At 38.9% G+C, this 62,363-nt stretch overlaps 1 protein-coding gene and 1 pseudogene across 1 annotated transcript; one reads left to right on the top strand and one right to left on the bottom strand.

Moving 5' to 3' along the window:
• Positions 1-23,442: 23,442 nt before the first annotated feature.
• LOC147456598 (uncharacterized) lies at positions 23,443-25,272 on the top strand (annotated as a pseudogene).
• A 29,449-nt stretch (positions 25,273-54,721) lies between these two features.
• On the bottom strand, positions 54,722-58,418 carry LOC147456597 (uncharacterized). Its single transcript, XM_086515508.1, has 7 exons — positions 58,055-58,418; positions 56,197-56,239; positions 56,053-56,109; positions 55,853-55,967; positions 55,557-55,674; positions 54,926-55,025; positions 54,722-54,811 (listed from the first exon to the last, which is right to left on the bottom strand). The coding sequence occupies exons 1-7, from the start codon at positions 58,402-58,404 to the stop codon at positions 54,722-54,724; spliced, it is 873 nt and encodes a 290-aa protein (XP_086371634.1). The 5' UTR covers positions 58,405-58,418.
• Positions 58,419-62,363: the final 3,945 nt, after the last annotated feature.

The raw sequence follows: 62,363 nt of genomic DNA, 5'->3' as shown, positions 1-62,363 counted from the left end.
AACTGCTCCTTATGTGGGAAGAATCCTCAAGTTTAAAGCTATCCTAGGGTTTATAAACACATGTACCATCAAGATTTTTCATAAAAAAGCGAGACAAAGAAAACCTAGGTAATTGGTAACTGATCAATCTGGTATCATGTGCTTACAAGGTCTAATTAGCCAAAGTGATAGCTTCCTAGATGCGATAATTGTGCTTTGGGAGGGAGCCAAGTATGCCAAAGACACTAACCAGGATTTCCACTTTGCAATATAAACTTTGAAAAGGCATATGGCATGATTGAATGGGATGTTATCATTCAATCACTCAAACTAAGAGAAAAAGCTTAAAAATGGTTAACAAAATCTGGAACACTTGGAATAGGTACAAACAAGTCACTTCTTTGGAGATTAACAAAAAATAGCTATGAAATACCATCAAGTTTGACTTAATCTGATGGTTGGCACTCCAATTTGATGGTGCATGCCACACTAATTGGGAGAGAGATTCTTAAGACCTCATAGACAAACATCTTCTTAAAACCTAGCAAAAGAAAATTTTAGCTACCCATAGTATTCTACCCCAGAAAAAGAATTGAACGCTAGACAAAAATTTTAGCTACCCATAGTATTCCACCCCAGAAAAAGAATCGAACGCTAGACAAAAATCCTACGTTAAACTTATCCATATGCCTTGGAATATAAGTATTCATTCTTGGCATATAAATTAAAAAGCAATGGTAACACATCAATGATATAGAAACACAACAAGACTATGACTCATGTACTGCATCAAATATTCCAATAAAAGTTTTGCATATTGTGTGCATTGAGTGGCAGAAAATGGGTTTACATGAAGTCGGCAAAGAGTGCACGTTTACAATTCACATTGAGTGTATAGAAACACATGCATGTCGGTGGGTTGTTTGTAGACTACATGTGCTACAAGCATTTGTCACCAGTTTGTAAGCTATGTGTACTACAAGTATTTGTCACCATTTTGTAAGCTAGGTGTACTACAAGTAATTATATCTTTGGCTCTTAATTTTGTTGCCACCACCAGGTATGAATGGCCACACAATGTACCTTAACACCTGCACCTTTTGCCTCTATATTCATCTTCCAAGATTAAGTCTTTTCTTCTAAGACAATTGAGACCCTCAATGGTGGTGTGCACTGCTTGTTATCTTGAGCATTATCACCTACACAAAGAACAAGAAAACAAATCCACATTTTGGCGGCATCAAAAAAGACATACACCCAATAGAGAGACAAAGGAGGCCTAGGAATGTACATTTCTTTGTGCCATTTGCATAGGAGTAAAAATGCTACAAGAAACAGAACTTATAAGTCATAGAAAGTAGATATAAAGGAGATTATCCTATTGATGGATAGTCCATCAATTAAAAGGCTGAGAAAAAGGAGGTTACAATAACTATATTGTAAGGCAATTAGAGAGAGCAAGAGCTCAACTTGATGAAGGGTGTAAACAATATCTAGACATGTGAGGTGCATGAAGCATGAATGAGCAAAGAGGAATGTAAAAAAGGGACTCTAGTAGGCAAAAATGTCATTTTTACAAGGAGGGTCATTGTTCTGCAGACAAAGGACCTTCCCCATTGATAGAGGCACAAGTGACAAAACCACATCCTAATCGCCTGGAGTTCCAACTATGCCCCAATTGGATTCTACGACCATTAATTGCAGGACTGCCAAGCTAGCAAGGAGGCCATGAAAGGTATCATCTCAGTGCATCATGTATGCTATGTCACACAAGGGTGGATGAAAAATGAAAAAATATTTGAGAGTTAGGAAACCACAACACACCACCTAGAAAGAATTCAACAAACATCCCATTCAAAGTTTAAAATTTGTGTGTTTGCATAGAGGTTGGGATGCGTGAGAGGGTAAAGCATGATAGTTTTGCATAGAGGTAGACACTGCTGCAAGCCAATCTTGTTTGCGATGTCAACTACACACATGTCCATGCAGACTTGTGTGATAGAGTCCTAAGCAAACAATAAGCCCCTTTCTCAATGTGCACTTGACCGGTGGATAAATGGAAAACCTAGTCTTTGAGGGAGGGAATGGGTTAATGGGTTGTATAACATAGGTAGTTTCCAACTCTATAGAGAACCAACTATGCAAAACCTGCAATTACGCATCATATACTGCTTTTTCCTAAGTGAACTCTGTAGTAGTATACATGGATAGAATCCAGAGAGCTACTAGCAAGGCCATTATTAGTGCCACCCTTGCACTGCGTAATACTGATGCGGCCTTTGCTTGCTTGAGAAGCTCATTTGGGTGCTATCAAAGGGAAAGTGAAAGCAAGGTAAACATATATAAAATCTTTGGATTGAGTTTTTAATATATAATTTTTGGCCGTTATCTGAATAGATCAAGGGTGAAAATCAGATAAGCTTAACTCAAGTACCAAGGAATGCTCATGTGAATTGAATCTTGAAACTTGGAATGAACATCAAGATGTACATATAAATGAAGTAGCAAATGTATTGCATAAGTGTGTAAGCTATTTGTACTTTATAACTTGGTGGTGCTTGCATCAATTATTGGAAAAGGACGTGATGGTTGCAGACAACAACCCTATTGGCACGTTATTTTGGATTGAGAGCAAGAGTCATTCTAGTTTTAGGCTACAAGGATCCTCAAGGACATCAAATTTGATGCTACATGGTATGTTTCTTCTTTATGATAGCCACGGTCTAGTGCCTTAGTCTACTAATTTGTGTATAAAAAGTGTTTTAATTGTGCAAGGCAAACACAACTATATGCATTTCGCATGACATTGTTGGAAGCCATTAGCAACCATTTTGTGATGGTGAGTATTATTTGGGCAGTTGGTTGACATGCCAAAGTTTGGTATATCAGGTAACGCCCTCATACTCTCATTCAAAAAACACACATCTATACATGCTTTATGTAATTATACGAATGAAGTTGGGATGCTCGTTGGCCATGTCTCTTTGAGCTGTGTGCAAATATGGCTCAAAATGCAAGTAAATGTAGGTAGAGGACACGAAATTTATTGAAAGACATTATGGTCAATAAAACTCTTGGTTTTTGATCATATGGATGAATACCATGGCTTCATACCTTCTTCTTCCTTTAAGAGGAAATTCGAGGTTTGAACATTAGGATTTTACCTTGTAAATGTGTTTGCACAAAGTGCAATGAATCTTTTTGTGTAGATTCTTTGATATTGTACCCAGCCAGCTGCTTTTATTTAGGGCAAGGAAAATCCTCAAAATTGTGGCCAACAATTTTATTTATTTTTCCTTCTTGGAGGGTGCTTTATCAATGACGAAGACCTTGGCTTTGTTGAACTAGGTACATGGTTGTTGTGCTCACATTGGTGTCTGTGTTTCTTTTGTATGTAAGTAGTTCTTGCAACATATCAATAATTAGTTTCCTACATCTGTTAAGTGAATTACAAGGCTTGATTTTACATGTCTTGTTTTTTTAAGTTCATATTATGTAAAGAAACAATCATGGATTCTCTATGGTGTGTTTATATGATTACTTTTATATATAGATGCAGGGTTGCAAGAGTGCAAGGACGAGTAGGGAGGAGTGCGTGTAATGTTGAGCAAATTAGCAATGTCAAGCTGGATACAACGTACTTACATAGGTGGAGTTGCAATCATTACTTAGGGAAAGACCATAACAAATGGCAACGAAGGCAAGGGTAACCCCTTGGGTTTGATTCTCGAGCAGCATGTGAAATTTGCAACTTACTTTGTGGGATCATGTATGCAATGGGGAGATTTCTTGTGGATATGTATTATTGCCTATGGGAGTCATGTTGTGGCAGATTTATAGACTTCTAGTGTATGACGACTATTTTTACAAGGCTAAAAGCTTTATAAGTTGATTGTGTACCGAGCACAATACATCTCGCCATAGTTTTGTGTAGGTGTGTAGGGGTTTATGTTACTTGTGAGTCATGTCTCTAGCTTTCTATGGATTATTCCAAGTGCTATGGCTTAATTGATTATTTGAGATTTTGGGTATTTTCACAGGTTGCAAAACAAGGACTTTCACCAAGAAGTAGGGCTATTGAGGTAAGTTTGGGAGACATGCTGAATAAGACTAGGAGGACTAATACTTTTTTTTTTTGAAGTTATTAGATGAAATTTTATATCTTCGAGTTGCTAGATTTATTGCTAGTTTCATAACACATCTCAAACTAGCAATTGAGCTTTGCCTCTCTTGATTCATCTAGAGATTATCTTATCATATTTCTATACAAATTACTATATTGTAAGAAGATTGCTACTTGAAGCATCTAGGAGTATTCTCACGCTTACTAATTTGCACTTTTGCTAGATTTGTGCTTTGAAACTACTAAGATATCTCGCAATTATATATATTTTTGCCATATGGTAAGCCATCCAAAGCACTAGAATACTTGAGATTATTTTTGCCCCCCCCCCCCCACAAGGTCATGCACAACCCTGCCATGCCACATGGGGCACAGTGGGCCACTCACACCCTTCTTCTAGTCCCCTCGTGACCCTGTTTTGATGAAATTTTACCCGATGGTCACCCCCAACCACCCAAAATACGTTATCGCAATTGAAACTTAAGTTAGATAACTTGAGATGTACAATTAAAAATAAAACACAAATTAAGCAAAAAATTGTACAATTGCACCAAATGGTAGAATGGAGTCATTGATATTATATGAAAATATTACATTTTTCAAAAGAGAGGTTACATTGAGATGTTCTAATTTTTATGTAGGCAATCTTCATTTCATAAACTCATGGAAAGATCTAAATTGGTGTTTTTTAAAGTCATTTTTTTGCATGCACCATACAAGAAATTCCATCTTGAAATAGTTGCACCGAAATATCCTTTAAGACATCCTATAGGACCAATAGGGTAGCATGCTATATCCTCATTACTAAATCAATGTATTCTTTTATAATCTCCCTTAAAGCCCTTGTTCTCGGTCTCTATCTCCATTTTTTTTGTTGTTTGCCATGGTGGTGGAGCTAGCTATCGGGCCCATTGAGGAGGATCATTTTTGTGTTGTTGGTAGTAGTGGTGGAGCTAGTTGTCGGACCCATTGAGCAGAGTCATTTTTGTGCTTTTTTATCTGCTCCTCCTGGACCTGTTGCTCTATAGGTATCGGCTTTTATTTCTTCTTCCTTGTACATTTTTTAGCACGTAGTGAAAGCTTCAAAGCCTTAGAACTCCCAACTACACCATGTTGGGAAATTTGAGCTTTGTCTTTTGCCGCCTTCTTCTTGGCCTTAGCCCTTGCTTGTAGATTTGCAAGGTGTGCTCTCTTGACCTCTTCCCATTCCCACTCCTCTTGCTCTCTCTACCTTCTCTCCACCTCTTGATTCTTTTGTGCTTCTCTCTCTGTCTCCTCTATCTTTTCTTTCTCCTCGGCTCCTTTGATTTGCTTGGCCTCCCATACTTCTGATTTTGGGTCACCTAGTATTACTTTTTGAACCCTTTGCTTGATGTGAGGGCCAAACATTCACGATGTAGTCTCCATGTTTGCTTGGGCTGTAGGTTGTGAGATGACAAGCGATATTTTCTCATTAAGTAGAGGGCCTCCATATTCTTCTTTAGTTTCCTATTCCACTCTTCCTTTCATTTTTAGAGTAGATAGTGGTGGGGATCCGACAGAGGTATGTGAATGGCATTATTTTACGATGGCAGATCATAAAAAATCTACCGCATGGTTATTTGATCCTCCCTATTTGATGGTTGGGAAGGCTATGGGGCTTCAGGAGTGGATTGTGGTGGTTGGTTCTCCAATTGTAATTGAGGTTGTGGATTTGATGTGATGGATTCTATATGAACTGATGACTACGGATTTACTGTGGTATGAGTGGTGGTGGTGCCATTGGTGTGCATATTGGTTTGGGTTTTCACGTCATCCATGTGGTGTGAGATATAGTTGTGTGCTCATGCATGCTTGAGAGCATCTCTTGAATTGTGCAAATGAGAAATGAACTTCAAGTTACGAGTTTTGAATTATATAGTACTTAGAATTTTTAAAAATTTAAAGATCCTTTATAAAATTGTAAGGTGTGAGATTTTTCCTAAAGTGTGAGTCAAGGAGAGAAGAGAAGGAATTATCCCACATGAGTGGTGCAAGGTTGTAGAGCTACTTAAAGCTCATTTCATTTCATGAATAAACAGAAGTCTATTTTGCATTAAATCTCTCTTGTTTATGATGAGCTTGTGATGGCTTCGTAAATACTCAAGATCGTGTTTATGAGTCCAAGTTAATTGATCTTGGAACCTAATTCACTTGAGTGATAATCTAGCCAACACACACTCACTTGTGTGCACGATGTTTCTCTTTCATCCACCCTAGCTAGCATGATCCCAATCCCATCAAGTGGTATCAGAGCACCAGGGTATGCTAGTTAGATTCATTGATATGCTTTTTGTGTTAGTGATTAGTGTTTTGTTATACCATTCATAATAGTATTCACACTAATCTTATTTTTCATTAGCTCAATAATCCCAATCCCTAATTGTCACTTGAGCAAGAGCATGCTCCACTATCCTTTGGCGATAAGGTAAAGGGGAACTCGTTGGTTGTGGGTGCAATTTTTCAATTAGTGTGCATTTCGTGCTCATTTTTTAGCCTATTTTGTGCTATTATAATTCTCATAATAATCGTCATCACTTTGTGCAACTAGTGTGTGTGCGCCCCCCCCTGTCTTGAGAGCAATCCGTTGATTGCCCACTTGCTCTAATCGGGTTCCTTACAAGCATTTAGTTGTCCCATTAAATTTGCAAATTGAAGTTTTTGTTTTTTTTTTTTGGGAATCCCCTGCAGATTGAAGTTCTCAAAGCTCTATGTGTATGTGTGGCTTTTGAGCCTTCAATGCCCACCTAACAACAAGGAGAGTTTTTTGGGGCTGTGCCATCAAAGCACGTGGGTGGGAACCCTCCAATGTAGGAGGCAAACCTACAAAAAGGGTGGGCGGTTACACACAAACTCACTTCAAGTCAAGGGGCCAAGTCATTGATGTCGTTTGCAGTTGCAACCACCCTTGCTTCACAATAGAGAGTATTGAGAGCGATTGTGGTGAAAAAAACTGGCCTTTTTTCTTCCCTATCACACTCTTTATCAAGAACTCGTTGTGGTTTCACCCATTGACGCCATCATCCTGCCTTCACCACACGCTGCCAAGGAATTTTTGACTCAACTCTTGACGCCCCCGCTCGTCCTCATTTTTCCAGGCTGGCGCTCAACCTCAGCTGAATCAGCTTGTTGTGTTGCCCACCTGTCACCTACCGCATGAACCTGTCATGACATCATCAACAACGGCTACAACTCGTCACCCTCAACATCCTCTCCATCCGCTACATTGCTCCCAGCCTCAGCCCCCGACCTCAGCCCCAACTACCCACCAATTGCAAAAAATTGTGCTTTGATTACCGATACAACACCAATCCCATGCTTTGTAGACCCGGCCTCAGCCCCTTATATGCCCCCTTTCCCACGGCTTAGCTCGCCTTCTTAAGAGCCTCCCAATCAAGGAGTCATTCCCACGCTCAGTTTTCCTTTCCGCCTCTATCCTCTAGCTTTGAATTCTTTCTCACGAGCAGTCTATTGAGCTCCCTCCCCACTTGGAGGAGCTTCCCACAGCTTGCACAAAGGATCCGAGGCACAAACACCTATCCCTACAATTGTAGAGCCCCTTGTTGTTGACAGTTCCCACAAAAAACCAAAGCAAAGACCCTCCTCACAAATTCTCGGCATCCAACAATCAAAAGGAAAACTTCCTCTTTGAGCTCTCTAGCTTTAGGTACTTTCTATTGAAGGGTGACTCCATCTCTATAGTGGAGAGGTACTTCACATAGAAACAGTGAAAGAATATAAATCTCTCTCTCTCTCTCTCTCTCTCTCTCTCTCTCTCTCTCTCTCTCTCTCTCTCTCTCTCGCATTAAACCCTAAACTTTGCAACTAAGAACAAAATTTTCCTTTGTTACAATGTATATCTAGATCTACATTTATGGAGATGATTTTCTTGTTGTAATCATGCACGGGTTTAGACACTACCTATACTTTATGTATATGGTAAGACCTACCTCTCACTCACTTGCCTCGTTCATATACATGGAGCCCATAAACATGAAATTTGAAGATCATGAAGACCATCAGCATGAAGACAAAGCACCAAAGGAAGGAGAATTGGACAAAGTAGAAGACAAGGCCATGAAGCAATTGAAGTCAAATCTTTAAAGAAGACAAAGGTTCTCTTGGATTAGAGCAAAAAAAAAAAAATCAAGATTTGGCTCTTGGATTAGAGCGTTATTTTGGCTCTTGGATTGGAGTGTTATATGATGTTTGTCTCCTTGATTGGAGATGAACGTTGTCTGTGCTTCTAGATTGGAGTGTTGTCTTTCTTCATCAAGTTGTAGCCCAAAGTTCAAGGGGAGGACTCCTCTTGTATTGACATTCTTAGTGGATACCATGTGTTTTCCTTAGTGGATAAAGAATCTTACATGTATTCTTCCTAGTCCAAACCTCAAAGGCAAGATTGTAAGGTGTGAGCTTTGTCCTAAAGTGTGAGTCAAGGAGAGAAGAGAAGGATTTATCCCATATGCAGTGGTGCAAGAGTGTAGGTCTACTTAAGGCACATTTCATGAATGCATAAACACGAGTCTATTTTGCATTACATATCTCTTGTTTATGATGAGCTTGTGATGGCTTAGAAAATACTCAAGATCGTGCTTATGAGTCCAAGTTAATTGATCTTGGAACCTAATTCGCTTGAGTGATAATCTAGCCAACACACACTCATTTGTGTGCACGATGTTTCTCTTTCGTCCACCCTAGCTAGCACAATCCGATTCCCATAAAAAACTAATAAAACTTCAAAAAAGCTAAAGAAGAGATGAAACTTCACACATGGAACCACTCATTGTGCCACCAAAAAATCACTTGGCATTAGTATGCATGTTTCCTATAGACATGGTAAATTTGATAGAAATTTGTCAGTTTTCTATCCACCAACACCTGCCATTTTGTTGCCTAATATCTAACCACCATTGGAAACAATCTCTTGCACTGGCGGCATGACATGATCGTGATTGCCTCACATCAATCACTTTTCTTATTTTGCATTTCAAACTACCTTTCACTCTCATCTTCTTCCTTGCTCTTCTCGCTAAAATTCTATAGAACCAGTTGAACATCTCATGTAGAGCATTGTTCCTTCATGATGTGTAGACTTCTTTTTCTTGATAATGTGAGTGATCGATTCCTTAACTACTTCAAATGCCCAATGATCCATAGGTGTTGAGAGGGAAAATACACCATGTGCAAAAAGTATATGCTTTAAACATATATAAACAACTTTATTTCAAACACAGAAAGCAATTCAGCTGTAGAGACTAAGCATTTTGCCCACCATATAATGTGTTATGTACTATCAACCATTTGACCTATGATACTATTGATTGAAAATGGTATATACTTGAATATGTGGTACACTAGCTACCTATTTTTGGCGGATATTTGGTAGCTAGGTGAGGAACATTAATTGAATATTTTTTAAGAATTGAATCAAAAGCTTCATATGCTAATGGTTAGAAGACTCCTGCAGTTGAAGCAAAGGAAAGCAAGTCAACAGGGAGGAGGAGGAAAACCCATTCTCCATCTCCCTATCCTCCACCCTCAGACTCCCCTTTGTCCACACCATCGACATCCCTTTCTAGGAAGAGGACAAAGAAGTTGTTTACTACTCCTTCACGCAAGGCCTCCGCTCCTTCAAAGATGTGGCAAATATTGTCACTCCCAACACAGAGTTACTATTGCAAGAATTTATGTGTTTTCATAGTTTCTTAGCCATATGTATTAGTAGTGCATGCATGCATTCATGTATTTTACTCTTGTCTATCTCTACACATAGTACATTTTTGTTTCCAAGTTCCATAAGCTTGTAAGCTTGCTTCGAAGAAAACCTGGGTTAGAGGCTAGATGTATGTGCATGCATTCAAGCTCCATAAGCTTATATGCATGTATTCAATCTTGCATTGAAAACCTAGGGTAGAGCCATGCAAGAAGCATACATGTCTGTGCTACTTGTTTGTGCACTCATGCATTTTTAGATTAACTTTATTGGCTGGCTATCCATGTATTCATGTCTTAGCTTTTTCCCTATTTATACAAGGCAAGATGAATTGGTGCACTCCTTATTTTACTTTTGAAAGGAAGATTTTTTTTTTCATGAACAAAGTCTCAAGCACATGAAATATATGACCTTCCTACTTTAGAGTGGATGCATGATCCCTGACTGTGGTAGATTTCACAATCAAAGACTGGTTGAAATGCTTTAAGGAGGTGCCAAAGAGGGGCAGTAAAGTAAAATGTCAAGATGTGAAGCCAGAGTTTTGGAATAAGTTTTATACATTGTTCACATTTTTGTATAAACGAACCTCCACATAATTATGGTATATAGGTGACTAAAGCATTTTCTAGGGGCTTTCTATACGAACAACTGAAGGGACAGGTCCAATGAGCTTTGTTTTTGGAGAGTATGATCACACATATGGATGCAGCCAAATTGCAAGAAAAGAAGCACAGACGAAAAATTTTCCATCCCTCCTTTGCCCCTTTGTGTACTCAATGAATGATGAGGACTCTAAATCACTTCAAGGTAGGAGAGGAAACTTTTATCTCTAGAGTGGATGATGTGCACAATTTTTTATTATTTTGGTCCACCGTCCCTTGGCAAATTTGGATACAATTTACAACATGGTTGAAAGCAGGCATGGTTTGACATTATAAGAGTGTAATGAATCTACCAACAAGCTTGAATTGCATAAGATAGATGTGCACTAAGATGAAGGTGCCAGCCTCCTAGTAGACACACTCATCCAACAATTGAAGGATGTAGAGGCTGCAATAAAGAAGGTAGAAGACAACATGGATGCAGTGCATGTGGAGCAGCTTAGAAATAATGTCGATAAGTTTCTTTTGAAAATCCAAACATTGCAAGGAATTTCCATAAACAAGGCATTACTTGAGACTATGGCTAGGGCTCAAGAGGAAAGGGATTTAGCATAGAAAATGGAGTACACACATGTGTAGATGGATTTTGTGAGAAGCATGCATGCCAAACAAATTACAGCTTTGCACCTCCACCAAAAGTTCCACTATGGATATGGGAACCTTTGCTTTGCACAAATTCTGTAGTGCTTGTGGCTTGATGATGTTCAAAGATGATGCACTTGCCATGTTTTTGTTGCCCTATAATCATATCTTTCACATGTACTGCTTTGGCCACATTTCAAGCAAAGATACATGCATGGAGATGGTATGCATGCAGCCCATTTTGAGAGTTATGTGGGTTTTACTAGATGCTCGGTAGTACCGATGCCAATTTCAAAGAAGTTCAATCACAAACCAAACCATCATTAGTGCCCTTAAGGAATTGTGATGCATCCAAAAGCATGGACTATGGTATTCATCCCAACTTCTTTTTGTAGCATTGAGCTAGAACTTATTTTCTATATTTTTATTATCAAGGGAGCCCTACTAATTGTAGCTTCTTTGTATGATAGGTATTAATAATGACCATACTAGTTATAGAGTGGTAGCTACCTTTGGTATATAATGTAGCTACCACTATGGGACCGGTACCTTCCAAGATCACATTGGTAGATAACAATGTTAGATTGTCCATCGCCTAGATTAGTAGCCACTAGTAGAGGACTAGTAGCTACCGTCCTCATAGTGGTAGATTCCATGTTGTCCCTGGTAAAAGTAGAAAATATCGTAGTGGAGGCTACCATTCTTCCATGGAATTCTTGCTTGTAGCAAGGTAACTACTTTCAACATAGTAGTTGCCAGTACCACTCTCAGCACAAAGTGGTGGCTACCAGTTTTAGGGTGGTAGCTACCTTTGGTAGACAATGTAGCTACCACTATGAAACAAGTACCTACCAGGATCACATTGGTAGCTAGTAGTGGTTAGATTATCCATTGCCTAGACTAGTAGCCACTAGTACAAAAAGTGGTAGCTACTAGCCTCATAGTGCTATTACTAATAAAGGAAGCGACTAGTATGGTAGTGGTAGCTACTAGCCTCATAATGGTAGTTTCCATGCTATTACTAGTAAAGATAGCTTCTAGTTTAGTAGAAATAGCTATCATTATTCCATTAGATACCATTCTCTCATGGAAGTCCTAATGATAGCAAGGTAGTTATCAATGTCAGCAAGGTAGCTATCGCTGTCAGTAAGGTAGCTACAAGTGTAATAGTGGTAGACGCCCTTATGGTAGCAAGGTAGCTACTAGTGTAATAGTGGTAGTTGCACTTATGATATTGGTAGGTACACTTATGGTACTGGTAGCCACTATTACACTACTGTGAGCTACCAAGATGATAGTGGTAGCTATGATTGGTAGAGCTCCTAGGTGTGTCTTTATCAAGGGAGCTACCAAGCTAATAGTGGTAGCTACAAGTCTGTCATGGCTACCTTGGTAAAGTTATAGCAACCACTACTATCCTGGTAGCCACCTTTACACAATTAGATGGCATGGTACTCCTTGAAAAGGTTACTGCTAGGTTCTGATTATGTTAACTACCACTATAAGGGTGGTAGCAACCAGACTAACACTAGTTGCTACCTTGCCTTGGTAGCTTGATAGCTACCACTATCAGCCTTGCAACCACCTTTCTATAGTGTTAGTAGCTGCCATGCTAGTCTTGGGAAAGGTTGCTACTAGGATTTCATTCTATTAACCACCCACCACTATTAGCCTGCTTGCTCTATCAGGCTAGCACTGGTAGCTATTAGTGTTTTCATCTTGATAGCTCTCAATTAATCAACTACTAGGATATCATTGGTAGCTACCATGATATGATCGATAGCTTTCATGATAGCATTGGTAGCTATATGCATACTACTGGTAGCTTTCAGTGCTATCCTGGTAGCTACCACTATTATGATACATAGCCACATGTAACTTGAGCTAGTGTCCTTAATTCCTTAATATTTTGTCATGACTACAAAGGTTGAGCCTACAAAAAAGTTGGAGATTGTAGGAGGTAACAATGCTGAAGAACACTTTTTGGAGGTGCACGAACAAGTTGAGAAAGAAGTCGTGCTAGACAAAGATGGTCCTAAGAAGGGAGATCAAGCAAAAGATGATCCTTCACTAATGAAGACCAATGCAATTGAAGGCATAGATGCCACTTCTCCCATCTTGCAAACCATACAGATGATGCAAATGGAAGGAAAGAGAAAGATGATAGGTGGTAATTTTGGTTTTATTTTGTCCTTAATGTAGATAATATTGTTTAAAGTTAATTCCTACTCATTGTTGCTTCTTTCTTGTAGATGAGGCTGCTAGAAAGCCTATAAAGGATGGAGAAGGTGCAACAAAGACATCAAAGGACCACGCGTAGAAAGATGCAAGAGAAAATATTTCCAAAGATGTTAGAAGAAAAGGTGCTACAACAACCAGGGTTTTTTCCCATTTTTGGCCTTTTTCCAAAATCTTATCACCCTTTTTGTCTTTGTTAATAGTTCTCTATTTTGTATGTATTACAAAAGACAAAAAAATTATGTCCTGCCTAACTATCATTGTCTTTTATCACATTGTTTTTTTTAATGTTTAGACACTGCCACTAGCCTCACTGACAATCTAGGTCACATAATAGATGCGATAGTAAAGGATGCAGTAAAAGACTATGGTAATTGTGAAGACCAATTTCTAGAGGTGCACATACCTACTGAGAAGGAAGGTGTGCTAGACAGGGATGGTCTTGAGAAGGAAGATCAATCCTTAAAGATGATCCTTCTCTAATGAAGAGAAATGTTGTTGAAGCCATAGACACCACTTCTTCCATGATGCAGACCATACAGATGATGTAAAGGGAAAGAAAGAGAAAGATGACAAGTGGTAATTTTGGTTCTAATTTTTTCTTAAGATTGATAATACTATTTAAAGTTCAATCTTGCTCATTGTTGCTTCTTTCCTACATATGGGGCTACTAGAAAGCCTACAAAGAATGTAGAAGGGCAAACAAAGTCATCAAAGGACCTGGCAAAGATAGATGTAAGAGAAAATATTTCCAAAGATGTTGGGAGAAAGGGTGCAACTGCAACCACAATCCAAAAAAGACTCCAAACTTAGTCTCTATATTTTTTCTTTGCGGCCTAGCCCCATCTTTTGCCATTTGGCTTTGTTATTATTGTTTTTTATGTTCCAACACTACCATTAGCCTCATTGAAAATCTAAATCACATTACAGATGTAGTAGTAAATTCTGCAGTTAAAACCCCTCCTGATGTAGATACGTCATTTAGGGTTGATGGCAAAGTTCTAGGTGCTAGCACTCTTGAGGAGAAAGAGGATTAGGACACAGGTTTTGGTCCAAGTTGAGATTTTTGGAAGCTAATGGGATTGTCATTACTACATAAGGCACTCAATGAGTTGGGTTAAGATTCAAGAATATCTTGTAGCAAGTGTCAAATCTTGGCTCATCTCTTGGGTTTGTGTGAAAGATCGTTTCTAATTTTCCATCCACTCACCGTTGCCAGGACCAATCAATAACATGAGCATAGAATTTGTAAAGAAATGGCACAGAGAATATGATTACTAGTAGATATTTTAATTTCACATGTAATCCCTATAAGTGATGCAAACAATCAAGTAATTAATGTCTTAAAGAATATTTTCCTCACTGCAAATGATTATGTATCTTCTTTTGTAATGAATCAAGAGGTAAAATCTTAAGTGCTTAATGTTTTAAAGAAAGTTTTGTTGACTTGTACACTTGTTTACATCATTGCATTGTTTATCATTGCACATACATAGTGGCACTCTTAAATGATGTTTTTGATACCAGGAAAGGGTATGGGCATTTCCTCCTATTTTCAAAAGCAAGACACATTTCTTTCTACTTTTTTTTAACAAGTCTCCGCGATAAAAAACACTTTCTTTTACTTATCTCAAATGATAAGTCTCATGCATATATTTTTGTTGCACAATCAACTTACCGCACAAGGTTTGCAGGCATTGGAGTCACATGTGTGTGACAAGGTATCAAGATTTAAGCTTCAAGCTATTTAAGAGTTTGAGGTTTGCATACATTGAAAGCCCTGAGTCTATGTATTAAGTGGTAGCTTTTAGAGTATTTATTGGTAGCCACCAATCTATTTGGTAGCAACCCTTGTATTGACTCTATTATTAGGAAGCAAGCAACAATAGCTACCAATGACTAATAGTGGTAGCCACCAGTATTTATTGCATTGGTAGCTATCGATCTACATAGTAGCTACCAATTTGTGCATAGTAGCTACATAATCTTGCTGGTAGCACTGGTTGCTATTAGTGTCATATTGGTAGATCTTAGTCAACCGACTACCTGGATAGTATTGGTAGCTACCAAGATATAATACACAGCTACCATGATATCTTTGGTAGCTACCAGGATATCATTGGTAGCTATCAGAATAGCATCATCATCTCTCAATCTACATGGTAGTACCCTTGTACTACTTGCAATTACTCTCCAAAATTTTCAAAAAACATGTAAGGTTTATACAAGTAGCATAGACGAAAGACTTGACCAAACATGCGTTGAAAAACTTTACATTCAAAGACAAGAAAGGTGTTGAATAGCAATCAAAACCAGCTTGGATAATAACTAGGAATGCTATACATCAAAAGGGGCGCTATTGTAAATAGCCTCATATACTTTTGAGGAAAGTAAGAATTTTCTTTGACATCACACTTTTTGCATTGGGAACTTAATAGCTCGTACAAGGTGAGATTGCAAGGTGGCTTTAGGCTTAGAATTCAACAACCTAAACTCATAGGGATTTCCTTCTGCTTGTTAGTACCAAAATCCCTAGAGAACAACAAATGAGCTAGCATTGTAAACATTCTCCCATGCATCTTTCAACAAAGTTTTAGTGTGAGTCTTTTTTGCCATGTGTTTCAAGACATAGAAATCCACAAGCTCCACATTGTCATGAAGAGCTATAACATCAAAATTGTTGCCAACACAAGTGCATCACTCAATGCATCATGGTGTTTTTCATATGCAAACTCTTCAATCTCATCATCATCTTCGACATCATTTGTAGGTTCAAGGGTAACATAATTCCATGCAGGAACATGTGTTTCATTAGAACACCACCTCCATCTGCCTTGTATAAAAGCAGTATAGAAGCATGAGAATTGCCTACATCTAAGAGCTTTTCCATTTGTTAAGGAGTACCCACTGACACAATGTAACCCATGTGCATTAGGCACATAGTTACAATCCCAACGTTGTCTTCTATCCACTTCACCTTCCTTGAACTCCATGAACATTGAGTAACTAGTCATACTTGAGAAGAATACATGGCTATAGCCCCATTGGGCATGGTTTCACTAAAAAATGGCACCACTTCTATTGCACATTGTAATTTTAGATAGTGTGGCTTTAGTTGCTCCTAAGTGAGATGCCTCTTTCCTAATCATAGCACAAGCACCTTCATGGTTTCCCCTTCCATGACCTGAATCTAAAAAGTGATTTGTCATTCTCAAGCTTGTAAGAGTTTTATTTTGAGCAACGAAATTGAAAGGCCTCTTCAATTTAAGCTATGACGCCACACCGTCTAACCACACCCAATGTTCTTTGAGCGATATGCCTAGCTCTTTCAACCACCCGTAATGGAGCATAAAGCAATGTTGGACAAAAAGAGTATCATGGCTTTTGTCATCAAATATATGGAAATGATAGTATTTTTGGACATTACCTACAATTCACACATATGTGACGTGGACAAAGATTGTAGCTTGGCTAGAAAACCAATGCATGGATTGAATCTCATTTTCTTCTTTGAATGTGTAATTTTCAATGAAATAACTAACACTACCATATCTTCAGGAAAGATACATAGACACTCTTTAAATTGCTCAACCTACCATTTGTAAACAAAATTGTGCTTTATAAACTTACTCAGATGATCTGTAAACAATACAAAAAGTTGATTGCACTGCATTTCATTGTGCAACATAACTTTTCTTTTCTTCTTTTTCCGGTATTTGTTTTTCCAACTTCAAGGTCTTCAAATATCTTCACTCTTACCATGCATGCACTATGTGAATCCTCAGTTGGGCAAATGGGTAGCTTCTTTGAAGGTCCACATGAGGAGCATTCACCCATCAAACACTTCAATGCAAAGAAACTTGAACCACTAGCCTTCAAACATAAGCGTACAAAAAAATATTTCAGCTTTCAAATGTCCTCTAGTGAATTTTTACCTTTGGATGACTCTTTTTGAAGACAAGAAAGAATTATACCTACATTAAATAATGATAAAATCATTACAATTATTGGAAAAATTGAAACTTTTTGTCAACATGCAAAACTGAGATCAATCTGGTGGGAGTTAGTATGAGGTTGGTAAGTGACATTGTTGTGGTCGGTGGAAGAAGAAAAATAACAAGAGCCCGAGTCTAGTAGTAGCAAGCATTGTAAGATTGGTGGCTACTAGGTCTAGTACTATAGGTAGGGATTTCATTACCATGATCACAAACAGGTGAACATGTTAATAATGTTGAGTGATCACTTTCTAAAACACGCGATCACGTTAAATATTCATGTTACCTTCCTACTAACCTACAAAAAAAAATATACATATATCAAATAATGATAAATTCATTACAATTATTGGAAAAATTGAAACTTACTATCAACATGCAAAATTGAGATCAATCTGGTGGGAGTTAGTATGAGGTTGGTAAGTGACATTGTTGTGGTCGGTGGAAGAAGAAAAATAACAAGAGCCCGAGTCTAGTAGTAGCAACCACTGTAAGATTGATGGCTACCAGGTCTAGTAACTATAGGTAGGGATTTCATTACCATGATCACAAACATGTGAATATGTTAATAACGTTGAGTGATCACTTTCTAAAACACATGATCACATTAATTTTCATGTGACCTTCCTATTAACCTAAAAAAACCACCCAAACCGTAGTCCCACTTGGCTTTTTCATATCCTGATGGGCCCGCTTCTGGGTTTTGCCATATCATAGCAGGGCCGCCAAAAAAAATAATAGTCAGTCGCGAGCTTTTGGTGGGTTATGGAGTCACCAATGTGATCACGTGAAGTGTGCTTATGTGAATATGATAATAACACATGGTAATCACAAAAAAAAATCACATGAGCACATTATTATTAAATCCTTGACTACAGGGCTAGGTAGCTACCATGTTGACAGTGGAAGCTCCCTTTCAGACAGGTAGCTACTATCAAATTGGCTGCTACCAAGACTAGTACTATAGGATTGATGCCTCCTAGACCACTGGTGGTAGCTACTATTACTACCATGGTAGACTGGTAGCTACCATTATACCACTATTATACTAGTAGCTACCACCCTCAAAGTGGTAGCTACCTTTCCCAAGACTAGCATGGCAACTAGCACTATGAGACAAATAGCTATTGATAGTGGTAGCTACCAGCCCACCTAGACTACCATGGCAAACTGGTAGCTACAAATATAAGATTGGTGGCTATCTTTATGGGGACTAGTATGGAAGCTAGGAAGTTGACAACTGTAGCTACCAATCCATTGTAACCACCATGTCAGACTAGTAGCTACCACTTTTAGATTGGCGGGCTCTTGCTTTCTTATCACTAGTGGTAGGTACCAAGCTGACAATATTAGCTACTAATCTACTAGCACTACCATGGAAAACTTGTAGCTAATATTATACTGCTACTAACACATTGGTAGATACCTCTTCTAGAACTACCATGGTAGCTATCACTATGAGACTCGTAACGAGCAGGTTGATAGTGGTATCAAGCACTATCAGGCTAGTGGATACTTTTACCAAGTATAGCATGGAAGCTACCATTGTCTGAAAGTGGTGATTATAAGGATCGCATTGGTAGCTACCGATCTTGGTACCAATCCTTTTGAGAGAAAGCATGTGTTTTAGTTACCTATCTATTGACAGTGGTAGTTACCAGGCTTGAAGCAATGTGAAGCAACCAAAAAACTACTATTTAGCTACCAAAGTCATCTAAAGGAAAATCAAAGTGGTTCCATAGCAATGAAAATAAACTTTGTGCTATTTAAGAAGTCAAAACAAACTTGAGGATTCTCAAGAAGATGCACCAAACACTTTTTGTGCAATACGCTTTTGACACACATAATTTTTGTTGGGTGATATGCATGTATTGTTAGTCCAAAAGGTCACCACTATGGCCTTCGCTTCCTCTTTAATTACATTGTTTGTGTATGGTTGTCGATCTCACAAATGCAATGGCAATTTGTGTATGATTATATTTTAATCGAGATCTAGTTGCATAAAAGTTCCTTCAATGTATACCAAGAAGCCTCAATGCAGTTGCTATATTTGGTTTCATGCTTGTGGAACTCATAACCATCATTATACTTGCCCGTTCAATAAACAAACCTTTCAAGCTTTTTGGTCTCTTCATTGCCTTGAGAGGAGGGATTTGATAATCACATGATCACATGGATTTTTTAATGATTACCATGTGTTATTATCATCTTCACATAATTACACTTTACTTAATCACATTTAAGCCGATGAATTGTGACCTAATAACCCACCAAAATCCCATTGGGCTATTATTTTTTTGTGATGGGTCCACTGGAATATGGCAAAAACCCACCAGCGGGCCTACCAGGATATATAAAAGTCCACTACGACACGCATTTGGTGGTTTTTGCAAGTTAATAGGAAGGTTACGTGAATGTTTAACGTGATCACATCTTTTAAGAAGTGATCACTTAACGTTATTTACATGTTTGCATGTTTGTGATCACGTTAATGAAATCCTTGCTTGAAGTTGAGAGTGTTGTGCATTCCACTCAACAAAACCTTTTGCTCATCATTGGAAACCTCAGCTCTCCTATAGATTGAATCTTAAGGCCTCTCAATGCTTGATGCTTCAAAATTTTGTTGATGATTTCCCCCTTTTCCTCTTTGTTAGGACCCTCTATGAAATGCTTGAAACACTTGATCACATGTGTAGTAATTTTGTGACACTTAAATTCATTAAATTTGACGTGTTTAATTCTAAACTCTTCCCTTTCCTTGAATCTCTCATGATATGTGTGTTTTTTGTTTGCTTCATACTCCTTGATTACACTTTGTTTCCATGAGTTGCACTTCTGAGCCTAAACAGAAGCATGTACTAATAGTTGAATTTATAACATCCTGAATTGCAATGATTGCCAACATCTTGTGAGTCTTTGAGAGGTGGAAAGAGAATGACAAAATATCATGCCCAAATTTTCCAAGAAACACCTAGGGATCGGCATGTGTGTGTGTGTGTGTGTGTGAGAGAGAGAGAGAGAGAGAGAGAGAGAGAGAGAGAGAGAGAGAGAGATAGATAGAGATAGATAGATAGAGAGAGAGAGTAGCTATGGAGCCAAAAGTGTACTATAGCAAGAGAGAGGGGGGGGGATAGCTATGGAGGCAAGGTGCATAGGCACAATGTATCTTCAACACAAAAGGGGGGGGGGGAGAGAGAGAGAGAGAGAGAGAGAGAGAGAGAGAGAGAGAGAGAGAGAGAGAGAGAGAGAGAGAATAAAAAATTCTTGTAACAGCCTTGGATCATGGTGGGAACCTCTTGTTAGTGCCTGATCTGTCAGGGCATTCATGGTATTCAGGATATTATATTTTGAACTATAACTAAAGATCTTTAACTTTTGAACCTTAGGGATATGTGGACATTAGTACTTATATTTTTGGGTAGTTGGGAATGTGCCTTAGGGTATCTGATGGCGTGAGGCAGTTTTAGGATAACTAACGAGGCAGTTCTCTTTCTCCTGATCTCGTACTGCTGTTTATGCTCTGTAATTGGGTGATGATGATGAAGATAATATGATGGCAGACTCTTTTCCTCTTCCTTATGGTGTTCTTTGCTTATCTACTTTGCAGTATTGTGTATGAATACTCAGTTTACTGTTTCTGATTCCTGTAAACTACATGTTTCCTGCATTGAATACCTGTTAGGGCTGTGTGCCCCTAACATTTGGCGATCCTGTTGTGTGTGTCCTAATCGACATGGGAGCGAATTACAGTAATCTCAAAGCAAAACAATGAGTCGATTATGATGCGAAGTTTATTTCTCGTTCTCTAACCGCCACCTTCTCTCTGAAGCGGTTCTTGCAATTGGTTCAAATTCAGCCTGAAGCATATGGCCCTCAAGAATTCAAGAGGTTCTTGACATGTTAGTCGACCTCGACCACCTGCAGGAATTCTTGAATTGTGTAACTCCGCAGGAAGTGTCTGAGGAACATACATCAAAGTTATTGGAGGATTTCTTCCCAAATCTGCCAGGGGAAATCAAAATTACAATTGTTGACAAGTTGCAAGTGTTTATAGGGGTTCTTGATAGTTTTTGTGCAGTCTGCAGTTTGCATTTTGCAGTTTGCAATTCAACTGTTTACATATTGCAATTCAACTGTTTACATATTGCAGATTATAGAATTCCAGTTTGCAGAATACAGTTTCAATTTTTTAGTTTGCAGAATGCAGTTTCAGTCTTCTAGTTTACATACTACAGTTTCAGGTATTTCAATTTGCAATGCAGTTTAAGCAGTTTCAGCAATTTCAGGGTTTAAAGAGGTACAAGTGCTCTCTATTCTTTTGATGGGTGATTAATGGCAAAGAAGAAGAAGAAAAAGTGTGCTATTTTTCAAAAAGATGGGCACTATGCAAAGCAATGTCCTTACATTTGCAAGCCCTGTCAAAAGGAAGATGCATGTGTCAAATACTGTATGCATAAACTGTGCAAGAAGTTGTATCGAATTGTCAGATCTTTTCGAGATGCATCAGATCGTGAGGAACTATGTGATGCACAAGAGGATTTGGATGATTTTTCTAATCTTCTTGACAAGGCAGAAGACTGGCATGAAGGTCATGAAGGAAAAAGAAGAAAGTCGTGCTCTAGTATGCGTAGGATACAGGTGTTACAAGAAGCAATTGAAGGCTTGACAGAGAAGTATGAAGATCAGTTTCAGGAGGAAGACGAAAGTGATGATGACTGGGGAGTTACAACACCAATGTTTCCCTTGGTTGGAAAAAATCAAGTACAATCATGTTTAACTTCTCCAAATGCACTTGGTGTAAGTCCGAAATCAATGAAAGAAGCTCAAGCACAAAGCCAACCTGAAGAAGTCAAGAAGGTGATGTTGGAAAGGGCAGAAGAAAAGGAGCATCCTGAGAGCCAAAGAAGCCAAAAGGAGCACTTAGTATCCCAAAACCACAGTCCAAATAAACTCAAGGGTTTGCAGAATGTTGAACTACCAACAGTTTTTTAGGCACCTGCAGTTTCAAAAACTGATCAAGTTTCAAAGCCTAAATTTGAATTTTCAGCACCTGAAGTTTTTCAACCTGATTTTGATGTTTTTGAATATGGCATCAAAGTTGTAGATACTCAGATTATTGAAGAGAAGAAGTTTATTCAAGAAGGAGAGTTTGTTCAATGCAAGGGAGATGAAGTCCAAAAGATGATGAAGGAAGAAGGAGGAAGCCAGGAGAAACTCATGAGCCAAAGGAGCCAAGAGGATTGCCAGCTATCCCCAAACCTCACATCGAAGAGACTCTCCTCTTTGCAGGAAGATAAGGCGAGTTGCCCAAAATAAGAATTACTGATTGAGAAGAAGGGAATACAAGTGGGAGTGAGTGAGAGAAGCCACCAATATCCCATACAAACCCATATAACAACATTTGACATCAATCTTGAAGAGGTTGAAATTCGGGGAGACATCAAATTTCAGTGTAATGAAGTGGAAGAGCTGAAGATAGATAAAGACATGATGTGTGCTACTGATGAGGATGATGTGATGAATCAGTTTTTGATGAATCTTGATGAGGAGTATTCAACAACTGACAATTTGAAAGGTGTTTGTGTTTATGGAGAAGAATTTTTTTGAGTTTTGAACACTGAAAGCCAATTTCTAGGAGTGGATATGAGTTATTCATGTTGTGAAGATAAGGATCTTGACTTTCAGATCCCTAAATTACCAGTTTCAATGCCGAAGGTCCCTAAACAAAAACTTACTGATTTGCAAATAGATTTTGTTCCTGAATTTCATGAATTTCAAAGTCTTTTTGCTACTCAAGCAATGATCATCAACAATCTCTCATTAGATTTGAAGAATGAGAGATATTCAAATCAGGTGGCAACAAATCAAACCATTTTTATGATCGATCGACTTCAAGAAGAGAAGCAATCATTAATCAAGGAGTGTTCACAGGATCAGTATCTTGTCAAAGATATTCAAGAAGTAGTTTTTGACAAAGAAGAAGCAAACTACAGGTTCTCAAAGTTCAACATTGGGTGTTTGCAACAAATTTCTACTTGTGTTCAATGGTGTGGAAGTCTTTCTTGGAATTTGCTGATTATTTTCTTTTGGAAATGGATCAAGTGGAAAAAGGGTTTGGATGAAAGAATCATGAAGGATATTGTGGAAGAATATGAAATCAAGAAATTTCAAATTTAGGTTCATTTGCAGGAGATTTTTGAAGTGCAGGAAGCTTCATCTTTGCAGTATATTGAATACTTGCAACAGGGAAAGAGCACTACAATGTACTTACAGGGAATTGAACATATGCAAGAGACTGAATATTTGCAGGAGATTGTATACATGAATCAGGAAGGGAACTTTTCGCTTGAATGTTTGCAATGCATTGAATGCATAAAGTGGAAGCAAAGTAGGATAATTTTGTTTAAGTTGAAACTATATGAAGACTTGAAGCCTCAATTTGTGATGGTGAAGGGCCAAAAGATTCAGCTATTGCAGTTAAGATAGAATGAACATTATGCAAAGATGGATGTTTGGAAACAAGGAGATGAGAGGAATCTGAAGAAGAAGTATGATGACTTAAAAAAAGAATATGATCAACTGAATTTGCAGGTGCAGCTTAGCTTAAATCAAGTACAAGTGCAGATGGATACTATTATGGAAGAGCAAATACAAGATGAAGTTCAAAAGAATCAAGTTCAAGATGTAGTGCAGGATGCAGTGACAGAGCCTGAGGAATCAGGAACACAACAGTCAACTTCAAATCAGATTTTAATTATTGAAGATGATATACCACCTACAAATAATGTCAAAAGTACAAATGAAGTTGTTCAAGTTTCAGAAGCTATGAAGGTTGCAGAGATAGTTGCAATTCCAAAAGAAGTTGAAGTTGCAGGGGAAATAATCAAGCAGACTGATACTGAGCTTGATTTATACCAAGTTTTTGATGTCAATGGTGTTTATGACGCTGAGGAGATGATTTTGACCGATGATTATGCAAGTCTTTTGGAAGTTCTTGATGATGATAAAGTGGGTTTTCTTGGAGATTGTTCTACATTTCTATGTGATGTTGTTGATGGAGGAGATGATGTTGATATTCTCATATCTCATTGGTTTTATATCTTCATGCTTGATGACATAAGGGAAGTTTTTCAGGGAGTAGAAGTCAAAAGTTTTCAGTTTCAAGGAGATATCACTGATTGGATAGTTTTGCAGCTACAAAGTGGATTTCTTTCTATTTTCAAGGAGAAATGTGAGAAATGTGCGTAAAGGAGAGTTCAATCTGTTATTTTTAAGCCTTAAATCATACCAGTTTGATGAAGAAGCAGATCAATTTTGGTTTTTCTTGAATCAAGATTTTCAAGAAAATGGCATGCAGAGTCTAAATCAGGTCTTCGAGTGTTGCATCTACATGCAGAAATATTAGATGTGTTCAAGAGACAGTGTCTAATGGTTGCAAAGTTTACATCCTACCTTGAATCTTTCTTCATTCTTCTTGAAGGGAAAACTGACCCTGAACATGAACCTGAACCTGAGCCTGAACCTGACCCTGAACCTGAACCTGAACCTACTACTGAATTTGGATATTCACTTGAATATGAAAATGGGCCTAAAGACCTGAAATCACTTGAAGAAGAGGAGATTTTTCTACTTTGTAGAAGGTATGTGGAGAAAATGAAGATTGAAGTGATGAAATACATGAAGGGAGTATGGGATCATATCAAAATAATGATGTATGATGTGGTGAGTAAACCATATCAGATGTTTGCACAGGAGGAGATGAAGGAGGAAAACTTGTTTATGGAGAAGCAGAATGCTGAACTGAAGCAGCAGTATACTGACCTAAAAGGGCAGTTTGAGGACCTGAAGATGCAGTTGCAGCAAAAAGGAGGTCAACAATCTGAGCAGGTGTTTGTTAACAAAAATTTTGAACTGTTTGCAGGAACTGGTGTGCCAGCAGGAGTTCAGGAGCATTACTGAAGACACAGGAAAAGGTGCAGCAGCTACAGAATAGCCTAAAGATGTTAGAGAGGAGGACACAAAAGCTGTAGGAGGAATTCACAACTTAAATGATCCAGTGCAAATGATTGTGGATGAGATACTCTATCAGGACATTGAAAGTACTAAGGAGGCAGTTACAGTTCAAGTGGATGCAGAGGTTGAAGAGTTTGACAAGGAAACTCCAACTACAGAAGCAGTTTCACAAAAAACTTAATACAAGGATCAGCTCGTGGATGAATTTTTTGATCAAGGGATATTGTGGGTTCTCACAATGTTTGAGAAACATTGCCCACCAGGTGTGCCAAGTGTTAGTGCCTGATCTGTCAGGGCATTCATGGTATTCAGGATATTATATTTTGAACTGTAACTAAAGACCTTTAACTTTTGAACCTTAGGGATATGTGGACATTAGTACTTATATTTTTGGGTAGTTGGGAATGTGCCTTAGGGTATCTGATGGCGTGAGGCAGTTTCAGGATAACTAACGAGGCAGTTCTCTTTCTCCTGATCTCGTACTGCTGTTTATGCTCTGTAATTGGGTGATGATGATGAAGATAATATGATGGCAGACTCTTTTCCTCTTCCTTATGGTGTTCTTTGCTTATCTACTTTGCAGTATTGTGTATGAATACTCACTTTACTGTTCCTGATTCCTGTTTCTTGCATTGAATACCTGTTAGGGCTGTGTGCCCCTAACACCTCTAAAAATTTAAAAATTTAATTGTTGAATTCACACAAAAGTTTCCCTCCACCTTTAGATTTGGGAGGTAGCTACCACCTTGCTAGTGGTGTCCAAGGCACACGTAGTAAGTCCACCTAGTCATACATATACCTTAAACTTTAAGGTAGAAAGCTAATTAGAACTTAACTTTGCCTTCTCAAGTAGGCTAAAAATATCATCGACAGATTGCCACACATAAGCAGGCTTTACTCCAAGGTCTTCTTTGTTACCTCTGTAGGTGGTTATGTCACACATCTTTTTCCATAAGTGAAACTCATTACAACTTTGGGAGTAGATGCCTTGCTTTACTTCCACCCATACATAGTTTAAAAGTAGATGCCTCACTTTCTGTCCACTCATACACATTTTATTGGGGTGGTCCTATGTAGTTCTTGATGCCTTCTTGACCTTTGTTGGATCCATATTCCAACCATAATATGGAGCATTAACAACTTGTCAATAATTCTTAAACATGCATGAGGGGTGCACACATAAACATTTGTCAGTGGAATGTTTAGAATAGGATCCCAATTTGGATCTTCTGTATCCCTATTAGGGGGTACACTTTGGTCATAGCTAAGGATACCTTGAGACCATTGTTGTAGTGCTTTACTCACTATTTGTGTAGTGGGCATTCCTTTCATAGATCTAGATCCAAAGTTGCCACCCTTTCCTTTCCACCCTTTGACTTGTTGGATTTTGCACCTTGCCTTTCGTGATTACACTTTAGAGTTTTCAAGTCTCCTACCAAGTGCCATTCAACTTGGAACACACCCAAACGTGAAACCTAGAATCTTTGTCCTTCTTGTTGTTTTTGAATGATGTCAACAATTGGAGTGTGATTGAAATACCAATTGAGGGACTCATGTGTCTCATGAAAATGATGAAAAGCTGTCAACCACTAAATATTCTTCTCTGATTGAACCCCAAAACACATTTCTCTTTAGTTTTGGCATTTAACTCAACATTGACGCCCACCAAGGCCTTGTTCATCAAGGTAATGCTTACCCTTTTGAGACATTGACCTTTCACATCTTGGCACTCATCAAGATTCATAATGAAGAAAAATCTAACATCACACTCGTCATGTGTCAGCCCATAAAACCTGATCATTGACTCTTGAAGCTTCAACAAGTCAGCATACACATTGTTGGAATTGTATCAAAGGATTTTTTTGTCTTCCATGGGCATCACATCATCCACACATGTAAGAAGTTGGCAACATCATTATTGGCACATTTAGGGCTCACATTGTAAGGGAAGGTGCCATTTGAGATTGTCGAGGGTGTCAAAAATGTTCCACCAATTTTGTGCACCAAGGACAAAATTTTTAGAGCAATTCAACACACACAAGATCTAGGGACTACTTTTGCTAAGGTGAAGGAAGCTTTGGAGAAGTCTCAAGCATGGCATAAAAAGGCAGCAGACAAGCATCAACACAACTTGCAATTGAAGGAGAATGATTGGGTGCTACTTTGGTTTGAGAAAGCATGCCTACAAAAGAGTAAGGGTAAGGAGAGGCTTATCCAAAGCTTAGCCTCGTGATACTATGGGCCCTTCTATATTCAAGAAAAGTCAACAATGTATCCTTTTAGCTGATGTTGCCAAATACTTGGACAATTCACAATGCTTTTCATGTAAGTCTCTTGAGGTCAGAGGAAAAAGAGTCGGAACACCAACCAGAAGTGAATGAGACAAAAGAGACACCCATTCCAACACATGGAAGAAATAGGAGAGACACTTGTTTCAAAACAATGTGTCATGTCCTACACACAAGGAAAGCAAAGTGAAAGGTAAGCTGATTCATTGATATTGGTCAAGTTTAGGAACTAATCAGCTCTTGATGCAACGTGGATAGAGGATGAGGACTTAGTAGATATTCCTCGGCTACTACTAGAGTAGTAACTTGAGGCTTTAGGTTTATATCTTACTATTTCAGAATTGCAAGTCAAATCAATTAGTTGAATGTGGTGCAGTGCGTACTACACAAGAGGGGAGCTACTCCTCTTCTTTATCAAAAATTACCTAGGAGGAATGAAGTCAACTAATTTCTCTTTGAGATGTTAGGGATAATGACAGGCTCATAGTATATTGTAAAATGACTATTAAAAATATTCATTAAAAATGGAAATTCCTCAAAAGAACTTGCTGCATATACTCTCTTGTATATATGTACTTATTAGTATGTGTCACAAAGATGAATTGACTACAACATTTTATATGTACAGATGATGTGAGATATGAATATGATAGTAATGAAATTTTGTAGATCAAGACAACTATGAAATGATTAGTGTGATCTAGATTGATTGCTAAATAAGTTACAATGATCATGATTTGTATCGGAGATCTTGACGAGGCTAACTAATGTGAATGTGATGAATGTCCAATGATGATTGGTGTCTTTGTGCAAGTGCTACATGGTGCACTTTGCTGCATTTGTGCATAGAGTGAGTGTCTATTGAGCTACTTTCTATCCTCTATCTGTTTTGTAGGCATAATCAAGGGCAATTACTCTTCTTTTGATGGTGTGGCACTTTGTATGCCATGATAATGTGGCAAAAACTCAGTAGTTTTGCACCCTGATTAACAAATTGCTCATATGGTAAGACTCTACGAACAACGGGCCGCTTTTTGGGACAGCTTTTTGGTCCTCTATTTTTAGAGATGGCCAGTTTAGAGGTTTCTTGTACATTTAAAAAGGAATCTTGAGGGTGAGACTGTAGATCATTTTCTTGGTTGCAAATTGCAAAGTTCATCTCTCTAGTGACTCTACTTTGTGCTTATCTCAATAAAGAAAGAAGTGTCAAAAGGGGCACTAGATTTTGGAGCCAATGCATTTGAAGGTGGAACTATGCCGCTTTGTGTTGACTCTCTCTCTCTCTCTCTCTCTCTCTCTCTCTCTCTCTCCTCTCTATATATATATATATATATATATATATATATATATATATATATATATATATATTCAATTTTGGTTTATTGCAAACTCTATTTGTGTGATGCTATTGATTTTGTGCTTGGACATCCAAGCTAGTTACACTAGACCCATGCCACATATGTTTAAAAAATACCTAAAGGAAAACATAATAAATAAAATCACATTGGGCATTCACTTGAGATGCATAAACTTTGACAGCTTCTCTGCAGCATAGTGGACAAACATAGGAAGACAAGTTGATAAAGAAGCTACCATGGATGCCCCATGATATTGGACAAGCCTTGGATTTTTTAACAACCAAATTGTCTCCAAAAATCATGTCATCTTGAGCATTGGTTTCCTCATAGAAAGTTGAGTTGTAGACCACACCACATCTAAGAATCCCCATTCATGAATTGTGAACACATCACATCCAAGATTTTACAAGATAATGAGCTTTGAAACACACCTTGTCCATAATTTGGCCAACAATAATGGATTGTGTGCATCACATCCATAGTGTTTTTGTATACGTCATGTTGGTTCCTCACTAGATGCAACTTGACACATAGGTTCTAAGATAGATAACTTCAAATCAAGTATTGGGAGCTCTAATTGTCCCTCTTGGCTGCTCCGAGGCTGCTCACTTCCCTCTCTCTAGCTAAAGCATGTTGTGAACTAAAAAGCTAGAACCAAAGGCATTGTGGCCATCGCCGTGTGCACCATGTCACTCTCATAGGTGTGCATCATGTCACTCTCATAGGTGGTTCAATTATTGTCTTTGTCATCCTTGTTAAGTTTCCCTTTGCCTATGTCATATTCTAAAACTTGAACCTTGCCTTACAAAGAGAGCTTCCACATCATTGAGAAAAGGGATGAGATCATTGATATTGAGCTTTTCCTTCATGATTTGTGTCTTGACTAGGAAGCTTTGTCCCATGCAACAAGAGGGCATCTTTTTAGATGTATTTTTTTCTTGCCAAAAGTATTGGTACGTTTAGTGCTTTTGGTTCTTTGGGACTATTTGGTTTATGGTGTTTATTGGTGCTTCTCGCAAGTATGGGACTAGAGATGTTAGGTTGTTCAATCCTCTCTCTTTTGTTTTACAAAAAGAATATGATCGACTTGAGCTTGAGTGCAAGGAAGGCCAAAACCACTTTGATTTTGTAAGCAAGGTCATTGTAGATGTAAAGATGTGCAAGAGGTTCACCTTGTTGCCAAAGCCTCATATTGTGGATACTAAGAATGTGATTCATGTATTTGGGTTATCTGCCACTTGTGGGGAGGCTTTGGAGGCTTCTTTTGTTGTTGGTATCTTCATGCCTTCATGTCAACATGAGTATCATCCTCTACGATTTAGTGTTCTATTATAGACCATTAGCCCTTGTGATGAACCTAGTTGTAACACTACAATCCCTATGGAGAAAAAAGGCATGGGTCAATGGGTACTCTACTTTGAAGAGTACATGGGAAGTGTTTTTGCATGAAATTAATATTTTGTGATGATTGGATCCCTTGATCAAAATATTTGTTAATTTTTTTGGATCGTGTAACTAGAGAGAATGTTGTTGAGGGTCAAAAGTGGAAATTTTGCAAAGGGATTAAAGCAAGGCCAAGTCCTACTAGGTCAACAACTAGTAAATTGTTTCCTCAAAATGATGCTGCCAAGTAAGTACAAGATTTCCTCTGGGCTTGAAGAAAATGTTGCGGAAGGTAAGGGGATGAACAAGGGCTGGAGCAAGTGATGCAAAGCTAAAATAGAGATTCCTAGAGACTACACACTTGGATGAAGATGAGCCACATATAGGTGACAACATACATGCAAAGGTTTTTGATGCCATGGCTTATGATCATAAGATGCCAATTGTTGATGAGGCCAAGGCCGAGGCCCAAGCCTGCTAATGAATACGTGACAAATACACATGTGGTCAAGTTTTTCTAATGCCAAGGCTGCAGCTAATGTCACTAACACCAAGGGGAAGAGCATCAAGGATGTGATGGAGGGAGAGGATGATGCAAAGCACTATCATATAGCAAAGGCTAGGAAGATGGGGGGAGGTAATTCCAAGGAGGGGAGCATAGGGGGTGGCAAGAAAAGGAGAGAGAGAGAGAGAGAGAGAGAGAGAGAGAGAGAGAGAGAGAGAGAGAGAGAAAGATGCCAAGAAGGAAAAATATGATGCTAAAGAAGAGGTTTGACACAACAGGTTGTCAAGGATGGGGGGCTTGATGCAAAAGTAAGATAGAGATTGTTGAGACAAAAAGTGTAGAGGGAGGTAATGTTGTGGGGGATACAACTTAGATGGTCAATGAAGATGCAAGTGACTGTATCAACTTAGCCACTCTATCAAATATTTTGATTTTGATAGAAAGAAAGCACCTTACAAGTAGTGTTTTAGAGCCACGTACTTGCAAGTCTTAGCTTCTAGGATAGCAATATGTATTTAGGAGAAGGATTCACATGAAATTTTAATGTCTTGAATCATGTTGTCTTTCTTAGAAGGTTCTTGTAAAGAAGTTTGACAATATTGTATAAAACCAAATGTCACTTTTTATATTGCACATCACCAAATTTGGTACTTCATACTACCAAATTGTATGTCTAGAATTATCAAATTATTGGTCAGATGTTAGGGTGTGTGACATATTTTGCACCACTTATGGAGCCCTTTTCTAAATAGTTATGCATGACCAGGCATCCTAGATGATGCCAATTGATACATATATGACCCTAGAGGTTTCTAGACCTAGTACACCTGCATATGAATCCCTTTGAAGGGTCAAAAAAGCCCCTAAAAAAGTGCACACAAGAGCCTTGCCCATTATCTTCTCCATTTCGGTTGATTTGAAGAACCTCTCACACCTCACAGATGATGTAAGCAAAGATACCACCCCCTACTCCTATAAAAGAAGCCCTATTCACACACATTGTACTCTGATCATTATCTCATCTCTATGAGTCACACTTGAGCCACATTTGTATTTACTATTGCAATTAATTTGATTAATCTATTTTATGTTATGCTACTTTCATTATTGCTAATATTTCTCTCTCTCTCTCTCTCTCTCTCTCTCTCTCTCTCTCTCTCTCTCTCTAATTTCCTATAATTGACATACTAACTAAACCATGAATGGATCAGTATTGTTTCCACCATAGCCAATCTCTTTCATGTGGCCCTCAAAGCCAATGGTTCACACCTAGACCTATTAATTCCTATTGCATTAGCATTCTAGGTTAATAATAATCCTACTCTCTAATCACCACTTGGGCATGAGCGTGCTCCACTACCCTTTGGTGACTAGGAGAGGAGAACATCGCATTTAGTACCAATTTTTGCATAGATTTTGTCTTTAATTAATCTTTACATTTAGTGCTGTTTTTGCATAATTTTGACCTTCAATTAGTTCTTTTGAGCTTACAATATTCTTGCATCACTTGTGTGTGGAGAAAGCACTTATCAAGAGCTTCCATTGACCCCAAGCATGATATGTTTGGGTGTGATTAAGCCTCATTCTCACTAGGTAGAAGTGCATGAGTTTTTGCCTTGAATCTCTCTGGAATACCTATAGAATTGTAGGGATTTGTATGATCAAAGCACGAGGTGGGAATCTCCTATTATTAGAGGCAAGGAAGGTCAAAGTCCCCAAAAAGGGGTGCTTACAGATAAGGACTCCCAATAAATTCCAAAAACATGCTCGAGCTGAATTTATAGATGTTTTTGGGTCTGCAAATGGCTGCTCCTTACCACTACCACAACCTCCATTGTGTGACTCTCTGAGATTTTGTTCATGTATGGCTCTGACCAGGGCTGCATTTCCCATTGCGTTCGACCAAAAGACACTAGGAAATGTAGCCCTAACCGCGATCGCGATTGAATTTTTCATTGTATTTGACAAGCAGACACCAAGCACCTTGCAGTGAGATGAAATCTAAATATTTTTTGAGTCCACCCCATAAGGGTCCCCCCTTCTAATGCCTGCCCCAGAGAGCCTTTAGCCTCAAGTTGTCACTAAGGACCTTTGCCACTGCATACATCAAACTAGTCTTTTGACACCTAGCTAGTGAAGGGATCTCATAGCTCCCTTGAAGCATACAACTCCAAAAGCCAAAGAAAAAAATCTTCAAGAGAAAAACCTTGTGGTGGATTTTCAAAGGAGTTTTGAGCTTCAAAATTTTCAAAGCCCTATGAAGAGGTGCTTCCCCTTGGTTAAGGTTTGCTTCACATTTGGCATATATCTGTAGCTTCTTCTTGTAAAAGTCATGAGGACTAGAAACTACCCTTGGGAAAAGGGTAATAACTTCCTCATACACACACATGCACACACTTAGAGTACACTATGGGGAAATTTGCAAGAAACTTTGGGCAATTTGTTTTGTATGACATGCCACCATTAGCATCAACAATCACTTTGACAAAAAACTTTGAGGACAGGAGAAGCATCTATCACACCAACTTTGAAAACATGAACACTTTGCAGCTAACATGAACAACAATGCACAATGACAACATATTTGAAGATTTGAAATAGGCATTATTGACCTTTGACCTCCAACATTGCAAGAACTCTTTTGAAAGCACCATTTATATCTACCACCTAGTTGACTACTACTCTAAAAGGGAGATGCGTTGTTTGGTCTACTCCTATTGTTTAAATATCCTATGAGAGACATTTGATCCCTACACCCTACTATTAAATCCTTTAGGGTAAGACACTTTGTACTTGGGTGCTACATATGACACTCAAGGGGAGGCTTGTTAGGGTGTGTGAAGTATTCCACACGAAATATGGAGCCCTTCCTTGATTAGTTATGCATGCCTAGACATCCTTGATGATGCTCATTCAAGCATACATGAATGATAGAGATCTCTAGACCTAGTGCACTTGCATATGAGTCCATTTTGAGGGTCAAAACAGCCCCTAAAAAGGTTCATATAAGTTTTTCCCATGATCCTCTTCATTTGAACTTTTCAAAACCTCTCACACCTCATAGATGATATAAGCAAGATACCTCCAAGCCATATTTACACAATTTGTACCCTGCTCATTATCCCATTTGTATGAGTCACACTTGTATCCACCATTTGCAATTAGTTTGATTAATCTACTTTATGTCTTGGTACTTGCATTAGTGTTTCTCTCTCTCTCTCTCTCTCTCTCTCTCTCTCTCTCTCTCTCTCTCTCTCTCTCTCACATCTCCTGTGATTAACATATTAACTACACCATGAATACTTTACTATCATTTTCACCATAGCAAATATCTTTCATGTGGTATCAAAGCTGATGATTCATACCTAAGCCTATTAATCCCTATTTCATTATCATTTTAGGTTAATAATAATCTTACTCTCTAATCACCACTTGGGCATGATCATGCCCCATTACCCTTTGGTAATTAGGAGAGGAGAGGCTCACATTTAGCATCAATTTTTACATTATTTTCATCTTTAATTAGTCTTTGCATTTAGTGTCATTTTTGCATAATTTGGATCTTCAATTAGTTCTTTTGAGCTCAAAATACGCTTGCATCACTTATGTGTGGCAAGTACGATACTTTTGGCTGTAATTAAGTCTTATTCTCACTAGGTGAATGTGCACAAGGTTTTGCCTTAAAGCTCTCTGAAGACCCTGCAGGATTGCATATAAAGAGGGTGTGTGTTTGTGAATCTTTGAGCATTTAAATCTCACCAATATTCTTGAAGCCTCAAAATTTTTTGTGGGATTTGTACCATCAAAGCACGAGTTTGGAATCTCCTATTATTAAGAGGAAAGGAAGGTCAAAGTCACCAAAAAGGGGTGGTCACACACTAAAAACACCTAGCAAATTTCAAAAGCACGCTCAAGTTGACTCCATAGACTTTCTCGGGTCTCTGAATGGCTGCTCCTGACTGCGTGCACAACCTCCATCCTCAATGACTCTCTGAATGTTTGCTTGCAATCGATCGTGTCTAGGGTTGCATTTACCACTACATCACGTCGATCGACAGACACCAAGCCCCTTCGGGTGAGCTACAATCTAGACATTTTTTGGGTCTACCCCATAAGGCTCCCCTTGCCACACGTACCCCAAAGGGACTTTAGCCTTGATCTCTCACTAAGAGCCTTTCCCATTCCATAAATCAAGCTAGTCTTTTAATGCCTAGCTCGTGGAGTGCTCTCATAGCTCCCTTGAAACATGCTACTCCCAAAGCAAAAAATCTTCAAGAGCACAACCTTGAGGTTGATTTTCAAAGTAATTTTGAGCTTCAAATTATTTTTCAAATGGCATATATTTGTAACTTCTTCTTGTAAAAATCATGAGTACTAGATAGATGAAGATTTGAAGTAGGCAGTCACCTATGACCTCCGACATCGGAGGAACCCTTAGCACCATTTTGATATACGGCTTAGTTGACTACTACTTTGTAGGGGAGTTTTTTTGTTTGGTCTACTCCTATTGTTAAATTCTCTACAAGAGACATTTGATTCATACACCCTATTATTAAATTATCTAGAGAAGGACACTTTGTACTTGGGTGCTACATATGACACCCAAGGGGAGGCTTGTTACGATGTGTGACATATTCCACACCACTTATGGATCCCTTTCCTAGCTACTTATGCATACCTAAACATCCTAGATGATGCCCATCCATACATATAGGACCCATAGAGATTTCTAGACCTAGTGCACTTGCATATGAGTCCATTTGAAGGGTTAAACAACCCCTAAAAAGGTGGATACAATTTTTCCCAATGATCCTCTACATTTGTTCTGATTTGAAGAACCTCTCACACCTCACATACGATATAAGCAAGATACCTCCTCCTAAGTACATGTTTTTCCACTTGAAATTTTGGGAGATGGGCTCAAAGTAACATGTCTACATCTTGATCATATGGCATAGTATTGTATAAGTTTTCATACATGTCAATGGATAATCTAAATTGGTTATGAAATCCAATTATCCAAGGAGACTCCATGGGGAAGTGTATAGCTCTAACAAGATGGATGTAGATCATCACTAGGAGGTGTTTGATCCAATAGGGTATATGTATCAACTTCCCCCCCAATATGGCCATAGTACAAGCCTTTAACTACTATTCCACCTCAAAAAAAATTATTTTGCCACTTATCCTTCTATGTTCTCATTGCCTGATACATTGTAATTGTACACTTCAGAAGATAGAAGTCCTCATTGGCATCGATTGTGAAGTTGTCCCCCCAATGGACAATATTTTGCACAACAATTCAAGACTTCCTTCATAGATTTCCAGGTTAGAATCTTGGCTCATTGGCATGGCCATTATAGCATTGTTATTCTCCATGTTTTCTCCATTGTTGTTGCTATCTACTTCTACCATGTCTAGCAATAGCACAATGGAAACATATTTTCATTCTTCTATGTATTGTCTATTCTTGCATCTCCTTATTGCTCAATCACACGTGGATCACAAAAGCATGACAACGATCAAAGGTGTACCTCACATGGGTTGTTCATTGAATATCCCCATCAACACAATGGAATGAGCAGGAATCTGTAATGGGCTGACTTTCCCAAAGAAGAAAACCAACTAGAAAACTCTCTAAGTACTACACATATTTTTTTCTCTTGGGTCTGAAATGTTGCAATAAGAAAACTAACATCATGTGCATGCCAACCATCTAGCTTCATCTCCTCATGAGTGAGGGTTCTCTTGATGACAATATGCACACCATCATGCTCTTCTTGTCCATGTCCCAAAGCAAAGAAGTTATGCATCACCCTACAAGAGGATGCCCATAGACCGACGCTTTGATTAATGATGATCGATTTGCAATGTCGATATGTTTGGCAAAAGATGAGCTCAAGGGAGAAGGTTTTAAAACTTTTCGACACTTATACCGGCACCAATATCAACGCCATGTTGAAATTAGATGTCAAACAAATCTATCCCTTTACTTTTTTATTTTTCATCATGCGTGCTCTATGTTTCTTCTTTTCTCAGATCTACACCCCTCCCATCTCTCTCTCTCTCTCTCTCTCTCTCTCTCTCTCTCTCTCTCTCTCTCTCTCTCTCTCTCTCTCTCTCTCTCTCTCTCTCTCTCTATTACACACACACAATTTGTGCCATGATTGTGTTAGATAGGTTGTGGATTTGTTCTAAATTGTTGATATGTGCGTATGTGCAAAAATATTGATGGGTTTTTTTTACAAATTTGATGTAGATTCAACACATGGAAAGAAGAGTTCAACATCATGGAAAGTGCAATACTTATATTGCATGGACATTTACACATGCATGTTCACACACACACACGTAAGAAATAAATTAAATTTACTTTGTTCAAGTTAATTAAATTAAATGTTAGATTATTTTGATTCTAACATATTCTTTTGTATGTATTTATGTTAATCAAATCATTGTTAAATAGATTGATTAAATAAATATTAAATATAATAGTTTAGTTAAGAGTTGTTTTAGTTTTTGAATTGATTGCACGTTAGTTTATTTGAAACAAATTAGAAAAATGATTGTTTAAGAAGGTACCTTATATTTTTTTGGAGGTGGATTGGTTATTGTTTTTAAAACATAATGGAAAGAGAAATAGACAAAGAGAGAAGAAAAAGATATATAAATTAATAAAGGGAGAAAAAGGAAGAGGACAGAAAGAAAATTAAAAGCTAGAGAGAGAGAGAGGAGATAGAAATGTAGAGAGAGAAGGGAGGGAGGGAGAGAGAAATGAAATGATATATTAACGTCTTCAAGTGGCCAAAATGCCCTATGAGACTAAACCATTACAAATTGGTGAATTTGATACCATGTCTAGAAGTACTACTAGCTAGAATTGTGTGGGGTATGTGTGATCATTGAATCCATCGAGAATCCATCCTCATTTGTACTCTAGATATTGAGACAATATGGCTCAAATCCTCTATTATAGTCTTTGTTGATGTTGTGAATCTCCTCTCCTCACTCATGGGTATCTCAATCTCCCTAACTCCAATGCTCAATTAATGAGAGTATCGATGGGTGTGAGTCTGGGGGTTTATAGTGGCGGTTGCTCCTCTATCTATTCAATATGTGGTTTGAAGAAATCAATAATCTATATTTGGGATTGTCTCTCTCCATATCTTGGAGCAGTAAATTGTCTCTATGTCGGTGTAACTCAAGCAAAGACAATCCAAGACATCTCTGGTCCAGAGAAAGGTTTGAAGCCTTTTCTGAATACTCGGGGGCGGGGGGGTCCACGTGACTATCACGTGAGTGCAACAGAAGGGGTTTCTTTTTTTCTCACATTTTAACAAACAAAAGGGTATCATAAAATAAAAATTGGGAAAAAATTCATAGATTGAATAGGAAAAGGTTATATTGTATTTGTCAAAAAGTAACAAATAAGGAGTTAATATAATGCACCTGATATACACAATTTGTACATAGTGACACCCCCCCCCCCCCCCCCACATATGCAATGCATGTCTCTTTCTGGCTCTATGTGGCATAGGCGGCATACCTACTAGCTGTAGGTATCCCTATGAATCTACTAGTCTCAATCTTGAGCTCATGAAGATGCTTGTATCTCACCAATGGCACACCATAACTCATGAGATAGATGTGTATCAATAGCTAGGTCAAATCACAAATCCATCCCATGTCAGTTGGAGAAGATGCTCTCTATAGAAAGCCATCTTCGTGTCCCACTCATGTGCCGACTTTATCCATGTCCTCCTGGTGTCTAATTGGGTCAAGTCCTAGCAAATGAATCTAGTAATGTCCACTCAAGTAAGAGATAGCAATGGTGCATCAAGGGAGTACGGAAAGGACGGTAAGTTGTCCATGGGACGTTTTACCAGTTGAGGGATCTTAAGCAATTAGTACTCATTAGATTCAAACATGTTCACGGAATGTCATGGCACATCACTACTCAAAGCTCGTGATGCACAAAGAAATGGGGGCAATAAGCCTATCTAGCTGGACACAAGTGAGTGTGTGTAGCATGGAGAAGAGTTGGAGAGGACTCCAAAAAACAATAGACAACATAGGGAGATTACAAAGGCAAGGCTCAGATTGTAGGTGCTCCTTATTCGGGTAATTGTGGATACGATACTTTACGCTACGAGTTTCTAAGTGCTATTCCATCATCTAATAATATGGAACATTCCCAAAGTTAAGTTGATGTTGTTTTGTCTGCAAGAGTTAGATGTGAGGTGGCATCCTTCCCAAACAAAGGAGTACGGTTACTCACATGGTTTGATTGCTCTTTTAGAGAACATGGAGACAAATTTAGGGATGCAAGTTGATTGGTCCCGTTCACCATCTTGAGGTGAGAACACAAGATATGGTATTTTGACTCCAAGTACTATTTACAAGCTTTTGACCATTTGATATTGGATTTGCACCACTTTGTATATCATCAAAGTTTATTTATCACATATTTTTTAGAACATAAATAGTGTTATTGTGGCATGGTATTGGCTATAGGTACAACACCTTGATGATGTGTTTCTATATTTTTTTCCAATGATGGTATGGTTCTTAATTCAGGTCGTCAATTATTTATGCATTTGTATATTTTTGGATATTTATGTATATGCCTTGCCATTGTATGTGCACGTTGTGTTTGCATTTTTAATATGTAATTAAATCAATAGTTGACTATTTGAAGGAAGTAAAGTCATCAAAATTTTGAGAATTTATTGTTTGTGGTTGGGTATATGGTTTGTACAAAATTCTTTGACATACTTTGCTATGGTTATTGTTTTTTGATCGGATCTGGATCTGTCACATGATTTTATGGTCTTTAACTGTCAATTGATTCAAAAGAAGAGTTTGTGGGTGTTAGTTTATGGCTTGTTTCTTTTACAATGCCATAAGTATTACCCGCATTCATAGGGTTTCTCGAGGTCAAAGTCTTGAGTGTTTTGTAGTTTTGTTATTAATTATCTGTCATAGGTCACTTTTAGTGAGTTTAGATGTTTATTATCGCCTTTTTTAGGATAGTGGGGTTTTGGCCTAGATAGGGTGTAATGGATATGGCCTATGAACTTTGAGATTTTCTAGACCGCCGCCTTTGTGGAGCCACATCTTCAGAGGAACTTAGGGATTCATTACTTTCTTGTTCTTTGGATTCCTCCTCTTGTATGGGAGAGAGTGTTCTTTTGGGGGTCTCATCAAGAGGCCTCCTAAGCTCTCTCTCCTCTTGGAGAGAAAGGGAAATCCCATAAGCACGAAGTTGTTGAGTAACTTCGGCTTGCAAAGTAGCTTGCTGCAACCTAGTGACAATATAATTGACAAACATGGAGGCATCATCATTACCACCTTCATGTGCAAAATCAAAGTTATCAATTTTCATTCTACTCTCTTGGTTATTGTCAGCCATGCTAATTAAACTTATGTACAAAATTATTGATTATAGTTCCTATTGAGCTTGCTAGTAGCTCAATAATGGTTAAGCCAAAGGCAAGTCCCGAGAGACTCCATTATTAAGACTAAAGTTCCCAATGGTGTACCTCGAACTAAGTCCTTCTCAACCAAGATAATAGATCCCTGTCTCACTTACCCTGTTGCAATAAACAAGCCCATGGACAACTTAAGGACCTCTCTTCTTAAGCAAGAAAAGAGAAACCAATAGCTTTGATACCAATGTAATGGAAATGGCCTATGAACTTTGGGAATAGTGGAATTAGGAGAACTAAAGAGAACATTTTTGTAAGATTACTTTGAGAACATAGAGGGTGAAATTAATTAGTGGTAGCAACATAACCATTATACTTAATTAACTTGGCATGAACAATACTTTTGCAAGAGAGAGAACCAGAGAACTTGACAATAGTTCAGGACCGGATTTATGTGGAGCCGGTCCCCCCTTCAATAGGCTGTTGTATTATAGATTCTAGAGAGACTTGGTACAATACAATATTTGTGCTCCTTGTGACCTTGGTGATGCTATGAATGTGGAAAGATTCATGCATCACGAGCATAACCCCGAGCATAACATAAACTTTGTAAAAGCATTAACCATCCCCGGCCTCAGTCTCAAGGCCTCAAACACCTTCGAAGGTGGAGAGAGCTAGCGGGGAATGAGGGTAGGAAAGAGGAAGAAGAATCATTCATAGGAGAAAGAAATAGTCCCTCACTTATTATCACTCTTCTTGGTAGCATATATAATAGCATAGTAATGAAGATGGAGAATATGGCAACCTTAAGCATTGAAGCATGTCTCTTGGTTAATTTTCTTTCCATAGCCAAGAGTGTTGGTGTAGGCTCTCAACTTCTCAACAAGCCTGGAGAAGGAGATGGAGTTCTACGGCACTTTCAACCCCTCTAAGCCAAGCCAATCACATGCACAATGCATTTCAAGAAACATGGGTAGTCTTTGGCAAAGTGGCCTCCTTACCCCTTTGAGAGAGAGAGCTTGAAAATATCTAGATATTTTTATATTTGAACTAGAAGCTCATTGGATCCCTCTTTACCCCAGCCAATAGGATTCAAGCACACCATGTGTCTAAGCATAGGGAGAGCCTAACATGTGTCCATGTGTCCCTTGAGAAAGGGGGTGCCTTTGGGTGAGTGGGAGGTTAAGTCAAAGATTCCCCTAACTTTGGGGTTTTCCTCCTCGTTTGTAGGGTCTCTTTTTGACTCAAGCCCCTCAAGCACCTTACCCCCCATGCATGGGAAGCTTCTCAAGCACCTTACTCATCAAGCATGACAAGCACCTCAAGCACCTAAGTCAGCAAGCACGACAAGCACCTGAAGCACCTTAGTCAGCAAGCACAACAAGCACCTCAAGCACCTTACTCATCAAGCATGACAAGCACCTCAAGCACCTTAGATAGCAAGCACCTCAAGCTTGGGTCGGGTTCCCACCTCAAGCCCAACCCTATCTTGCCTAAGTTCCTAGGTATAAGGACGTTTAACACTAACCTTTGGAGGTCTTTAATGAAGCTAACCGTAAGGTCTTTTAAGATCCATTAGATGCACGTTGCTCTTTGATAGACTACCTCCTTTTGGACCCCTATTGAGATGATCATCTCTCCTCTTGGTCCCCTGCTGAGATAAGTCTAGAAGCACTTATTGCACATTGCTCTTTGGTAGACCGTCTCCTTTGGACCCCTATTGAGATGCAACCATTTCTCCTTTTGGTCCCCTGCTGAGATAGGTCTAGAAGCACATATCTATATTCTAACTCTTGTTCCCCTTTTATCTTCCCATATTAAATGATCAGTTTAATATGAGAAAATCATTTGGTAAAGTTAGATGTTATATTTTATGACATTACCTCTCTCTTGAAATCATAGTCGTCCGTCAATTATGAGTTAGAGAAGATAAAGCCTACTCATTAGTCCAAGTTTCTTAGCGGGTAGAGGATCCCTTTTTGCCCTACGGCATCATTCTAGAATGGATGACTAATCCATTTGGTGCTTGGGAGACTTAGCTATCGCAAGCATGTCTGCTCTTTAGTCCATATCATACTTCCAAAGTAGAGTGACAAGTTCTACTTGGTTTTTGGGAGACGTCATCCACCACAAACATGATCCTAAGCATGCATACTACTTAATTTTGTGCATAATAAAAAGAGAATGAGTTTTATAAGACAAAAACATTGTTCATTAAAAATGCTTACTCTAAGGCATCATTATAAGCATCGACAAGGTTCATATTATCTTTAATCTTGGTTCATTGCATCCATCTAGCATCTTTAAAAGGATAATTCTTAAACTTAATAAGATATCGTCGAATAATCTTACCGTTTCTTAATACCTTGTCTTCATGTTGCAGTATGGACTCAGATTGAAGTACTTCTTCTTGATCTTTGATTTTTGGAGGCTCTGCAACTATTGCTTCTTTTGGTGGCGCTCCTTTGTAAGGCTTAAGTAGGATCCCATGGAAAACATTATGCATGAGCTAATGGTTGAAAAAATTTAATTGATAAGTCATCCCATTGATTGGCTTAAGAATTTAAAAAGAACCATAGTATCTTTTTGCTAGTTTAGCATAATACTCTTGGTGGCCCATAGGATTCTTGCCTGTAGTATGTCTTAGACAAGCCTTGAGAAACTTTAGCAAGACCCAATCATTTTTTGTAAAGGCTAAGGCTCTTATGTGCTTATTAGAAGCATCCCTTTTTGCCTTTGTTGTGAGATGGATATAACTTCTTTAATCTTTGGAAAAGATTCTTGTGAGTCTCGGCTTCATCAGCAACGAAGATCTTCCCATGTACTTTAAGTAGTAAGGGACTTTTGGATCTTCCCTCTTTAACCTCGAAAGGCGCTTTCCCCATATAAGCATTTACAATGTCATTGTACGCATACTCTACAAGAGGTAGGTACTTCTCTCATTGAGAACGTTGATCTACCTCCATGAAATAGGCTTTTAGTAGATTCAAGGATCGTTAGATTACTTATTTCACTTTGCTCATCCGTTTGTGGATGATAGGCCAAAAGAGCAATTTAATCTACTTTAAACAGACCCTTCCAAAAATTACAGGTTATTCTAGGATCTATGTTTGACATTATGGATGTTGGCAAAGCCATGATACTTGAAAATTTGAGATTTGAAGAGGGTTTCCATTTGATGTACGTGAATAGTCTTTTTAACGGGCATAGAGTGTGTTTTCTTGCTAAGCTTGTCGAGACTGAAAGAATCCAAGTTGCTTTCCTCGGTCAAATTTTGACTTTTGGCATACCATGCATTTTGAAATATACACTTTAGGTATGTTTACTTTTCATGGTAGGCCAATAGAAATAAATTTTTACTCCTTCTTTGCCCCATGTAATGAGAAGCATGGGATTCATACATGACTTTCTTATTGTATGGGTGAGTAACACATAGCCTAAGATAACCATCCTCCAAGGTGAATGGTTCTTTTTTCTTCACTAATGTAAAGGTTGTAATTACCTACTTAAAGTCTCGATCAGTAGCATACTAATCTATAATTAGTGATATATCATTGTGAGTTGCTATAGACACCACATTTACCCTTGGTCATCGTGAAAGTGCATCGACCACTTGCTTGTGCTTACCAGCAATGTGAGCAATATGAAATTTAAATTGCAAAAGAAAATTTACCCACATCATTTGTTTGTTGGAGAGCTTGGTTTGCATCATAAAGTTCTTGAGGCTTTGTGATCCATACATAGGATGAATGGAGCCCCCAAGAGATATTGTATCCACGTGTCCAGGACATATAGAATGGCTAGTAGCTCTTTTTCATATTTGCCCAATACTCGCTTATCAGAGTTGTTCTTCGACTCTCATATGCTATGACATGCCCTTCTTGAAGCAAAACAGCTCCAAGGCAATCACCGCAAGCATCACATTGTACCTCAAATGGCTTTGAGAGATCTAGTAGCGTGAGCACAAGTTGAGAACTAAGCTTCTCAAAAGCATCTTGCACTTTTGCAGTCCATGAATACTTAACGTTCTTTTTTGTTAAGTCATGTAATGGGCCTGATATTAACAAGAAATTTTCTATGAAGCATTTAACTTTGTTGAATCCATACGGGTGCCATCTTTAGAGATCATGTGACCTAAATATTGAATCTCTTGTAGGAAAATTTCACTTTTCTTTTTATTAATGAAAACCTTATTCTCTCTCACAAACCATGCACATAGTTCAAAGAGAATACCACAATTAAGACTGACAACTTGATAATGACCGACAAATTTACTTGGATTTGGTCCCCCTTTAAAAAAATCTTTGTATTATAGATCTCTCTCAAAAAGAGCTTTGATTACAACACAACTTGTGCTCTTGCGGAGATTTTCTTGAACCAAGAAGATGGTGTTCTTCAAGATGCCATGGTGTAACCTTTGTTTCCAATCCCTAATAACCCGCACGGGGAGAAATAACTACAGGGTAAGAGGTAGATGAGGGTGGAAGAAGTATTTTTCAAGCAAGAAAATTTGTGCTTTGTATTCACTTACTCAATGGAAAGCTCTTGGCATTGCTTAGCATAATTGAGTATTAGATATGAAAAAGAAGATGAAGCTTTCACTTGCTTGGATTTGATCCATAGCCAAGCTCTTGAGCATAGAGTCCGTCTCTAGAACTCCATGAGAGAGAGAGAGAGAGAGAGAGTTTTCTTGGCCACTCTTGGCACTTGAGAGTGTGTGAATGAGGGAGAAGGGGCCAAAAATACAATGAGACCTTGCTTTCATACTCATGCAAACTTGCAACTAGTCTTCAAATGGATTGCATACAACTTGACCAATAAGAAGTAAACACTCCATAATGCAACTCATGCATGCTCACACACTTGTCCAAGATTTCTTTACTTAAAAAATTCACCCCTCCTTCCTTGGACTCTTCTTGTAAAGTGTACAGACCACACACATTCACAAACACTTCCTTACTTCACATACAGTAAGTTGGTACTACTTTGGACATATTGTGGTCTAGCCAAGATTAGAAAGGAAGGATTAGAGTAAAATTTCTAAATAAGGAAGGTTTGATCTAGACTTACACTTTAGCTTTTCCCTTTCACTTATTAAAAACCATAAACTTACCCTTCTGACTTTAGACTTTATCTTTTATCTTTCACTTATTAAAAACCATAAATTTGCCCTTAATTTAACTAGCTTGAGTGCAAGAGCTTTGCACAAGCCTTGGAGGCTTCATGAAGCTGACCCATGCTACAACTTACCTACTAAATTAGGATGACTTTGGTAAAATAAAACTCATCCTTGGGCTTTAAAGCTTCACCTCTCATGGAAAACCTTAGCATAGTGCTTTGGAGGTGCTACCAAGCTGGTCCCAAAACCTGTCATATTTAGACTTGCTAGATTTAAACAATTTTATGGAAAATTTAAAATTTACCCTAAGGCTTCTCAGACTTCATACTTGGAGTCGAAGGAGTTATTTTAGTGACTTGAACTTAGCATAGCTACTTTCTATTTTTAGACTCCTATAATTGCTCTAAGTCATCTCCTTTGTCCAGTACCATTTATCAAAGCTTATTAAGATATTTTCATCATTTCTTGAATTGTATCTATGACTGAGATAACTAAATAACAATTATCCTTGCTCTTTTATGGACTTCTTCTCTTTTGGTCCCAAATCTTTGATCGAGCTTGTCCATAAGCACTTGAAACAACTTCACTTGTTCTCTTTTATTTTCCCTCAACTTGAATGACCAATTTAAGGTGAAAAATACTTTTAGAAGGTTAGAAATTAATTTTCATGACAAAGTTTAATATTAATAAATCAACATTGATTTTGCTGACTAAAAATGACTCGTTTAACCCCACAAAGTGGTCCACAAATTGTTTTAAAAGGCAAGGTGTTCAGACGGCCTTGGCCCTTGGTGCACCATTGGGGCTAATGTATGAAGCGGATTAATTCACTCCACTGATCAAATTTTGGAAGGTAAATTGGTATTAAGAGGAATGGTAGAAGAGCGTAAACAACATTTGGGAGTCAAAATGGTGGAGTTCAATGGAGATTTTCACTTGGAAATTATTATGGAGGGCTATCCCAACTAGAAACAAGATTTTTGTTAAAGGGATTGGTGCAAACAATTGCTATGGATACGAAGTAGCATTGGATGATCCCTTCTATTTATTTAAATATTTCCCTTTCTTGTGTGGCCTTGCCACCCAAATCTGTAGATGGTTGTAGAGGACTTGGACAATGTTCTTTGTTAGAAATGACTTGGTCCTAGGAGGGAGAAGGTTTTAGAAGAAAGACCCAATTCAAGGGTATCGTGCTCGTATCATGTGTGGAAGCATGTAGCTTATGTTTATAATTGTCTCAATACTAGAGTCCAATGCACAATCCAATGAATGAAAACATGCACTAAGCTGTATCAATGGCTTGAAATCATGAATTGTGCCTCCCTTTTTTGAAGAAGTCTTCCCCTTAAGGCACATGTACTGCTTGAGGTTCATTGTACATTCTTTGTAGAACTCATGTATAATTTGTTGAATTAATCTATCATGTAATCATGAATTATATAATTGTGAGATGGCAAAGAAAACAAGAAAAAGGGTGAGAAAATGAAGCAAAGGATTATGAACGGTGCCAAGTTGGTTGCCTCTAGAGTATGACTACACATAGCTACCTACTTTGAATATATTCTAGATGGAGATATAGACACTACTCTTAATGAATTATGAAGTAAAGTTTCTCTTCATATTAAGTAGAGGAGGCCTACATCACCATGCAAAATAATTTATAAGACTTTCAATATGATTGTATGACATGTCAACACTGGGAATATCAACCAACGTGGACATACAAAATGTGCACAGGTAGCATGCAATCAAGATACAATGAATCAACGCATGAAGAATGACTACGCACAACACTCTGAATGACTAAGCTTGGCCCCTCTCTGAGTAACACATGATAGCCGAGAATTGTCCATCAATGACCATTCCTTCATAATCACTACTCCCACCATGGAGACCGATAGGGCTCCATCATTTAAGTCAAGTCGACACACTATAGTTTGTACTCTCTCAATTGAAAAAAGTCTTCCGTGTTTTGCTTCTCTTTTGTTGATATTATCTTCCTCCTAGCTTATCTATTAGCTTGTTTTAAGATCCTTGAATCCCCCCCCTCCCCCAAACACACACATACACATAATTATAGAGGTATCTTGAATGGTCTCCATAAACGACTCTCTCATGCACTATAAGAGGAGTTGTCTATAACCGCTAGCATTGCCTAAGAAAAACAAAGGAAAAAGAAGAGAGATAAATTTATGGGAGCGGCAATAACTACGGCCATGGACGTAGTAGTGGTTTCTCAGCAATAAGCACGGCAATAGTCACGGCAATATACCCGCTTTTATTACCGTGATAGTTGCATCTATTACCGCGCTTATTGCCGCTACATGCCAATTCAAAAATAAAGGTGCTCATTTAATGGGTGGCCCAAATGAGCACCTTTATTTTTGATGTGCATAAAACAATGAAACATCAATTGTTTTTTGGAAGAGTATAAAAAATACCAAAGAATTGAAATTGAATTTACTTTACCTTGACTATTTAATATGCAAAAGATCAACTATTTAAAAAAGTTACAATAAAAAGTAAATAGTTGTATATAAATTGTGCCACATTGGAACTTTACGAAATTTGGACAAAATATTTTCTATCTAATCCTCCTCTATCTCGTCGTCATTCAAAGGCACGTACGTTTGATCACTTTGACCCTACACAAACCCAAACCAAATTAAACAATTATCAACAGCTCAAAACAATTGATACAAAATTACTTGTTTAAACTTACTGCTTGTAATGATCCAACCACCGCGTCGAATTGCTCGCGAGAGATGTGGTTGTTTTTAAACAACCATCGCCAAGTATCAAATTCTGTATGTCGCTTTCGATACTTGACCATCTCTCTGGTTGGTCGAGAGACAATGATATTCTTCTAAGTTAGCAACAATAATACTAGATCATCAATTACAACCTTTATAATCACCGATCGACGTAATAATTTAATCAATCTTACATATTTGTCCTTCCAAGCTCCCTTGCCTCGTGAGCCATAGTGCGTGGGAGTTTGTCTCGTACAAGCCCGCGTTGTTGTCTATATGATGAGCCAGTCACAGCTTGATCGCTCTTTTCTCGAATTGCCCACTCCCACTCCGCGTTAGCTCCTATCTAGATCTCTGACCTGTTTGGTTACTGCGCGGCGCACATTGGACTGCAATGTTGATCGGGGGCATTTTGGAAATCTAGCTAATAAAGCGTCCTCAATGTACCGTGCATGATCGGGCAGTTGGTCTCTAAACTTTATAAAACAGTTCTTATACGTTGAATGTATAAGAATTTGTAGCTGGCATCGAAATGCTCTGCCTTGTGTTGTGCCAAAGTCCACCTTCCCGCCATATTTAACCCCGTAGTAGCACCCATGCGTGTCTGGCACGGGTGCATCAGTATCCTTGTCCTTTACCTCAGGGGCGGCACGCTCTGAAATTGGGGACTCTGTTCCCCCACTGCTACCACAACAGGTGAAACTACAAGATCCATTGTCACTTCGTCTCTCACGGTGCTCGCTACCCTGAGACGAGCGTCAATGCGCGCTGCTATAGGAAGTTCATCGACGGTGTTCTAGCGAAGTAGGAGTGGAGTGGAGTGGCGCAAGAACCTGTGATGCAATGGGAGTGGGACCCTGCGATGGATGGGGAATAGGACCCTGTGATGGAAGGGGAGTGGGACGATAAGAAGGGGTTGTAAACTGAGGTGCCGTCAATTCGAGGCTCTATAGGTAAGGAGTTCCTCCCTGACTCCCCCATGGTGTAGTCTACGGAGATATACCGTAGGTCAGCTTACCGGAGGCGATGTCCACCCCGGGTGGGAGCCCACTTGGGATGTGAACCAATCAAAAAAAGAGCCAGCTGGCTGCTCCCCAACCGTTGGTCTCTCGTCTGACATCTACATTACAAAGAGCAATATAAGATTAAGATTTCCCCCCTACTCACTCATCTATAAGTAAGTATATTAGCACACAAACACGTAGATACATATACATACTAATAGACCTAAGTAGAGGCTAGTAGTACCAAAGGTCAAGTGCACTTCTTTAGATATCATCACAGTCTCAACCGTGGTAAAACCAAAGGTACATTGCGGTAATCCATGCATGACTGGATCAATGACCACAATGCCATGATTAAAAAAGGATTATACCCAAGAGGAAGCGTCCAACCTTCCGGTGCTATGCTCATGTACTTAGTGCCTACATACATGCATAAACAAATATATATGTACACACAAATATTACATATACGTAATGTAGCCATTGTTTTGAGTAGAGAGAAAGAGTTATGGTTGTAAATGTAGCCATCGTTTTGTGTTGTACGCAGTGCGAGAGTGCTCTTGCTTCTGTAGAGTGCTATGAAGAAGAGCTTCTTTATTGTGCTTCTTGCGCAACATCTCTTCGCAGCAGCTCCTTGTTCGAGGGATTACTTTGCCTCCATTATGAGGTATGATATCGTTAAAAGCTAGCTAACCTAATGCCTATTCGGTGGGGAGAAAAAGATAGGAAGAGAGACAGAGAGAAAGATAGAGAAGTTAAGGAGAAGAGAGTAGAAAGTAATTTCCAAGGGTCTGTCGACGTCACGTAAAGAAGCACTCTATAGAAGCAGGATCATACCCGCACTACGCACACCACAAAATGGTTGCTTCACCTCTTACAGCCATTGCTATTTATCTCCCTATTTCTTTATCTTCCTCTCTCTACCTATCTCTTTTTACCGCGACAGATATCTCTATTTCTCTCTCTCCCTCTTTCTCCCCACAAATATCTCTCTTTCCCTCTTCCTCCCTCTTTCCCTATCTCTCTATATCTCCCTCTCTCTCTCCTCTCCCTCCCTCTTTCCCCTCTTTCTCTCTCCCTCTCTCCTCTCTACCTCACCCTCTTTTCTCTCTATCCCTATCTCTCTTTCTCTCTCTATCCCTATCTCTCTTTCTCTCTCCCTCTCTCTCTCTCTCTCTCTCTCTCTCCCTCTCTCTCTCTCTCTCTCTCTCTATTCTCTCTCTCTCTCTATCTCTCTTTCTCTTTCTCTCTCTCTCTCCCTCTCTATCTATCTCTCTCTTTCTCTATTTCTCTCCCTCTCTATCTACTCTTTCTCTCTCTCTCTCTCTCTCTCTCTCTCTCTCTCCCCCTCTATCTCTATTCCTCTCTCTTTCTCTCTCTCTCTCTCTCTCTCTCTCTCTCTCTCTCTCTATTTCTCTCCCTCTCTATCTACTCTCTCTCTCTCTCTCTCTCTCTCTCTCTCTCTCTATTCCTCTCTCTCTCTCCCTCTCTATCTACTCTTTCTCTCTCTCTCTCTCTCTCTCTCTCTCTCTCTCTTTCCTTCTGTTTCTATTTCTCTCCCTCTCTCTCTCTTCCTCTTTCCCCCCCCCCCTCTCTCTCTCTCTCTCCCTCTTTCTATTTCTCTCCCTCTCTCTCTACTCTCTCTTTCCTTCTCCCTCTCTCCCTCTTTCTATTCCTCTCCCTCTTTCTATCTCTCTCTCTCTCTCCCTCTCCCCCTCTTTCTATTTCTCTCCCTCTCTCTCTACTCTCTCTTTCCTTCTCCCTCTTTCTATTCCTCTCCCTCTTTCTATCTCTCTCTCTATTTATCCCTTTCCATTTATCTCTCTCTCTCTTTATCTATCCCCCCCCCCCCTCTCTCTCTCTCTATCTATTTCCCTTCTTCTCTCCATTTATCTCTCTCTCTCTCTTTATCTATGCCTCTCTCTCTCTCTCTCTCTCTCTCTCTCTCTCTCTCTCTCTCTCTCTCTCTCTCACGTTCACTATCTCTATCTCTATCTAACATTCACTATCTCTAACAAGCAATTTCTCTCTACAAGCAACCATTTTCAAACAAGCCGAGCAAAGCAACCATTTCCAAATGAATGAGGTATGTCATAATATCTCTATTTTTTAAATTTTTTTAGAGTTTATGTGTCTGTGTGTGTGTGCGCGCGCGCAATAAAAAACAATAGGGAAAGAGGAGGGAGGAGCGTTGTTTTGTGTTTACCTTTCCTTATAGCGCGGTTGCCGGCTAGGTTGAGCTTCCAAAGATGAACGTGAAAAACTCCCTTCATCGAACTCCTCCTTGACCCCGAACGTGTGTGTGTTTGTGTGTGTGTGTGTGTGTGTTGATGTTGTGCTTGAGATGGAGTAGAGAGAGAAGGTGTAGGGAGAAAGGGGGGGGGAGCTTGGAGACGGAGCGATGGTGGAGAGGAAGGAGAGCAGAGTATGCAGCAAAAACACCGCATACTCTGCCTTCTTGTCTATTTTAGGTGCCAGTGATTACCGCAAGTATTACCGTGTCTATTATCGTATCCGGTCATTTCAAACGCATACATGCAAATCCGAGATTGCAGGGAGGGGGGGGGGGGGTACAAACCACCCCCTCTACCCTTAGCTATGCATTATTCCATTTTTTAGCCTTTTGAGTTTTTTTATGAAGATTTTTATTTTTTATGGATATTTTTTTTTGTAGTACTTTTAAATGTTTATTAATTGCATTTTGTAAGTTCTCTTTTAGTTAAAAATAAATCTAGCACTCATTGTCATTTATTCTCTTTGAACTTAACTTCATGTAATTTTTTTAATGGAGTTTAGGGCTTTTCTAATTATTTATTTTTTAGGACACATGACTAAATAAACAACATTTTGCGTGTGCAGGATATCGACTGGGATGATCGTGGTCCTCCTGGAGGCCCTGAGCGCGATCGTTGGCTCAAGGAAAAACTCCATTGTCCTTGCGCCAAGTGCAAAAGGGCAATTCCTCGTTGAGGCGCATTGCCTTGGAGCACGTGGAGAACGAAGGGCTTTGGCATCCTCAAAAAAGCGCTTGGAGAGATGAGAGCACAACTCACCCATCGATTGAGGAGGCACCTCATTGGTCTGTGTTCGGTGATGGTGCACCGGCACGCAAAGCCGAATGGCAAAAGGCAAGAGCGACTGTGCGATTTCGGTGCACCGCATGGTGATCCTCCGATTGGCTCTACTTCGGCAGCTCTTATGGCATCTCCATCGCACTTTGAGGCAGAGGATGAAGATATGTTCGACGTGTGTGATGAGTTACTAGCTCATGAGCACGACATGTGTGAGGAAAATTGTCAGCTCTGCACTAAACGGGCTGCCGACATGGATGATAGATTGATGGCGAGTGCCCGAACACCTCTTTACGACGATGCACGATACTCGGTGCTCCGAGCATCATTGGAAGTCCTCAACTTGCAAGAAAAATTCGGTTGGAGTAATGCAAGTGTTGGTGCACTACTTCTGTAATTATGGAATGTGGCTTTTATATACTCTCCACTCGCTTTATGGTGTCGTCTCCTAGCAATTAAACTAATACTCATGTTTGTTGTAGTCTGATGGGCAAAATGTTGCCAGAAGATCACCACATGCCTCCAGATCGTCGACGAGCTAGATCATATGTCACTGTGGAGTATGAGCACATCCATGCGTGCATCAGTGATTGCATGCTATACCGCATTAATGAGCACGCACACGCTACCTCATGTCTCGTGTACGGGGAGGCACGATACAAGACCGGAGTGAGCGGGGTGCACCTACCCTGCAAGATATTGAGATATTTTCCATTAATTCCTCGCATTCAACATTACATGTTTAAAAGCAGGTCTATCATGGAGCTTCTCGTGTGGCACGCCAACCATCGCTCAAATGATAGAATGATCTGTGTCCTTGCCGATTCACTTGCATGGAGGCACATCGAAACTCAATGGCCAGAGTTTGGATTGGAGCCTCGACACTTGAGGCTTGGGTTAGCAAGTGATGGTGTCAACCCCTTCGGCACTAAGTCTACTTCATGGAGCACTTGGCATGTGGTGATCGTCAACTACAATATTCCACCCTGGGGGACAACCAAGAAGGGAAATATACTTCTTTCCTTGCTTGTGCCAGGGAAGTACAAAGTGTTAAATATTGACCTCTACCTCGAGCCCCTCATCGATGAGTTGGAGGAGTTATGAAGAGGCATTCCTGTTGTCGATGTCTCACTTGCAAAGGGGGGAACAGAGGCCATTGTGAGAGGAATCCTTATGTGGACTATGCATGACTATCCTGGGCTTGAAGATATTTTGAGTAACCCCCCCTCCTCTATCTCTCTCTCTATCTTTCCCTCTCTCCCTTTAGTTCAGTTTAGTTCACTCATCTCTCTAGCAATATGATATGTATGCAGGGTTGTCCACATTGGGGCACAATGCATGTCCTACTTGCGGGCCATCGTTGGTGACGGAGAGGTCCGATTCCTTGCGCAAGGTAACCTATCCAAACAACCATCGTTTCTTATCCCAAGGGCATAACAAGCACAAGGCTCCAACAAATGGGAAGACCCCTCTAAAACTCAAGATGGCAAATTGGGCAACCATTTGGGAAGAACACCACAACAACAATTTGGCTCCGTATCCTCTACCAAAAGGTATGTCAAAGTATTCCATATTTTTAAGGCTTCTATATTGGAAGGACTTAAAAATACAACACCTCTTGGATCCCATGCACATATTCAAGAATGTAGCCGAAACACTATGGAACCACTTTATTGGCAAGAAGGACTCTTTGGGTGTGAGGAAGGATTTGAGGCTTTTAAAACGTCTCCCCGCCTCTGCTACTCCACGTCGTGCCCCAAATGGAAAGATTGTGCTTCCTAAAGCACCATGGATGCTAGCCAAAGAATAATTAGACAAGGTGAAAGGTACCATTGCCTCTATTCGCACACCAACAGGATACATGAGATCGCTAAAGGGAGCTTTCACAAAAGCCAAAAAAATTCTCTCTCTCTCTCTCTCTCTCTCTCTCTCTCTCTCTCTCACACACACACACACACACACACACACACACATAACCAACCAATACATGGTTGTATGTAACAACAATGATTGAAAACATTGCCAAACGCAACAAGGAGTATTAGCTGTAAAAGAAAAAGTGATATGGGTAGAGCCACCTTTAGAGAAGAAAGCACCATTCAACTTTCTTGGAGTGGTTCAGCCACGTTCACCCTAATGCAAGTCAATACAAGGAGTTGTAATCACTTTTGAGGCCTTTCACATTTTGGATGGACGTCTCCATTGAAAGGGGCTCAAAGTGGGTTTTCCCTTTTTCTTGAGGAGATTTGGGTTTTCCCTTTTTCTTGAGGAGATTTGGATTTGGGAAGGGATCCAATAAGGAATAAAAATTAGTCATGAGTTTACAGCATAGAAATTTAACTCTTTACAAGTTTCACTAACAAAACGATCGCATGTTACCTCAATAGGAAAAAACATGTCTCAAGAGCAAAAAAACACATGTGAGTTCCAAAATCACTTCAAAAAATTTAAAATTACAAAAAAATGATTCGAGTACTCGGAATTTTCTAATTATTATGCGGTTTTGATGCACTATATTTGTTTGCGTAGAAGTTGAAGAATAGAATGAGCAATGAGATCATGTACCCAAAGAGTATCTGCAAGCATAAACGTGTAAGTAACCTTGTTAGACTCTTAAAAATAATTCAAAAAATAACTAAATATAATCAATGCAAAAGCAATTAACTTTATCCAAAAAGCAAGAAAATTACTTTGCACAAGAATTGTGGGTAGGGAGCTTTAACCACAATGCAATAGAAAGCTTGTAGCATATTGATAGCAAATTGAACCATTTGCATTTGAGTCAAATACCTGGGTCATAAAAAAATAATATAAGACTCATTAAGCTTTAAAAAAACTATAGTCTTGCCAATCAATTTAAGGAAACTTGTATTTGAGGTCATAGATTGGACATATATTGTGAGTGATAGACATAAAAATTCTATCTTTTTCTCAAAGGTTTCTCATCAAGAATCCTCGTGGTATTTTAATTTTTTTTTTTTGTTTTGTACCTGTCTAGACACTTGTGATGTATCCTATACACCAACTGCAGGTGTAAAAAGGACTAAGTAACAACCCATGATGCAAGACATCAATAAAGTTAGCTAAATACACACTAACAACGGCTAAAACCTATTTTTTCACAACAAAGATTACTCATTATAATCTTTTTGTAAACAGGCACAATAAACCTTTAATGGTCCATTGAAAAATTGCATCTAATTGGATGTTTTATTTACAATGACACTTTGAAAACACCATACCTACTTTTTTTTACCACGCTCAAAGAGTTTACAATTGAATTTTCGCTTTATCAAGACTCCATGTGGAGATTGTATTTACCTTCCCCAAAACAAAAAGCGTTGTTTCTTTTCTGGATAGTCCCTCCATAACGCAGAAAGAAGGTAATAAAGGTACATGAAAACATGCACCAATGAATTCAATGCTGCAGAAATATAAGCTGAAAAAACAAAAGGCCTAAAATTAAAATTTGAGATAGTGTTAGTTATATTAGCATACACATAGTAAGATTTTATTTTATGTTACTATGACATAAAAGCTCTCTCTCTCTCTCTCTCTCTCTCTCTCTCTCTCTCTCTCTCTCTCTCTCTCTCTCTCTAAAACCATCCACAACTTACCATCACCACCTGGTGCATGGTGGGCTATCATCCACCAAATGAAAGCAACCGATACATGGTGGTAAACATGTAGCACAGTGATTTGTCGGACATTATGTTTTAGCAACATAATCACCTGTTCAAAGGAGGAAGGAGAAGGTGATGATGCTCTCTACCTATTGTATTAGTATGTTGGGAAGAAGAAATTAATTTAATCTTACGGTATCCATGAACTCCACCATCTTTGACATATAAAAGGTATACACAAAGTGAGCCATCTGCACAAAAATATATTTTGGGATAAGAGATCAAAAGATAAATATTGAAGGGAGAAAAAGCTAGAGTCGAGAGCGTTGCTTGCTTACCAAGTTCTGCTCCTCATTGTAGGCATTACCCCAAATAGAATACCTGTTGGAAAACAAAATATGGATTTAGTTTCAGATTAATTAAAGACAAAAACAATGAAAGGTCAAGGCAAAGATAACTACGCATTATATGTGACTTGTTACAGATCCACCGCAAAGTTAGGTAATAATTAATGGGATGGAATAAGAAGCTAGGTTGTCTATGGTCCTTAGAATGACTTGTCACCTAGGAAGAAATGAGAACTTTTTCAAAGTCCTCTGATTTCAACATTGGGGCACATGAGTTCTCATTATTTTCTAATAGAATTGAACGTACGCAAAGTACTTGAAAAATGAATCATCGACAATAGTTAGCACCTCGTTATTAGAAGATAGTTTACAAATAAACATATGGGATATTGCTATAGATATCTCTCAGTTTCGGACGTTCCATAAATTTTCTTGGATTTACAACTTTAAACTTTGATATGAATTTGTTATAACAGGTTAGTTCCTTCAATTAAGTTTTAAATGGCTTGTCATAATTCGGCACTCAAGGATAAATTATTTAATAAATTATCATCTCAATGAAGAGTGTGTCATCCATGTAATGGACCAAAAAGCAAGAAGCCCATATTGTCATTTAAATGAATAATCATGTACTACTTCTAAACATTTGTAACTACTTCCAAAAGACATTACTAGATTGTTTGTACACCCATTTTAGCATGATTTGACTTCCTGAAGCTCTATTTTGTTGATTTTAGCTTACATGAAAGAAAGAAGAGATTATCACTAACAAAAACTTTGCACTCTATATATTTGCAATATTGCATTCCATTAGGGTTGGCTTAATGATACAAAATCAATGAAATTCTTGAGTGAAACCCACATCCTAATCATGATGTGAGTAATACCATTGAATAAAGAGATATAAATATAGGTGTCCCTGATCTAACCAAGTATGGGAGGGCCTAGTGTTATCATCAACATTTCGAAAATTGGAGACCATCCTAAACATGTGAAAAAGAGCACCTACCAGCTTTCTTCTAGACATTGAAATTCAAAATCCCATTTTGAGAAAAGTAAATTTTATTGTGAAAAAGAAAGTGCCCCTTTTCCAAGCTCAAAACTCAACTGCCGATAAATTATCAATATCCCACTACATGATCTCATTCTCTATATAACATTTCAATACTTTAGAAACAAGCAATATTGACCTACACTCATGTAAGGATACGATGATCAGGCAATATGTATCAGTTATCAATGATATGTTACTGATGCAACTATGTCAAACTCGGCATATATAGTTACAAAAAGGCTTGCAGACATAGGGCACACCTATTACTTATCAATACGATGCATGTCATTCATGCAACTACGCAAAAAATCAACATGGTTACAAAAAGACTTGCATACATATAACTAATACAACAATGACAAAATTGCCCTAGATGCAGAAAGACACATATGAGACAATAATTGGTGCGCAATGCATGAGGCCCGATTATCTGAAATAAATATCCCACTAGATATTGATCTCATTCTCTATTCTGCACTTGGATATCATTTCAATCCATATTTTCCATTTCGGCAACAAGTACTATTCATGTGTATCCCCTAATGAAGATATCTATATCTCTTGATTACAAACCATGTGTATTACAAACCGTGTGTACGTGCATGCATGATGGCCAAAGCATTAAATTTTTGAGCACTAGTGTGCACGTGGCTCCCTCAGATGCCCTCAATATGAAAGATCTCAAATTTTTTGAAGGGTGCTTGCGAGTGCCCCCACGACTGGTGTTGTTTGACAAAAAAACGCAAGCAATGCAATGCAATGCATGCAGCCTATATTACAACGGAGTGTACGTACCCGAGTTGGTAGGCGGAGAAGCACAAGCCTAGTGCCATGTAGAGGCTGAGAGAGAGGCAGAAGGCGTTGTGGAGCAGCACGAGAGTGCGGAGTGGTGCCGGCTCCTTGCGGCGGGGAGCCAGACGACAGGCGCGGATCCAGACGAGGCCGCCGACGACCAGGACGAGATAGAGTGAGATGAGGAGGAGCACTGGGGTAGGGCTGTCAACGGTGGGCAGTCCTCGCGTAGGTGCAGTGCTCTCCAGCCTCATGCCAAACCACCTCAGCAACGCAGCCACTGCACCTGTCACTGCCTCATCCACAGCCGCATACTTCCTCCTCAGCGGCGCCATCGCCATGGTCACACCCATTATTTCTCCTGTCACTCTACTGTACGGGTTCTCCCACTCCGCGTGCACGGAGTGATATAGGCGTGGAGCCTACGAAATGCTGCACACAATTTTTATGCGTTTTGAAGCTATTTTTGAAGATGTTGCTTATCAGCGTTCCTTTGGGCCATGCTTGTACTAAAAAACAGCGCTTGCGGAAAACTAGTCTTGCTTGGCATAAGAGGACATATGCAGATTGATATCAAGCATCTAGCACTGAAGTAAACAAGTATAAAGTGCATTGGCAAATTTTAAAAAAAGAATTGCATATATGATGATTGATTACCTCTATGGCTGTCTGTAAAATGGTTTAATTTCATGGCATTGATCGACAAACTTTTGATAATCTAGATTGATCATGTACTAGTGGAAAATATGTAGCTAAACTAAATTTAAGGAAACATTGACAAAATCAAAAAATACGAAAAGCATCAACATACTATAGAAATTAAACTACACTAACAACTTGATAATCGTGTACAAGTGTCGTCCAAATGTCCAAACCGGAGAGCAATGTTTTTATCAAGTTACATAAAACTACTATGAATAGTTAAACATTTCATCTTGCAATGAAGCGCTACAGATTGAAAATGCTAAGTATATAGTGCACGTCAGAAGTGCCATACAAAAGTATGGTGGAGAGTTGGCATTGTGGTCTTTCCAAAAATAATAAGAAACAAAAGTCGTGCCCTCCCCTGTAGCTTTATGTGTTGTGCCAAACAAACGTATAGGCATAGGGAATTGGATGTAGATAAATGACCTTGCAATGTTGTCAAGCTAGAGTCGTGTGTGTGCATCCAAAACATCCACTATTGTGAATATATGCTCTTTTTGTGACACACAAAACAGGAGTTAATACAAATACAAAAGATTCACTAGGTATATTAAATTTAAAGAGAATCACATATAACTTTATGTTCTGCTTTATAAACGGTGTAGGATCTATTGTAGTGATGAGTTCTCATTTCATAACTTTGGACATCACAATCATCATAATAGAATGATTCAATTAGCAGGCTACAAATACTGAGATGGGCGACATCTCATTTGTTGTTTCTACTCTATACTATATTGTTTAAACGTAGCAATAGGCTAATGTTGAACAAGCACGAGTTTTTCATGTGAGGTAAGTGGCCATCGATTTGGGTTTAGGATAATGGTCTGGATCATGCCTAGCGGCCAACTCGAGGAGAGATCGAACGAGGCCAGTAGAGCAGGCTCTTGGCCAATGCCAGCACGATGAGCGGCAACAGTGGGGCCACTGACACCCTCTTCCTCTACACCACCCTTAACATCGTCCCTATCTCAAACTTCCCCATTATGGAAATAGTGGTGTCAACGACACCCTCTCTCTCTACACCACCTCCAACATCGTCGCTATCTCAAACCTCCCCATTATGGCTATTGCCTCCCCTACCTGCAAGCTCACCAGCATGATCGATAACGAATATATGTGAAACGTGGGCATCACATGTAGCACTACATCCTCCTCCCCAAACTACACAATGGGATTATCGCCATCCACCTACTGCAACATGCTTATCACTTAAGCCCTGGTGCGACATGATCAGGGTTTATCTCGACCTTTGGACACCCCCTGCATTTGCTATTATTAATTCTAATATGTACATAACATGGTCACCATATGCAACGTTCTCCCTTTTGACATACGTGGAGGACATCCACAACAATCATGCAGCGAAAAATGTGAGTCATGGCATATCCAACATTTTGTATCAATTCTTTGAAATACACATCCACTTTTTGTATATGTATCTCTCACACTCTTGATACCCACCTTTTGTATCTCTAGTAGTATTTTTGTTTAGTTAGTTTCTTGCTTCCGTTTTATGGAAACCTTGTCTCAGATTCACCATGATGTAAATCTTTGGTCTCATAGGTCAATATGGCTTTTAGAAGACATTAATAGAATATTTCATCTCTGTGTGCGTGTGTGTGTGTGTGTGAGTCTCTGTTCTACCATGGCTATAGTGGGCATTATTTTAGTATTTTTTATGTATAGCATAGTCTTTGTTGGAGTAACCTTGCAGGTCGCCATGGCTCTAATGGGCATTATTTAGATCGTCACAAATACTTCAAAAGTAGGCAAAAGGACGTGCCTTGCATATTAAAGTCCTAATCAAGGGTTGTGATTGAGCTTATCCCAGAGCTAGTGTGTTCCAAGAGACAACATTTTAGACAGAAATCTCCTCAAGCCTTTTTGTGCTTCGCATTTGCTGGAAACATCCTTTTTACAGCCCTTGACTAGCAATGTCATCGTGAAATCTTTTGTCCATCTCAACATTTTCCAAATTGCCAATACGCCAATAGCCGCTTGTATCACAATATCTTGCTCATCACCGGGTCCAGCCCCAAACCATTTTGAAATCCTCTTGGCGATCACCTCCTCATATGATTCATGAAGAACAAGCCGTTTGCACAAAATCCACACGTTTTACAACGCATCACTTATTGATGGTGACATGGAAGATTGTTGGTCCAAGCTCCCACTACTGTTGCAAGTTCATGTTGTCACATTCGGAGGTGGATTGGATATGGTGGATGGACAATGATGCAGCATGACATTTGTGCCTTTTTTCTTTGCCATCTAAAGCATCACAGGGGTTAAATATCTCAAGTACAAGAAATATCCCAGGTACTAATTAGTAGAGTCATTGCATGTGTTGACAAAACATTGTTGAAGTAATTCTAACAGTTCAAAAATTTGTGATGGCAAGATTAAAATGGATCTGACAACTTAGCGAAATCTAGCTAGTTTCTTTTAATGGAGCCATGCACACTCTCACTTCTCTCCCTTTCTCTCTCTCTCTCTCTCTCTCTTTCTCCATTGAGAATAGCTCTTGGCCGTCTACTCCGCTTGCGATTTGTACAAGGTGGCAAGGAAGATTGGGTATAGCAAGTTACCGCTTTCAAGGGCCTAGTTGTCTCAATGGTCATCCCTAACAAGCACATAATGAGTAGAGTTGGAAGAGAGGAGGCTGATTGTGTACAACACAGATTGAGAAAGGCTCTTCTATGCACACATGCAGCCTTTTGGAGCCTGATTGGGTACGACATAGATTGAGAAGGGCACTTGCTAACCTCGCCATGCACAGTACGTAGTATTTAAGAAAAAGTTGGGGAGAGAGAGAGAGAGAGAGAGAGACCCGATGTGCCCATGCTTGATGTGCTCTATTGTAGTTGATTTTTAAAGCTGCTACAATTTAGCATAGGTTAGCTCTCCTCCTCTCTTCCATCTGCGTGTTGCATCAAGTAGCTCTTGAATAGAAGGTCATTCTCTTCTCCTTTCCACCATGGGCAAATGCCTCATCATCAGTCTTGATACATATCTCTACACCCGCATGAATTGTGGTGGTCGGCTCTATATATAAATATATATGCAAGTGGACGGCTCTATGCAGACCTTCAGCACAATGTAAGAAAAGCAACGTTCGTTTTTTTTCCAATTTTGGCACTGTGTAGACCTTTAGAACAAAAAGCAGCATTGTTTTTGTTTTTTCCAGCATAACCCTCATTGCAGGTTTCTTGGCCGTGCAATTTGAGCCATGGGTAATGGCTCAAATCATGCCAAGTGGACAATTCTACGTTCAAGAAACAAGAAAACCTCCTTTGGATCACCAAGTAAAAATTTATTCTGCCGACTGCAGGGGGAGTGCAAAGAGACTCGAGCAAAACTAACTTTAACCTTAGCCAAAAACTAGTCTTGCTTGGTGGGCATTGTTATATAAGAACATCTATAGAACACCAATATGCTCTAGAGAAGTTCTTTTAGGTAAGGCAAAGATAGATAAAGTTAAAGGTTTAAAAATTAAAAACTAATACTCAAATTTAAACAAACAAGGAATGATTGGGCATAACAAAGACTTAATCTCAACAACGATGCCCAATGGTCGTGGAATTGAGATAAGCCGTGAGATTTC

Source organism: Adiantum capillus-veneris, chromosome 6 (genome assembly GCF_014529385.1).
Source record: "Adiantum capillus-veneris isolate H3 chromosome 6, ASM1452938v2, whole genome shotgun sequence".
In the NCBI taxonomy this organism is placed as follows: Eukaryota; Viridiplantae; Streptophyta; class Polypodiopsida; order Polypodiales; family Pteridaceae; genus Adiantum; species Adiantum capillus-veneris.
The sequence above is the reverse complement of the archived record's forward strand: the minus strand, read 5'-3'. Positions and strand labels throughout refer to the sequence as shown.

Coding starts and splice junctions, on each gene's coding strand:
- LOC147456597 (XM_086515508.1), bottom strand. CDS start 58,404: ATGGGTGTGACCATGGCGATGGCGCCGCTGAGGAGGAAGTATGCGGCT. Junction 55,675..55,852: donor CCATGCACCAGGTGGTGATG/GTAAGTTGTGGA, acceptor TTGTTTTTTCAG/CTTATATTTCTGCAGCATTG. Junction 55,026..55,556: donor CGCTTTTTGTTTTGGGGAAG/GTAAATACAATC, acceptor TTTATGACCCAG/GTATTTGACTCAAATGCAAA.